General features: G+C 36.7%; 1 pseudogene; it reads right to left on the minus strand.

Annotated features, from left to right (window-relative positions):
• Positions 1–29757: 29757 nt before the first annotated feature.
• Positions 29758–31761, minus strand: LOC102907359 (RNA-binding protein EWS pseudogene; annotated as a pseudogene).
• Between the last annotated feature and the right edge of the window lie 40328 nt (positions 31762–72089).

The following is a 72089-nucleotide window of genomic DNA, read 5'->3' on the forward strand; positions in this document are numbered from 1 at the left end:
TTGAATTTTATTATTCCTATATTTGAAGAGTATATAAGACATTATGGCCATCAGGCTATGATAAAAGTGGAATCTGCACAGATACATGTTTGAACACACACACACACACAACTGCAAGTATTTGTTAAAAAATGCCAGCATTCCAAAAATGCTACTTGTTCTTATTCAGACTATTTGCATTTATTATGAAAAGTTGTATTTTAATTATTTTCTATATTTTTATGAATGTAAATTTAATTTTGTCTCTAAATATATATTTATAAATCTGAATGAACTGAAAATAATTAAAATAATAAAATGGTGCTGGGAGGTAGAGGTGAACTCAAGTTCTGAGGAAAATAATTTTGCTTCTCAACTTGCTCAGTAATCAAAGTGAATGCATCTTTAGTGTAGTGAACATTGCAAAATGAGATAGATGATTAACTAATGAGGCATGGTTGGAAAACACTTGATACAGTTCTTCAGTTTGTATCCCCATATAAATATTGATTTAATAATTTGAAATAAAAGTAATATTAACAACTAGGTACATTGCTATTATACATCTTCAAAAAAGTGACCTTTTAAGCCAGTTTAAAAGTGGACTTTACATGATTAAAGGTGTTTAATTCAGTAGTTATTTCTCAGCTGTCAATTGAAGTAACCTAAGTGACAAGGTAAGTGCTGTGGGATGTTCTGTATGGCAAATGTGTTGCTCTGATTGGTCAGTAAATAAAATACTGATTGGCCAGTGGCTAGGCAGGAAATATAGGCCAGACTAACAGAGAGGAGAAAAGAAAGAACAGGAAGACAGAAAGAGTCACTGCCAGCTGCCACCAGGACAAGCAGAATGTGAAGATGCCAGTAAGCCACAAGCCACGTGGCAAGATATAGATTTATAGAAATGGGTTAATTTAAGATATAACAACAGTTAGCAAGAAGCCTGCCACGGCCATACAGTTTGTAAGCAATGTAAATCTCTGTGTTTACTTGGTTGGGTCTGAGCGGCTGTGTGACTGGCGAGTGACAAAGATTTGTCCTGACTGTGAGCAAGGCAGGAAAACTCTAGCTACAGGTAAGAGAAGGTAAACTATTTGGAACATAGCAAGAACAATGTAATAAACAATCAAATCATCAGGTTGACTTGTGTTTTGGTTCTTTTTTTTTTTTTTTTTTTTTTTTTTACAATGAAAGCATTTTCAGGTTGCTTTTTACCAAATCCACAAATTCCAATAACTTTTCATTAGCAAACCTGTTCTCAAAATACACTGATATTGTCCATAGTCCACAGGGTTAGAGGTAGGGATGAAATGAAATATGTGAGTGTGATGCTATTGTATATTTTCCTTAGACATACAAAGGGTCTGTGTTCAATTTTTTGTGAAAACAAAGCAGATGACTTGATGACTTGATAATTTCAGAAGTTTTTAGTTCATGGCCACTTGGTCCCATTTGCTTCAAGGCCTTTAAGCCTATGGTGGGGAGTATAAGTTAGAGCTGCTCATCAAATAGAGGCCAGATTGTGATGGAATAGATTGAAGAGATTGAAGCTAGTGTGTGTGTGTGTGTGTGTGTGTATAAATAAAATTCAAGGCTGTATTCTCAAAGATGTACTTACTCCATCTCTTAAGGAACTGACCAACTGTTATAGTTAGCTTCAGTTGTCAGAAAGAGGAAAGATCAATTGAGGAATTGCTTCCACAGGACTGGTCTATGGGCATATATCTATGGGGCATTTTCTCTATTGCTGATGGATATGGAAGGCCCCAGACCACCTATATCATCCTAGGCAAGTGGTCTGGGCTATATAACAAAGGCAGCTGAACTTGAGCCTAGGAGCTAGCCTGTAAGTATCATTCCTCCAGTGTTTTTGTCTCATTTCTTGCCTCATGTTCTTGCTTTGAGCTTTTGCTCTGGCTTCCCTTGATGACAGACTATGACTCCTGGCCTAATTTTCTTTTTGTTGCTATTACAAGACACTGACCCAAACAACTTTGGTGGAGGGGTGGATTTATTTGCTTTACATGTTAAAGACATTAAGGGAAGCTATGGGGACCTGCCCCACTGGGAACTTAGGTCACCTGTGAAGAGGTGGCCTGGAATGGAGGAAAGGTAAGTGCGCTGCTCAATGGTTCCCCAGCCTCCTTCATTCCCAGAGACAATCAGATGCAGCAGGGAGTCAAGTCAAGCAAGAACTCTTTATTGTGAGGCAGTAAGCCTCTTTTATACCAGAAAACCTCAGAACCTTAGGAGGAGGTGAAGGAACCGACCAATCACTTTAAAGGTCACCCTATTTACAAATTGTTTATGCACTGGCATCATCTCCTGTTTTTAGTACCTTATCTTAGCCTAAATAACTCGAGCTAACTTCCTTCCTCACCATTTGTCTCTAATCTCCATACAAACAACCCAAGCTAACTTCCTCTTAGCCATCCTTTGTATCTATTCTCTGCATAAACAGTTTAAGCTAACTTCTTTTGGTACCATTTGTATCTACTCTCTCCATAAATAGCTTAAAGCTTAAGCTCTGTTTGTCTAACTTCCCCTTGGTACACCCTTTGCAGCCCATGTATGCCCCACAGGAAGCCAGGGCAATAAAGCAGACACTGAAGCAGACACCACTAATGAAGCTAAGTACTGGCTTACTTTCTCTGGCTTGATCAGCTATCTTTCTTTCTCTGCCTAGCTATGACACTACCCAAAGTGGGCTAGGTCCTGGCACATCAGTTAGCAATTAAGAAAATTCCCCATACATGACCACAGAAGAGTCTAATGGAGACAGTTCCTCACTTTAAAGTTCTATTGTCAAGCCGGGCGTTGGTGGCGCACGCCTTTAATCCCAGCACTCGGGAGGCAGAGCCAGGCGGATCTCTGTGTACAGAGTTTAGAGCTCTAAATTAAAGAGTTCGAGGCCAGCCTGGGCTACCAAGTGAGCTCCAGGAAAGGCGCAAAGCTACACAGAGAAACCCTGTCTCGAAAAACCAAAAAAAAAAAAAAAAAAAAAAAAAAAAAAGTTCTATTGTCATAGGTGTATCAAGTTGGAAACTGAAGCAAACTATGACAACCTGTAAGCTAAAAGAAACCCGTTCCTCCTCAAGCTGCTTTGATCATGGTGCTAATCAATCACAGCAACAGAGAACAAATCTAGGACAGCAGCTTTCAATAGCCCATTTTGTAGGGACCATGCCTTAACACATGAACTGCATATTTGTATGCGCAGCATCATGAAAGACATTATATGTGTAACTTTACGAAACCTTCTTGGTAACTTATCAGATGTTATCAGATGACACATGTTCAAAGCATGAAAAAAATAATTTTTGTGTCTCAGAAAGTTTAGGTTTAAGAATATATCACAGTCAGTTATATGTAAAATTAAGGCTATAAAATATGTGTACTTAATATGGCTAGTAATCATTGGATATACAGTCTAAACTGAGATTGTTGTTTCTCAAGACATGGTGCTGAGCAGAGACTCTCAAGTATGCACAGATTTTTGTACAGTCAAAGCTGAAAAGGGTCTTGGGTGTAATAGATTAATTGGAAAGTTTAATTTAGAGCTCTAAACTCTGTACACATAGTCCTCAAAGTTAACATATGTAAATTTAGATAAAGATAATAACAGATTTTAGCCCCAAAGTGAAAACAAATCAAATGTCTTTCAACGAATATATTAACAAACAAAATGTGTAACATATCTGCTGTGGAATGTTATTATTAAGAAATGATGTGATGATACATGGTATAATAATGACAGTCCCTGAAAGCATTATTTTAATTTGAAGAAGCTAGTGACCAAAGGCTCCCTATTGGAGGCTAGACAAATGGCTTTGTAGTTAAGAGTATCTGTTTCTCTTGCAGAGGAAAAAACTTCTGTTCCCAGCACTCACACAGTGCTCCATAACCATCTGTAACTCCAGTTGCAGGGCATCTGACTCCCTCTTATGACCTCTGTAGGCACTAGACATGTACATGGTACACACACACACACACACACACACACACACACACACACACACACGTAATACACAAATACAAATACAATAAACAAATCTAAAAAAACTTTCAAAGGTCATTTATTATATAATTTATTTTATATAAATTGTCCCAAATAGGCAAATCCTTAGAGATATGAAATAAATATTAGGGAAAAATGAATAATGGTAGTAGAAATTAGGAGGAACAATATTTGTGTCAGAAGAGACATAAATGTTTCAATATTAGCTGGGAGGTGGTGGTGCACACCTTTAATCCCAGTACTCAGGAGGCAGAGCCAGGCAGATGTCTGTGAGTTTGAGGCCAGCCTGGTCTACAGAGTGAGATCCAGGACAGGCACCAAAACTACACAGAGAATCCCTGTCTCAAAAAAAAAAAAAAAAGAAAAAGAAAAAGAAAAATGTTTTAATATAGACAGTAAAATTAGTTGGACAAATTAATTTTCTCTAAACCTGTGAATAGTGTAATATGTGAATTATATCTAAGTCTAGCATTTCTTGTGTATGTAGTCACAAGTGTGTGCCTGTGCATATGTAAGTATATAAGCATTTGGAAGAAAGAAGTCAACATTGGATAGTACAACTAAAATTCCATCCCTTGGGTATGAGTATTTTGTCTGTGTGTATGTCTGCTAACCATGTTTGCCTCATTTCTGCAGAAGCCATGGAGTAAAGTTAAAGTTATTATTTAGCAAATGGGTGCTGAGAGTTGAACACTGGTCCTCTGGACAAGAAACCAGTGTTATTAGCCACTGAGCAATCTCTCCAGCCCAAATCATCTCTTCTTCCAAAGCTCTTGGATTGTAATTTGCCAAGCGCTATATTCACTCCAAGCACTAAAACTGTGTCCTTCATCCTCAATGGACAATTTTTGAGAATTTAAGTTCATGCAGAAAATAACCATTGAAAACCTATTTCTTATTTCCTAATGTTCACTGCTAAACTGGATGTAACAAAGCACATAAATCAGCAGTTCTTAACCTGTGTGTCACAACCCCTTTGACAAACCTCTGTCACTTAAAATATTTACATTATGATTCATAACAGTAGCAAAATTAAAGTTATGAAATAGCAACGATATAATTTTATGGTTGGGGTCACCACAACATGAAGAACTATGTTAAATGATCACTAGCACAGTCCCACTATCAAGAAGCAAGTCATTAGCTGTGAATGTCAATAATGGTGTATCTACGAAAAACAGTCCTGCTACTTCAAAGCATAGCAATTTATCAGAACAAAAGTTCAAAGGTTGACTTTCAAAACAAAGGAACTGAGTAGGAGAGTTGATTGCATCAATATTTCTAGGAATGCTTCTGAATTTTAGAGCATATGTGTAGTAGAAAAACTTTAAAATACATTTACCAAGCCAAGCCAAAGTATTCAGGGTTAGGTGAGTTGTTGCTAATTCTTCCAGTTCTAATGACAAGGAACAGCTGGCTCACAGGTTGGGCTACAACCGCTCAAGGCCAATAAACTACACATGCATAATAGAACATTAAATGCAGTGCTAATCTGTTCCTCTAGGCTGAAAATAATAAAGTTCATTTTTGTACAGCAGTTAATCAAAAGGCATTAGAGAAACAATCAAGGGCTGGTGTGATTTTAATTGACCAGACTGTTTCTCAGCAGCAACATGTTCCGTCTTTACAAAATTATAATTTTCTGACTCTTTATGTGGTCATTCTTTGCTGGTTTCATTGATATTATACCCTCATATCAAATTCTCTAATCCATCTACTCTCAATATTAAAAGGTTTTATCTTTGAGATAAGCATCAAGTGATCCTCGATTGCAGTTAATTGTACCAAAGTCATACTTCCCCTCTTTAAGAAGAAGTAAAACCTATTGAATATGAATATTATTATTCATGAAGCCACAGAGGCAGTTAGTCCAACTAAGCATAACAAAAATGTATTATGCATTCAGCCCCTTTTATTTCCAAGGCAGAACAAAATTAAACAAGAAAATCAACACCACAGTCTTCTAAAAGTGCACCCAATAATTGGAAAATTAAATTTATAGTGACAAACAGGAAAATGCAAAACTTTTAGAAACAAAACAGTAATATATATTCTAAGGTCACATTGGCGGTAATTCCAACTGCATAATGAGACAAAGATATTTTACTGTTTCTGAATACTTTCATGTTATATGACATTATGTATCAAAAGCACACACACACACACACACACACACACACACACACACACACACACACACAAAACCCCTCAAAATGATGGAGAAAATTCATGCAATTCACTAGTTCAATTATTTTATATTGGAGTATAATCATAGGAAGACTGTGTATTATGAAGTTCAAATAATGATATTAATGGGATATTGGACTCGATTGTTAACTTGAATTAATTTAAAATTACCTAGGAAACACACTTCTATATATATCTATGAATGTACTTAAAGAGAAAGTGAACTGACTAGAAAATGTTTACCTTTAAAGTTGGCACCTTCCAATGAATGGACTAGATAGATATTCATAGGCATAAGGAAACAGCAGTGTGTACCTCTTTTCCCTTTGCTTCCTTTTCCTGAATGCTTCTATTAAGGGTGCTATTCTTTATTGCCTTCAGACTCCAATTTCATTGGCCTTCCAATGGAGAATTCCTATCAGTGATACTTCAAGAATCTTCAAATTCTCAAACACTAGATTGGAACTGCTGAGGCATGCAGCATCATAATCTAAGTAGCTACCAAGTTCTCTTGCCTCCCTACTACACAAAGAGTAATGCTTGACTACCCTGTCCCTATTGTGTAAAGTCTAATTCATATTTTACAATACATATGTGTTCTGTTGCTTCTGTTCTAGAACACTCTGCCTAATAAATCAAGCTACAACTATTTAGTATGTTTAGAGTTTCTATTTGAGAACACTGCTCTAAATATTTTATGAATGTTAAGTCATTTGGTCTTTGTAATAACCCTACGAAGTAAATGCTCTTTTATAATTGAAGGAACAGATACATGGAGAGGAAAAAGAACTTACCAAAGTCATTATGTCTTACAGCAAGAAAAACAAAATTCAGAAAATTGACTCCATAGTGTTCCCAATTATGCATTGTGCTATATTATTCACTATATGGCTAGATAATCTAGCTGGCAAGTATTATTTTCTATCCCTTGGTTTCAGCAGTGTATGTCTGGAATCAGAAAATAACACCACTTGAATGGAGGGCATATTTGGATGGGAGTGCAATTTCCTAGCATGTGCAAGACCTTACGTTTGATCCTCGGGATTCTAATGAAATACTTGTTGCAGCCATATGGAGTAGTGTTTACTCTAGTTGAATGATAGTCAAGGATGGCATCTGAATTGTCACTGAGTGCTAGTTTGTCTATGAATGTGGTATTTGGTTGAAATATGAAATAATTCACCAAGTTTATTATGCTGTGTATCTTAATAAAAGTTTCCATTGCTAAAATGAAACACCATGACAAAAAAGCAAGTTGGGGGAGGAAAGGATTTATTTGACTTACACTACCACATTACTGTTCATTACTGAAGCAAGTCAGAACAGGAACTGAAACAGGACAGGATCCTGTGGACAGGAGTTGATGTAGAGGCCATGGAGGCGTGATGCTTACTGGCTTGCTTCCCATGGATTTCTCAGCCTTCTTTTTTACAGAACCCAGGAACACCAGACCTGGGATGGCACCACTCACCAAGGGCTGGGCCCTTCTCCGTTGACCACTAATGGAGAAAATGCCCTACAGCTGGATCTCATGGAGGCATTTCCTTAACTGAGACTCCTTCCCCTCTGATGACTCTCGTTTGTCAAGATGACACAAAAAACCAGCCAGTGAACTATGATTTGGTTGACTTTATTTTTAATCATTCTTTTAATAGAATATTATACTATTCATATCCCACTTGTTGCACATCATCTACAATAAATGAGTTTCCATGGAAATACAAAATGGATCACAAATCCATTGCCAACTGCGGTTTTTCTAATTAGAACATCATAAACAATTTCAAAGATGCAGGAAAAGATTCCCTTTATTTTTAGTATACCCATATGTAAAAGCTAATTGCTAGAATCTACATATAAGGGAGAACACGTGTTATTTGTCTGAGGTAACCTTCATGTGCCTCCCCCTTTACTCAGATTCAAATTCATGGCCTCTTTTTCTAAGAATATATGCATATCTCCATATATATATATATATATATATATATATATATATGCAATCTGCTGATTCCATTTAGTATTGCTTCTTGCGTGTGATTTTTAGGACTGACCACTTGGTATTGGACAACCAAACAGGGGACTTATCCATTGGAAAAACTAATTCTCCCTTTCTCCACAGTCATTAGTTTTTGCATAGGGTGCAGCCCCTTGAGATATCTGTCTTCTACGTCCTATGGGCAAGGGATGGAGGGGCTAGTGTTTTCAGAATGAAGCTTGAAAGTGTTGTACCCATTTTGAGAAACCCCCAGGAGACCACCAAGGGGCCGCTTTCAGATGCAAGCACATAAGGGTCCTTTTATTGTCAGGTTCGAACCTGGAAACTGGGCCACCACACAGCATATGCAGGGAAATTCAGCAGTGACCATGGGCCCAGGGGTAGAAAGTTTTCATAGTGAAACCCCACAAGCTGGGAATTACATGATTTGACATCTTGGGATTGGGTGGAAGAGATATGAGGCAAGGTGATTTTTTGAAACTATTGGTCTAGACTTTCGGTGCAAAACTGCATTTGAAACTATTGGGTTGGACTTTTGGCAGGGAAACACAACTTGCTGAGCAGGATTATCTGGGCTGCTCAGCAGGATTATCTGGATATCTTCAAGGGCCATAAACCTCAGACAGATGTCTACAGGAGCATACTGCCCTGTATCTGTTCGAGTTGCCATGACACATTCCTGAGGTCCTTTCTGGAACTGAGTATAGCAGGTGCTCTAAGACAGTGGCCCTTCCCTCAGATGTAGTCTATATTACCTTCACAAAAGGTATTCAGAAGTGACACATGGAAGGAAAATATAGCTAGCCACCTCCTTCCAACAGGGATAAAGCTGGGACTGCAATTCAGACAAAGTGAATTAGTGCCCCTGCCTGAGCCACACTCCCACCCAGAGCACCCTCCCCCTAGCCTGATTGCCTATTCTGAGCTGGTTCATTTCCTAATTTGTTGGTTCTTGTTTAGGCTGTCATCTTTCTTGGATATCATGGGTGTAGTGTCTCTGTCCTTTCTAGGATGCACAGTCTCACAGCAGCCTTCCTGGTTTTCTGGCTCTTACAAACTTTGTTTCCCTCTCATATGTGATGTTCCCTGAGTTGTCAGAGTGGGAGCTCTGTTTGAGATGTATACATTGGGATAGTCACTCTATGATCAGTTCTTTTTATTTTGGCCATTTTTTGTTTTCTGTATGGCCTCCATTTGCTGCAAAATAAGTTTATTGGATGAGATTTGAGAGCTATAACTTATTTGTGTGTATAAGGATAAGTATCTAGAATTCAGTTAGGTATTATGTTGGTCTATGGTAGTGATAGATCTTCTTCCAACATAAATGACCTCACTAGTCCCAAACAAGTTGTCTAGGTTTCCAATATGAGGCATGATTTCCTTTCTGATGAGAATGTCTAAGTTCAATTAGAGAGCTATTGGTTATTGCCAAAATATGAGTGTTACCATTACACCCTTAGGGTTATCTTACCATTTTGGTCATTGTTTTGGTTCATAGCACCACAGTTGTGTAGAAACATTAATTTCTTTTCTCATTTCACAGCTTTTGTATCACCTTCTGGTGCTATATAAACTACTTTGAAGGGGGAAGACTTTTAAGTCAGACCCAGTTCAGGTTCTTTAGGTCTTCTGAAACCTTTAGAAGGCAACAAAGGGCAACAGCCTAGGCTGTTTTAGGAGTCTCTGGGACTTCCATGACAGACCAGTAATTAGAAAAGAGTATTCTTGTTTATGTTTTTTAGATGATTTATGCCTCTTGGAGGAGCATTTTCAGCATAAGTAGCATTGTGATGTCAACAGGAAAATGGGAAAACTGCAGTGGAGAACTTTAATTGGGAAAAATGTCAAAAAGGAAGAAAGGGAAGGAGGAATAAATAATAATAAAGATGTTTGAAAAAGACTTGAGGAAACATATTACTTTTTATTTATCTAAAAATTTCACATAACATAAGTGTATAAAGTATATATATATATATACCATCTATTGGAGAATGGGTAGTCTTTCCAGGATCACATTCTTGAGGAAAACTGAGTCTCATGACAACAGCAAATATTAATTATATTATAGTTCCTCAGCTTGAGATGTGCCTTCCCCTTCCATGCTGGAATTTGGGTGGTTTGAACCTGCACAGACCTTGAACATGTATTCACAGAAGCTGTGAGTTCATGCATGCAGCAACAAATACTGTATTGCTGCAAAAGTTCACTACCTCTGGCTCTTACTATGTTTCTGCCCCATCTTCCATAGTGATCTCTGAGCACTGAATGGAGTAGGTAGCATAGATGTCACATTTAGAGCTGAGTAACTCTACAGTCTAATTCTCTGAATGTTGGTCAGTCATGGGTCTCTGGACATCTAGCCTGGTTCTATTTACTTATTATCATGATAAATGTCTATGTGTTTAAATAACTCCAGAGTAGGATATAGAGTCCTTTGAGTATATGCCCAGGAGTAGAATAGCAGGGTTGGTTGGAATGTAAACTGGTATAGCAATGATGTAAATACCTGTGTTACTCAAAACAAAACAACAAAAATCTAGTTCTGTTCTGCTTTCTTATGCTTTCATTATATCATATTGCACTCTTTCTAAATACATTCCACAGTGAATGCTCATATTATTTTCTTCCAGGAGAAGTGAATATTATTTGTTTTCTGTTGAAATCATTTATTTTTTATTATTAAGAAACATTTTATCCATTTTACATACCAACCACAGATCCCCTCTCCTCCCTTCTCCCACCCCCCAGCCTTCCCCCTACCCCACCTGGTATGTACCCTCCTCTAAGGCAAGGCCTCCTATAGGAAGTCAGCAGAGCCTGATACACTCAGTTGAGGGAGTTCCAAGCACCTCTCCCTGCACCAAGGCTGTGTAAGTTGTCCCACCATAGACAGTGGGCTCAAAAAACTCTTCATGTTGTAGGTATGGGTCCTGATCCCACTGCCAGGGGGGCCCTTAAGCAGATCAAGATAAATAACTGACTTGTCTATGCAGAGTGCCTAGTCCAGTCCCACTCAGGCTCCACAGCTATTGGTCCACAGTTCATGAGTTCCCACTACTTTTGTTTAGTTGTCTCTGTACGTTTCCCCATCGTGGTCTTGATGTCCCTTGCTCACAGAATCCCTCTTATCTCTCTTTGACTGGACTCCTGGAGCTCAGCCTGGTGCTTGGCTGTGGATCTCTGCATCTGCTTCCATCAGTTACTGGATGAAGGCTCTATGATGACAGTTAGGATATTAACTAATCTGATTACCTGGGTAGGATAGTTCAGGCACCCTCTCCTCTAAAGCTAGTAGTCTATGGTGAGGCCATCCTAGTGGATTCCTGAGAACTTCACTAGTACCCGGTTTCTCCTTGTCCCCATGATGTCTCCCTCTATCATGGTATCTCTTTCATTGCTCTTCCACTCCTTCCCTGTTCCAGCTCAACCATCCCATTTCCTTATGTTCTCAACCCCTGTCCCCTACCTTCCATTGTCCCCTCTGCCCCCAGTCTACTTATGTAGATCTCATCTATTTCTTCTTCCCATGGCAATCCATGTGTCCCTCTTAGGGTCTTCCTTGTTAGCTAGCTTCTCTGGAACTGTAGGTTGTAGTCTGGTTATCCTTTGCCTTTCATCTAGTATCTAATATTATGAGTGGGTACATACCATGTTTGTATTTCTGAGTCTAGGTTATCTCACTCAGGGTGATATTTTTCTAGTTCCATTCATTTGCCTGCAAAATTTATGTTGTCATAGTTTTTTTACTATTGAGTAATACTTCATTATGTATATATGTCACATTTTCTTTATCCATTGTTCAGTTGAAGGGCATCTAGGTCATTTCCAGGTTCTAGCTTTTACGAACAATGCTGCTATGAAAATAGTTGAGCATGTGTCTTTGTGGTATGATGGAACATTCCTTGGGTTTATGCCCAAGAGTGGTATTGCTGGGTCCTGAGGTAGATTGATTCCCAATTTTCTGAGAAACTGCCATACTGGTTTTCATAGTGGCTGTACAAGTTCACACTCTCACCAACTGTGGAAGAGTGCTCCCCTTGTTCTACACCCTCTCCAACAAAAGCTGTTATCAGTATTTTTTGATCATAGCCATTCTGACATGTGTAAGATGGTATCTCAGTGTCATTTTGATTTGCATTTCTCTGATGACTAAGGATGTTGAGCAATTTCTAAAGTGGCTGTACAAGTTTGCACTCCCACCAGCAATGACAGAGTGTTCCCCTTGCTCCACATTTCCACAATAAGCTGTCATCAGTGTTTTTGATCTCAGTGTCATTTTGATTTGTATTTCCTTGATGACTAAGGATGTTGAGCAATTCCTTAAATGTCTTTCGGCCATTTGAGATTCTTCTGTTGATAATTCACTGTTTAACTCTGTAGCCCATTTTTTAATTGGATTGTTTAATATTTTGATGTCTAGTTTCTTGAGTTCTTTATATATTTTGGACATCAGCCCTAGTCAGATATAGGGTTTGTGAAGATCTTTTCCCATTCTGTAGGCTGTCATTTTATCTTATTGATCATGTCCTTTGCCTTAAAATATCTCAGTTTCAGGAGGTACCATTTATTAATTGTTGCTCTCAGTGTCTGTGCTGCTGGTGTTGTATTTGGGAAGTGGTCTCTTGTGCCAATGTATTCAATACTACTTCCTACTCAATCTCCCTCATGAACATTGATGCAAAAATACTCAATAAATGCTAGCAAACCATATCCAAGAACCCATCAAAAAACTTATCCACCATGACCATGAAGGCTTTGCATCAGAGATGCAAGGATGGCTCAACATATGAAAATCTGTCAATGTAATACAATATATAAACAAACTGAAAGAAAAAAATGCATGATCATCTCATTAGATGCTGAAAAAGCCTTTGAAAAACCCAATAGCCTTTTGTGATAAAGGTCTTGGAGAGATCAGGAATACAAGGAACATGCGTAAACATAATAAAGGCAATTTACAGCAAGCCAACAGTCAACATCAAATTAAATGGAGAGAAATTTAACAAAGTGATTCCACTAAAATCAGGAACATGACAAGGCTGTCCACTCTCCTCATTTATCTATTCAATATAGTACTCGAAGTTCTAGCTACAGCAATATGAAAACAAAAGGAGATCAAGAGGATACAAATTAGAAAAGAAGAAGTCACACTTTCCCTATTTGCAGATGATCAGATCGTATACATAAGTGACCCCAAAAACTCTACTGGGAACTCTTATAGCTAATAAGCAACTTCAGTAATCTAGCAGGATACAAGATTAACTCAAAAAAATCAGTAGCCCTCCTATATACAAATGATAAATGGGCTGAGAAAGAAATCAGAGAAACATCACTCTTAAAATAAACACAAGTGATATAAAACACCTTGGGGTAACACTAACTAAGTAAGTGAAAGGCCTGTATGACAAGAACTTTAAGTCTCTGAAGAAAGAAATTGAAGAAGTTATCAGATAATTGAAAGATCTCCTATGCTCATGGATAGGTTGGATTAACATAGTAAAAATGACAATCTTACCAAAAGCAATCTTTAGATTCAATGTAATCCCCATCAAAATCCCAACACAATTCTTCACAGACCTGGAAAGAACAATATTCCAATTCATATGGAAAAAAACCCACAGGATAGCTAAAACAATTCTGTACAATAACGCAACCTCTGGAGGTATCACCATCCCTGACCTCAAGTGCTACTATAGAGCTATAGTAATAAAATCAGCTTGGCATTGACATAACAAGCAACATGAGAATTTAATAATATTAAGTCAGATGTCATTTATGTTTATCTCATATTTAGATCTCTAGTACTTAGTAGAGAACAATGAAGCCACTCAATGAAATAACATATTGATTACCTTGATGAAAGACTGACTTCATTGCTAATGTTCCTTGTCTTCTAACTCAAACAAAACAGCTAATATTAAATTCTAGGTGGCATTTGTCCAGGAATGTCTTGTTCAAGATTTGTTTTTTTATTATGCATACAGTGTTCTGCCTGCATGTATCCCTGCAGGCCAGAAGAGGGTACCAGATCTCATTATAGATGGTTGTGAGCCACCATGTGGTTGCTGAGAATTGAACTGAGGACCTTTGGAAGAGCAGCCAGTGCTCTTAACCTCTGAGCCATCCCTCCAGCCAAAGTGGAGCTAGGGGAACTCTCCTCCACTGCTGGTGGGAATGCAAGCTTAAACAACCATTTTGGAAATCATTATGGCTCTTTCTTAGAAAATTGGTAATCAATCTCCCCCAAGATCCAGCTATAGCACTCTTGGGCATATACCCAAGGAATGCTCAATCATACCACAAGGGTACTTGCTCAGCTATGTTCACATCAGCATTGTTTGTAATAGCCAAAACCTGGCAACAACCTAGATGTCCTTCAACTGAAGAATGGATAAATAAAATGTGGTGTATATACACAATGGAATACTACTCAGCAAAGAAAAACAATGACATCATGAGATTTGCAGGCAAATGGATGGATCTAGAAAAAAATCATCCTGAGTGAAGTAACCCAGACTCAGAAAGACAAACATGGTATGTACTCACTCATAGGAGGATACTAGATGTAAAACAAAGATGACTAGACTGCTACTCACAATTTCAGGGAGGCTACCTAGAAAACAGGACCCCAAGAAAGACACAGGAATCACCCAATGACAGAGGAATGGATGAGATCTACATGAGCAACATGGACGTGAATGGGGGTAATGAAGGGCAAGGGTCGAGGGAAAGAGAGCAGGAGATCCCAGCTGGATCAAGAACAAAGAGGGAGAACAAGGAATAAGAGACCATGGTAAATGAAGACCACATGAGAATAGGAAGAAGCAAAGTGCTAGAGAGGTCCCCAGAAATCCACAAAGATACCTCCACAATAGACTACTGGCAATGGTCAAGAGACAGCCCAAACTGACCTACTCTGGATGGCCAAATACCCTAATTGTCGTGCTAGAAACCTCATACAACGACTGAGGGAATCGGATGCAGAGATCCAAAGCCAGGCCCCAAGTGGAGCTCCAGGAGTCCAATTGGTGAGAAAGAGGAGGGTTTGTATGAGTGAGAATTGTTGAGACTATGATTGGAAAAAGCACAGGGACAAATAGCCAAATGAATGGAAACACATGAACTAAGAACCAATAGCTGAGGAGCCCCCAAATGGATCAGGTCCTCTGGATAAGTGAGACAGTTGATCAGCTTAATCTGTTTGGGAGGCATCCAGGCAGTGAGACCAGGACCTGTCCTCAGTGCATGAACTGGCTCTTTGGAACCTGGAGCTTATACAGGGACACTTGGCTCAGCCTGGGAGGAGGTGACTGGTGTGGTGGTATTGTGTTCCCCAAAATATTATGCACCCTAATAAATTTATCTGGGTTCAGAGACAGAATAGCCATAATATTAAACATAGAGGATAGGCAGTGGTAGCACACACCTTTAATCCTAGCATTCCAGAGGCAGAAATCCATGAGTTCAATGATTCAGCCAAGCATGGTAACTCACGCTTTTAATCCCAGAAAGCAAGCCTTTAATCCCAGGGAGTGGTGGTAGAAAGCAGAAAGGTATATAAGGTGTGGAGACCAGAAACTAGAAGCATTTGGCTGGTTAAGCTTTTAGGTTTTGAGCAGCACAATTCAGCTGAGAACCATTCAGATATGAAAACATAGAGGCTTACAGTCTGAGGAAACAAGATCAGCTGAGAAGTTGGCCAGGTGAGGTTAGCTGTGGTTTGTTCTGTCTCTCTGATCTTCCAGCATTTCACTCCAATAACTGGCCTCAGGTTTGATTTTATTAATAAGACATGTTAAGATTCCTGCTACAGACTGGACCTGCCTGGACTGAATCTACCAGGTTGAACTCAATCCCCAGGGAGTCTTTGCCCTGGAGAAGATGGGAATTGGGGGTGGGCTGGGGGAAAGTGGGGGGGAGTGTGTGGGAGGGGAGAGAACAAGGGAATCCGTGGCTGATATGGAAAATTAAATTAAATTATAAAATAAAAAAAAGTTAAAAAAAATTCTAGGTGGCAAAAGTCAGCAATTTAAATAGGTGCAATTTCAAGTAAATGAACAATATTTTAAATTTTGCCTGATTATTTGAACCTTATCTTTAAGTTGTGAGTAAAATTTATGTTAAGACCTTGACTACTACAGTCTCTCAAACTTGCGAGGGATAGTTTACTACAAAAAAGAAGAAATAGACAAAATTGACATTTTTACATTTTTGGTTTTGGAAAGAGGTATATGATTTCACCCTACTCCCAACTGTGGATTCTTCCTAAAGGCCTATCTTGCCTTAGATAGTAGTGGGGATTCTGTGAAATTTTCCTTTTGTATTACAACCAAAGAATTGTCTGTAAGAAGGGAGATCAGCTTTCTCTATTTCCCTCTCTACTCAGTCCAATAGCACAGTCACTCCATGGTCAAAGTTTACTGTGTATGAAAGTTAAATATGACTAAAACCTTCCTATGAAAGTATGTCAAATAACCTTTGCATATTCTATCATATTGGATAAAGTTAACATTTCTCAAATGAACCAAAACTATAATGGAAAAAATCATCTTTTGGGTGAATATATTACATATAGAGATAGACATTTCAGTCCAAACCAAAATTATTTCAGGAATGTTATAACACAATCTTAGATTCCCAAACTCTGAGACTAATCTCACAGTCCAAAGTGCAAGTGATACATACATTAATGGGGTATAGCAGAAGCATATCTGAATTAAGGCAAGAAAAGTATTGGGAAAACACTTCATTGTCATGGAACCATGTACAGGTATTAGCTTATTACATTAACACTAAAAAGGGAGTCTAGAAAAGTCTTTTTGACTTTGTGACTCAGCCAGTTCTACACTATAATTTTGACCTAGAGCTGGGATATGGAAAATATAACAGTATCTTAACAATTATTTCCAGATACTTTCTGTAGTATTTAATTGCAATACTTTGTTTGGCATCTCATAAATAATAATGCAGGATTTGAAAGCATGGTAAGCTGATAAGGTCAAAAGTATTATTATACTTCTCAGAAAACATGTGAAAGTCACTGAAGCCTGTTATATTCTACCATGCCTTGCTTAAGATCATATTTATACAGACAGTCTACCTAACTTCAAGTTCAGGCTTCACTACTCAATAGCTCTTTCAATTTGAACAGATCAATCTAGTCATCTTTCTGTTTTCTGAAACTCCAACAACAGCATAATTCTTCGAAATGCTGTAATCACTAATATTCAAAATTCTGTAAGTCTCTAGTATGAGGTGTTTGATAAGTACTAACAGCTAATTTTACTATTATGTACAGCCAAGGATGGTTTGTATGAACATGCAAAAAGATGATCCAGACATTCTTAACCCATTAAAAATATATTTCTAAGATTTTCTGAATGGTCATATATTATATACTTAGAAAGATGCTCATCACTAACTGTAGACAGTAATGATCAGCAGAAAGACTATATTTTTAATCATTGCTTACAAAGAAAAGTGTTGCAAATTTGGGGGAGGGGCAGTGAGCCTGATAAGAAACTTCCTAAAATGTAAGGTCTCAAACTCAGCTAACAGTATGATGCTAAAATTACCAAAATTGTTTAAGCATCAATGAATGAAAAATAGAAATCTCCACATCAGAAGATGTCTCTGAGAATAATACAGTACGTGTAAACTTTTGAACATAGAGTTTGGCACCTGGCAGTATCCAGGAAGTATTCTATCTGTTCTCATTATTTTACAGGTAACTACTATCTAACTAGAAATATGATTCTCTGTAGCCTACTAGAAGTAAGAATTATTGATTCTGTGAGTGGCCTTCACTTCTTCCCTCCTCGCCAATTTACCCTATTTCCTTGAACAGAAATATCCTTGAAGTAGAACTGGAAAATCACCGAGTAATTTTTCTACTACCCATATGAGAAGTCAAAAAATCTAAGTCTAGCTCATCACTGGCGTTGAACGACTGCCAAGTACAGAGCTGCTTGTGAATTGAAGACATTACTTAATGTCCTACTGCTATCAATCCTTACCCTTGGTAAGCCTCTTACTTGGAGGCTAAGAAAAAAGAAGGATAAAAGGAAATGTGTGGTTTCCTTTTGAACAGTAAAGAACAGGACAGCTACCTAAAAGAAGCAAACTGTTCTTTCACCTTGTGAAAGGAAAAAATTTAAAAGACTCTCATAGTATGATGGGCAAAAGTGTCATATAAAATTAGAGCAAACTGTAGAGTTAAACCCAAAGGGAAACCTTTCCTTTTCAGTACTGTATTTCCCTGTAGCAATTTGAGAGACTTTCTCCATAGCTGTTGCTAATGATGTGAATCAAAAGAAAAAAGCGATTTGAAAGCACACAGGAAAAGAAGTGTGGGTGTGTACATGTGCACACATGCATGAGTGTGAGTGTGTTTTAAATTGCAGTACATCTTAAACATTGGGTTTCTGGGGGGGGGGAATGTTTCATGTTCTACAAAGCAAATCTTTAAAGAATGTAAAAGGAGAAATGTTGCCTTTATGGTAGAGAAGGTTACCGTTTTATCTCAAGATAGCAAAAGAAACATTTTGTCCTTTATACCTGGTATTTAGAGGCTTTCATCCTTTTGGCAAAGGAATTTTTGAACTAGTGGAATTTAATGTTAAAGTTAAGCTACAGCTTTAATAGAAACCATTTGAGTGATGTGGCCAGGAATTAATAATACATTATACATACCATTATGTCTGACAGTCTAGATAAAAATGTTTGCAGAGTTCTTTTAAGATGACATATACAATTTAATAAAAATAATATGTCATCAATGATATTTTAAATGATAGAACAAAAGAATAAAGTAACTTATAGAACACCATCCCTACTCCTCAGTGAACATATCGCATCCAGCTTTGTACAAAGATAGTCACTGGACTACAGGAGATAATCATAACAGTGGAAACATATTACCAGACATTTCAGGAGCCTTCAGAAAAAAATGCCACATGGACAGGAATAACTTTGCCAGGTTCACCAACATGGCTGGTGGTATGTTACCAAAGTTAAGTAGACCAAGTGTTTTGGTAGCAACACATTTCACACCCTAAACTCTAAATTTAAAATCAAACTGATTTGGTGAGTGTATTTAAAACAAAGCACGTGCTGAGGGTATTTTCCAAATAAAGTGTACAACCATCACTCTTTCTCTAAAATCATGTGAAAGGATTTCCTATTGCTCCACAAATAAGGCCCCAAGATACTTAAATGTACTCTGTGCACCTTTTCATACACCACACCCTCCAACTATTTCCTTGCCATGTATTCTCTAACCATACTGACTTTTTGTGTTATGTACACACAGCATGATTTCTGTCTCAAAATCTTGCTGTACCATCAACCTGTCACCCACTAACTCTTCATCGCTCAGAGCTCATATCAAATGCCATCCCTTACAAGAGGCCATATCAAACTATCTTATTTGAAATAGCATCAATTCTTTCCATTACCATCACCATTCTTTATCCCAGTACATGATTTCAAATTCCTTTTACCAAAATATGCTCAATAAGTATTTATGGGGTGAAGAAGTACTTTGCAGGATAATACTTAATAAAATGCTTCCTCACCCAAGTGAGTATATGGAGTTCTTAGAATAAATCATATTCTAAATTATAATAAGAAGAATAAAGGGAAATGAAATTTATATTCCCAATTTTCTGAATCATTTCAGAATTCTGAATCAATCTATATCAAAAAGAAAAAATCATTAGTGGCTTTTTTTAATGTTCATCTAGCAAATACTTTGGCAAAACTCAGTGTACCCTGAGTCTTAACAAAAACTATATTCTTTGGGAAGCAGGAAAAGGACAGGATATGTGAAGTCAAGCATCTTCCCTTGAGAAATCTGTTATCAGTCAAAATAAAGTTATCTTGATCTTCTTGGTTCTTAGAAGTTACATTGTATTGGATGCATGGAAAAAAATGACTCCTTGCTACAAAATGGCTAGACATACTTGAGCACATCTTGTCAGTGTCTTTCTCTGTTTTATGGAAATAAGAGTTTCTGTCTTGTATAACTCAAAGACATATTTTGAACTTCAAATTAAATGAAGAGGATTAGAGGACATTCTCTTGTCAAACCCCATGAAAGAAGAAAACAGAGTTTTTCCACAAGCATTGCATTTTTTTTTCAAAAGGAGAATAATAATCTTTTGTGCAATATTCAAGAATTTCTACAAAACAAGTTTCTTTCTTAGCCATTAATATTCAATCTCAGTCAAGGTTTCACTCTGTAATATCTTTAGTATTCTCTCTAGATCCATATAGACATACAAAAGAATTACTTTGCAACAGTAAAAACAAATTGGAAATGCTTCCCCTTGTGTATAGCAGACCATAAATTTACCTGCTAAGAATGTGATGGATTCACTCGAGTTAGAGACAGGACTGGCAATGAAAGATGCCCAATAATTGAATAGAGCCAGTTTTATAACAGGGTCTGTATAGTATGACTGGGAAAGTAATGAAGGTTGTAAAAATACCTTCACTTTACTATGACATTGTCTTAAATTTCAGCACTAGAAGGACATTTTGAATCTATAAGTAGATAAAATTTTGGTTAAGATAATCAATACCTTTTGTTACAACAACCCACTACTTCATTAATGTACAACATAGATTAATTAATCTAATTAACTTGCTCCTAACCATTACCACTTAGTGCAAAATTTTAATCAAATCCCTGAGGAAATGAAGAACAGATACTACTATACATGGCCTAGATAAGACACTAAGAGTATGGTTTTCTGCTTTGAAAATAGGAACGCTTAAAATGGACCCCAGACAGACAGAAAACTGTGAAGAGTGCATGGGATGATGATCCAGAAATTCCATGTGACTACAGAAAGAATACACAAAGGTACAAACTAGCAGATACTTTATCATTCAGCTACATTTCATTTCAATCTTTATGCTGCTTTGGTCTTATTTAAATATACATAGAGTATTCAATTATGTTAACAAGATCTCTACTAAAATAAACAAAATCTTCCTACTTGTTCCTGGTGATTTTATATTTGTCTTTTGCTAAGGAGTGTTTTATAATGTCTACATCCATGAATTCTGCATGATTCTGACTTAATAGAGGCATAAGCTTATAGTAAAAATTCAATTGACCCAATGCACTTTAACCACAAGAGAAATGAACCAAGCATGATTCCCTATATAAATATTTTTATTCTAATTTCAATTCAGCTTTTGTTTTACTGAAAAGAACTTTATTGATCGTCTTAGCCCTTGTATTAAAAGAAAACTGCTTTTTCTATGTATACTAACTTCAACATGACCCACTTTTTATTGAAGAATAAATCTTGAGGGTCTAATGAGGGCACAATGTCCCCAAACTTCATGAATTTCTGTAAAGAATATTACAAAGGGCAAAAGTCTTACTCAGCATCTGACAAAAATAAGCTGGTATAGCACTATGAAGCTTCCCTTGCTGACTATATTTTCCTTATTATTTATCAATATTTCAAATACTTTCTGCTATAAACTATCATTATTGCTTATTTTTCACTTAATGTGTAGAGTCTGTATTAGTAAATATGGATGGTTATGAAACATGTTAATCATTAAACAAACATAAATCACATTAATATAAAATAAACAGTATTTATCAGAGGAGTTTCTTTAGTGCCAGCAATGATTGTGGAAAACTGGACAGAAAGGGAATAGTTTCTGCAAAAAAAAGGTACCCATGTATCCTACACAGTAGTCAGGACTGGGTCATAGACACAGCTCATTTCCAGGCTTCAGTAACAAGCAGCTAAATATTAATTTTATTCAGTAATGGCAGTATCTTGTGTTGTCTTACTGTATTCTATTGCCTAAATTGTGTAATAGTCATCTCCTCTATGAGGTTTTTATTAGTTGCATAGCCATACATCTTTACCAAAAATTATCATTTATCATAGTATTCATTTAGCCTCAGTAAACTTTATCTTAAGTAAATATCTTAATAAGCCTAAAGAGAAGCAAAAAACAGAAAAAGAGGTAAAAAATTTTTTCCAGATTGACAAGATGGCTCAATAGGTACAAACACTTGCCATAGAACCTGGCAACCCAAGACTGATCTCTAGGACCTAAATGGTGGAGAAAGCCTACTTCGCCAAATTTTCCTCTAAAATCCACATCCCAGCATGACATGCATATACATATGTGTCCTGAACACGCTTATTCCTCTAGGCAATTCTATTATCTGTGTTTCAGTATTGTAACTATTCCAGATAGTAAGATAGCACAGATAGAAAGCAGAAAGTAGACAAAGTAGACAAACAAGTTCCTTCAAAAGTAGCAAGATTGAGACTAAAGATTACCTTCTCCTTTCAATGATTCCTCATAAAATAATTAGAGTATCCATAGAGAACCCAGTAGATATGCCAGGTTACAATTATTATTTTAATATTAATGCATTAACTCTATGAGAACTATTAGGGATTAGAACTGTTTCCGATAATAAAGTTATTCTACCCTGTTAAGACCGTGATTTGGGAAAACACAATTAAAATTCTCAGACTATATTTTTAAAAAAATAATTTTATCAGAATCATATTAAGTCCTTAAAAACCCAGGTCATCCTGAGACAAAATTAATGTGAGATTCCAAATGTAGTAGTATGATAATAACCTGATGATAAAAATTTTATCATGGAAAATAGAGTCTGATAAATTCAAATTAGAAGCCAAGATTGAAAATAGCCTGAGCCTGCAATAGTTTGGTCTTTCTATGAAGATGATGATGAGCTCACAAACATTTTCTAAATCTTTTTTTTTTAAATAGTGCCTGCAAGCTGGTTGGTGGTGACGCACACCTTTAATCTCAGCACATAGGAGACAGAGGCAGTCAGATCTCTGTGAGTTCGAGGCCAGCCTGGGCTACTTAGTGAGTCCCAGGAAAGGTGCAAAGCTACACAGAGAAACCCTGTCTCAAAACAAACAAACAAACAAATAGTGCCTGCAAATCCAGAACCTACAGAACTATTAAACTCAATCCAAGAGCCAGATTCTAATATGGAATCAAGACTTTGATTAAAAATAATCATAAAAAGGAAGATCAGGAAGATATTGACTAAGTGACAATAATCTTAGATTATAGAAAATAAACATTCCAGTGAGCAATTGGAGGGGGAAAAAGACAATGGTATTTGGTATATTTTAGATGTGGCTCACTCTCCAAAAACTTCTTTTCTGGGCTTAGTTTTCAGGTTAGCACTGTTGAAAAGTGGTAGACTCTTTAAGAGGTGGGCCATTTTGAGAAATCTTCGCACCATTGGTGGGTGAGTTCAAAATAGAGGTTATGAGAACCCTTACCCCCATCTCTTTCCTCATTTCTTATGTTTCTTGTTAATCAGATATTTGATTTATTCTATCATATAGTCTCCACAAATCTAGACGACAAAATAATTTTCACCATTTTTATGGGGGTGGAGGGAGAGAAAAATCTCTCTACCTAGCCCTGGCTTTCCTGGAACACACCATGGAGATCAGGGTGGCCTCAAAATTACAGAGACCTGCCTGCCTTTGCCTTCTAGGTGTTGAGATCACAGGTTCAAAGATCTGTCAGTATTAGTAAGTATTCAAGTTCTTAACATTGTAGCTTTGCACATACTACTTAACTTTATTTTTTAAATAATTTTGTTCCCCTTCATTTATTTTTTTACTCTAACTACTTAAAGATGTATCACTTTGAAGCATATGCATTTTAATTGAAGGTGCTAAATTTCTGCTTTAGCTCAGGCTTTTCTGCCTTTGAGGATCATGACTACCTTATGATACCTTGTCAACCTGGATTTTTCTTGAACATGTGGTTGCATTCTATATTAGGCTTTGTGTGGGAGTCAAATGAACTGATCTTTAGTAAGAAATCTAACTTGGACCAAAGAGATGGTCCAGCAGTTGAGAGCACTAGCTGATCTTCCAAAGGATCTGGGTTTGATTCTTAACATCCACATGGTGGATCACAACCATCTGTAACTCCAGTTCCAGAGAATCTGACACCATTTTTGAGATTCCATGGGCACAGCATACATATGGTGTATTGACATACATGCAGACAAAACACCAATCAAAATAAAACAAATAAATCTTTTGAAAAATAAAGAATTTTAACAGTGCTTTAAACTCTATGGACACCTTGCTGTGTCTGACAGTAGGGTTATTAGAAGTAGTAACAAATAGATTTTTGAAATCAATAAACACCAAACCTAATGTTCTGGTAAAGTAGTTTTCAAGTTTGTGTCACTACAGGGTAACTAGATTAGTCTGAAAAACATTCATTTTGATAGAATTCTTTACTATTACTTCTTACAATGCAAACAAGATGGTTTACATCTTTTTTTCTATGTAGCAAAGAAGGGTATGTGTTACACATGGCTAGGGTGCTTATGTGAGATTTTCATGAACTGTTTGAGTCCTTGTACTGAATTAAATAGCATTTCTGGGTCTTATGTAAATCTGTGAAATTAAAGTGTTATTAAATAATGTTTGTTGTGTAAAAAAACTTTAAAAATGAATAAAAAAGAACTACCTTAGTATACGTGAACATAAACAATAATCTGGCCACTGAAATTATTACAAAAGGAATATATTATCCCTTATTATTTACACTTTACTCTCAGTGTATAGGAAGATATAAGACATTTAATTTTTCTTCCAAATGACATTTTGCCAATTTAATAAATTTTAAATGGAAGAATTCAGAGATGACACCATGAGGCACAATGGCACATGCTTGTAACCTCCATACTCAGAAAGTAGAGAAAGAGAACACTGTGTAGCAGAAGCATAGGAATCCAAGTTAAAAACTTCAGATTCACATGAAAAACTAAGTATAACTTAGAACATGCCTAAGTTATGCCCATTGAGGTAGGGAATAGACACAGAAGGATCACTGAAGCTTCTGAACACTTTACTTCCTGTTCAATGAGATAGTCTACTAAAAAGAGTAAGTAGAAGAGTGATAGAGTAGGATACCAGAGGTCCTCTTCTAGTTTTTGTGTATGTATGAACTCACACACATGTGCATCATATATGTCACACTTATGGCTCTCCACTGAAAAAAAATCAAGAGATTACACATAATATGGATAATAAAGCAATGCAAAATTTTCATATTTAAAATAAATATATGTTAATTAATGCCTTGTGTTTTATTACCTGGTATATAAATTCATAATGAACAGTGTTTTTATCTCAGTGTTCAATGATCACAAATATAAACTAATTATTCACCCCCTAAGCTACTGTTTTAATTATGGCAAAAATTATCTTCCATATGTAACAGGCACAGTGAGAGACAAGTGGTACAGAAACTCACCTGAAGAAACATGCTCATTCATGTAAATATAAGTTACCCAATGGGCCCCCATGACTCATTGATTGTCAAAAATTAGCTGATTATCTCTTTTGTACAACAATCACCATTATTCCTACCTCACTAATCCTTTTTGGCTTGTATCTTATTCTAAATTAATGATTTCTGAAGAAGAAAGGAAGGAGAAATAAGATAAGTGGATCTATTACTTTTCACTAATATTGGTCATGAAAAGACAAACTTAAAATGTTGGTGAAAAGTTTGTTAACTAATAATGCTAGCTAATTTCTTCATGGCTTTTATTTGTACACATTATTTTCTTCCAAATATTAAATTTTTATCAAGAGAATTTGTGGTAGTTTGAATGAAAATTCCCCCATAGGGTTTTATACTTGAATGCTTAGTCACTGGGTTGTAGAACTGTTTGGAAAGTATTAGGAAATGTGGCCTTGTTGGAGGAAGTGTGGCCTTGTTGGAGGAGATATATCCCTGAGGGCAGGCTTTGAGGTTTCAAAAGCCCACATCAGAACTCTCTTTTTCTGCCACCTGCAAATGAAAATTAAAGCTTAAAGCTATTGTTCTAGTTCTCTGCCTGTCTTCTTCCTGCCATGATGATCATGGACTAACCCTCTAAAACTATTAGCAAGCTCTTAATTAAATACTTTCTTTTTGTAAGTGTTGTCTTGGTCATGGTCTCTCTCCACAGAAATAAAACAGTAACTAAGACGGAATACATTGTATTATGGTCATCAGTATTTTTTTTTTACTGGAATTCTCCTCGTTTGTATATGACCAATCATATAAGAAATTGCTAAAAGTACCTCCATTGACAGGAAAATTTAATAGATATTTAATGAACATATTTCATATAATTTTCCAGTATTCACAAAATTGGAATTAATCTCTTTAGTTATTTGTTGTTTGATCTGAATGGTGAAAGGTGTTAGTGTATATGTTTGTGTATTTATGCTGTGTTGGGGTATTTGTTGAGAGGTATGCTGAATGGAGTGGTGGGCCAGAGGTTTTGAATATTTACCAGTCATTTTCTAATTTGCCTTAAACATAATTTGCTATTATACTTTGGGTACTTTTAGTGTTTCATACACACGTCATCCCTTTCTCTCTTCTTCAAAATGTCCTTTCTTCATTTTCAGAGCATCAATAGATCTAAGGAAGCGAATATACAAACTGAATTTGAAAAATCTTGTTGACAAAAAAGAACACCGGGTATATTTTAAAGTCAAATTGAAAAGATTTTCGTAGACCAGAATAAAATATTGTGAGCACTCATAACACTAACATATACAATTTGTATATATCAAATATGTTAAAATGTGATAGCTTAATATTATATTGTGATATGATGTGTATATTTAAACATATACATTTAATGTCTTTAATTGTTCAATCCATAGGCACTAGATTTATCTTCTTGTAGATGAACCTTAAAAGGTCTTATTAATAAAAACAAACCCAGAGGCAGGTATTGGGGTGAACACTAAAGGATCAGAGAAACAGAACAAGACACAGATAACCTTACCTTGCCAACTTCTCAGCCGATCCTGTTTCTTCAAACTGGAAGGCTCTGAGTCCTCATCCAGATGGGTCTCAGTTGTACTGCTGCTAAAAGCCTAAAAGCTTAACAAACCCAGTTCCTGGTCTTTACACCTTATATACCTTTCTGCTTCCTGCCATCACTTCCTGGGATTAAAGGCATGTGTCTTTCCCAAGCAAAGACATGAGATGTCAAGTGCTGGGACTAAAGGTGTGGGTCACGATGCCTGGTTGTTTCCAGTGTGGTTTTGAACTCATAGAGCTGATCATCCTCATCCAGATGGATCTCTGCCTCCAGAATGCTAGGATTAAAAGTGTCTGTGCCACCATTTTCTGACTTCTATGTCTAGCTAGTGGATGTTCTGTTCTCTGATCCCAGATAAGTTTATTAGGGTGCACAATATATTGGAGAATAAAGTATCACAACATCTTCTAACTTAAAATTAAAATTAATCACAAGCAAAACATATGAAACAATCATTTTCAAGATACTGGACATCAAGAAACAATAACATATAATAATCATTGAGAGACAGATAGCATGGTAATCGCAACAAATGCTTTGATGAGTTTTTCCAGCATAATGCAAGGGAGGTTGCCCCACATATAGCTTGCCCAACTTTATGAGTTGAATTGATAAAATTTATATGTAATTCTTGAAGGAACAAATATAGAGATAATTTCTACTAAAGTGTCTAAATTCTATGAAATAAGAGCTTATACAGACAAAACACAAAACTTGGAACATGCATATAAGGAAATAATCCAGTCTTGAGGAAGAACTTCTATCTACCTAAAGGCACAATTCTGAATGCTAACATATACCAAGAATAACTCTTCTTCTATATATTTAGATTGAAAAAAGTAAAACCTCAAATTTTGGAGTTATTGAGCATCTGGAAGGTATTTCCATAATAGTGAAAGAATACTAAGCAAAACTGACCTGAAATTTTAAAAACAACATATAAAATAATCAAAATATTTACAATAGTGATGCACACTTTACATTTATTAATACATAAAATATATTTTTATAAATATGGTGAACTTAATGATATTAAATATTCTCACAAAATTATCAAGTATGTAAAGAATCAAGACTTTGTTTACTATAATGAGGAGAAAATGTCAATTGAACCTGTGCCAGAACTAACACAGGTTTAACACTTAACAGTCAAAAGTATTAAAAATAGTTACTGTAACTATATTTTATATATTTAGATTGGTAAAAACACAGAAGGCATAAAAGACTCAAACCAATTTCCTAAACATAGATGTTATAATGTTTTATATGAAATATATGTATATATTAAGATATAATGTTATTAATAGCATATTTAATGTTTTGGAAAATATATTAAGGAACTTGAAATCTGTGCTGATTAGTTGTTTGCTTGGTTTTGTTTGTCAACATAACAAACCTAGAGTCATCTGAGAAGAAGGAACCTCAACTGAAAAGAAGCTGTCAACAGATTGCCTCTAAGTAAGTCTTTGAAGGCATTTTCTTGATTAATGATTGAAGTGGAAGGGCCAAGCCTACTCTGAACAGTGCTACCCTTGGTCAGGTGGTCTTGGGATATATAAGAAAGCTGAGGGGGCCATGAAAGCAAGCTGTTAATCAGTGTTTTTCCATGGTCTCTGCTTCAGTTCCTGTCTCCAGGTTCCTGTCCTACCATACTTTCATGATGGACTTGATCAAAATATGTAAGCCAAATAAACCAGTTCCTCCTCAAGTTGCTTTTGGTCATGGTAATTTATTAAAGCAAAAGAAGGTAAACTAAAGGCATATCATAAAATCTATTAAAAATAAAATAAGAAAAATTAAGGAGCAAGAATAAAATCAGTGTGTTGTAGAACAACTTCAGGCAAGAAAAATAATAGCTGAAGGTTTTCCAAGTTGCATGAAAACCAATTAAGAAATACATCATCTCAATGAAATGCAAGCATAAGAAATAGTAATAAAATTACATCACAGTCAAACTATTCACATTAGAGATAAAGAGAAAAATGCTTAAATTATTCAAATATGAAAAAAGACATTTATGGATAGAAGGATCAAAAATGAGGACAAGAGTAGAAATTCTGTTGAACACAAATGAAAAATAGTGAAGAAATTATTTAAGTCCTGAAAGAAAACAAGAAGTAAAACTAGAACTCCGTACCTCATAAAATATTTATTAAAAAACTAGAATGCTATACCTCACAAAAGTTTTTTAAAAAGTAAGGGAAATGCAAATGTTTTCTGACAACAAAGGAAGATAAAGAATGTCTGTTCAGGTAGGCAGAAAATGATATCAGAGGGAAAGTTAAGTCAATATAAAGAGATGCAGACAACAATTGGCTACGTGACTTTTTTTTTAACCATTTAATTTGTTTTAATGTTTCTTCACAAATGGTGAAAATACTAAAGTACAGACAAGGAATAATCATAATGTTGTGGCCAACATTATAAATATGGAATTATAAAATTAAAACATTTCAATCTGGGACGGGCGGTGGTGGTGCACGCCTTTAATCCCAGCACTCGGGAGGCAGAGCCAGGCAGGTCTCTGTGAGTTCGAGGCCAGCCTTGGCTACCAAGTAAGTTCCAGGAAAGGCGCAAAGCTACACAGAGAAACCCTGTCTCGAAAAACCAAAAATAAATAAATAAATAAATAAATAAATAAATAAATAAATAAATAAATAAATAAATAAATAAATAAATAAATAAATCTGGTCGTCAATGCTGCTCTGCGGGTCTCTCTAGTAGGGCAGGCCTCTATGTTCCTCAGGGTGCTTGCCTTTATCTATTTTCCCAGGCCCTCCACATCCGCGTCTTCCTCCTCCCATCTGTTCCATCAATGGTCCAGGAGGCCCCCCAGGACTACCTTGTCTTCGTCCACCAAAGCCACCATGGTCCATGCCACGGCCACCTCGGAAGCCACCTCTGTCTCCACCTCGGCCACCTCTGAACATTCTTCCAGGACCGCCACGGTCCTTAAGTCCACCTCTTCCTCCCCACATACCACCAGGGCCGCCTCAGCCATGATCACCACCCGGAGGTGGGAAGGGTGGCAGGAAGAAGCCCTCGGGCTTAGGGGCCTTACATTGGTTGCATTCTGTTCTCCAGGCGAAGTTCTGGTTTCCACAGCCCGGATTGGGACACTGCCAGTCTCAGCTCTGTGCTGGACATTTCCTCCTCCAGAGGGGTTCTCTCAGTAGCCCCGGGGTCCCCTTGGGTGGAAACCTCCTCTGTCTCCTCCACAGCCTCTCATTCAACCCATGGGTCCTCCAGGACCTCCTGGGCCACCAGGACCTCCGCAAAGTGGTGGTGGCATTCTTCTGCCTTCATGAGGTGGCATGCCACCCCGCATGCTGTTCATTGGACGCTTCTTTCAGGCAAGAGAAACTTTAAGTTTTCTTCCTTGAAAATCTTTTCCATCAAACCACTCCACGGCAGCCTTGGCAGTTGGAGGGTCTTCATAGGACACTGTGTCATCACCTTTAGGCTTTCCTGTCTCCTTATCCAGGTAGATGTGGATCATGGGTTGCCCAGTTCTCTTGTTCATCTTGACAACCCCACACTGCTTAAAGAAGTCTGCCAGGTCATCTAGAGTCACATTGTCATTTAAACCATGCACATAAATTGCACTGTTGTCAGAGTCTTCATCGGGATCTATAGGAAGGCCTAGATCAAGATCTGGTCCTTCATCCATGGGTCCACCAGGCTTATTGAAGCCACCTCGCTCTCCAGCACTGCCCATTCCACCGCGTCCTCCTCCTCGCCCACCTCTGCTCATGCCTCCACGATCAAGTCCCCCTCTTCCCCTGCCTGGTTATTAGAGCCACTCATGCTCCGGTTCTCTCCTGGTCCATAAATTCCTCCAGACTCCTGCCCATAAACACCCATGCTACTGGGGTGGTCCTGTCGGAATGAACTCTGCTGCCCGTAGCTGCTGCTCTGTTGGCTATATAGACTTGGAGCCTGGCTGTAGGATCCAGTCTGAGGGGGGTAACTAGTGGGAGGCTGCTGCCCATAGCTGCTTTGTTGACCATAGCTACTCGGCTGTCCATAGCTGCGCGACTGACTGTCCATAGGTGTTCTGCTGAGAGTAACTGCTCTGATCGTAACTAGTAGGCTGTGAGGAGGAGTAGCTGGTAGGAGGACAGGATGGAGGTGCGGTGACTGGCTGCATGAGATAGCTCCCAGGTACCTGGGGATAACTGTAGTTACTCTGTCCATATCCAAGGCTGGGCTGCTTATAACCCCCTGTGCTAGATTGAGGTTGTCTATTCTCAGCAGGCTTGTGGTCTTGTAGGTGCAGTGGCTGCTGGCTGCTGGCCATAGGCTGGGTAGGTAGGCAGGCTGGGTGCCATATGCAGACTGAGCTGCATAAGAGGCCTGGGTTGTGGTGACTGTAGCAGCGGTGGTGTCATAAGCACCAGTGCCATATCCTTGGACAGGATGGCTGTATGCCTGGGGGGCAGTTGGAGTGGTATAACCAGTGGGAGGCTGTCCAAAAGAAGTTGCATATGCAGTCTGCCCATAGGTGGCAGTGATCTGAGCCTGGGTATAGCTGACATCAGTAGGCTATCCATAGGTTCCATAGCTTTGTTGCCCATATGCCTGGGTGGTCTGTGCATATCCTTGAGTTGACTGGGCGGTGTAAGCACTATAGCCCTGCTGGGCTGCAGCTTAGCTGTAGGTACTGTAATCTGTGGGTGCCATTTTCTCTCCTTCCTCCTCATTCTCTCAAAGTCTGTCTTGGCTGCATGACTTTTTAATGTAAACTTTCTTTACAAATCTCAGGCTGTCCTTGAAATCAAATATTTATTCTTATTTTCTCTGATGAGCTCTTCAGGTAAGAAACAATCAAAAGTAAATCTTTGGTGCTGTTGAGATGGCACTGGCACAGGGGTTAAGAGCATTTGGTGCTCTTGAGGAGGACCTGTTTCAGTTCTCAGCACGCACATGGTAGTTCACAGCAATCTATAATGTCAGTTCTGGGGTAACTGACTCCCTATTCTGACTGCTGCAGGAACTGTACTCATGCAATTACACACAAGTAAAACACATACACATAAAATAAAGAAAAGTACTGTTGGTAAAGTTTAGATTGACAGTTAATAAATGAATAACTACAGGTTGAAACTATCAACAAATTCAACTTTAGTTCCCCATTAAAAAGTGGAAAAACTCCCAGAAAAAAATTAAAATATTTTTGATAGTTTTATGTAAGAGTATTATATTTCAGTATTTTTATTGAAAATAATTTTTCATACAATATATTCTGATCATGGTTTCCACTTCCTCCTTTCCTTCCAGATTGTTTTCTACCCATCCAACTCCATACCTTCTTGCACTCCCTCTTTAGAAAGCAGACAATTAACAACAAAAAAAGCCCACTAAGAAACCAGAATTCAAAGCAAATGCATGAAACACACACACACACACACACACACACACACACACACACACACGCGCGCACACACATGCACACACACAACACAAACACATATACTACATAACAAACATAAAATCAGAACCCATAGTATATAAGCAAAAGAGCAGTAAGGATAAAATTGCTGAAGTAAAAAGATACAAAACAAACAAAAAACTAAACCAAAACAACAACAAAAAGCCTCCAAAGATGCCATTGAGTTCATTTTGTGTTGATCATCAATGGGTGGGTGTGGAGGCTGCACTTATGTGTGGTTTGTATACTCAGAGAGACTCCCTTGGAGAAAATTAATTTTTCCTCTGCAAGTAGCTGTCAATTGGAAATAGCTTCTTGATCATGTCCACTTTCCCATCTCCAGACTGGGATCCTAACTGTCTTGAACTTGTGTGGGGCATTTTTGTACTGCCATGGGCTCTGTGAGTTCACACCAGTCCTGTTGTGTCTGGAAGACAGATTTTTTGGTGCCATTCATGCCCTCTTGCTCTATTTTCATCATTTCTAATATAATGAACTACTGAGAACTTGCGACTTTAAAGTTTAATCATTACACGACTAAAATTGGGGTCAAGGGAAGTTAGAGAATCTCTGATATTAAAGCAATGAAAAAGTTAAAATGTCAATTAACCACTCTTTAATAAAGGGCCCGATAAACTTAAATCCGAGGCAGCTTCTAGATTAATCTGTCATTTTACATGTAGTGCAGAGTATAGAAGACCACATTTTGAAAAATCCTATCAAGAAGAGACGTTTTATTGGCTAGTTTTAGGTCAATGTCTCAAGCTAGAGTCATCAGGGAGGAGGTAGACTTAACTGAGACAATGCTTCCATAAGAAATGGCTATAAGGAATTTTTTCAAATAGTGGTCCACAGAAGAGAGCCCAGCGGGTGGTGCCATCCTTGGGCTGGTGGTCCTGGGTTCTATAAGAAAGCAGTCAGAGAGAAAGCCAGTAAGCCACATCCCTCCATCATCTCTACATCAGCTCCTACCTCCACTTTCTTTCCCTGGGTGAGTTCCAGCTCTCACTGTTTTTGGTGATTAACTGTGATATGGAACTGTGAGTGAAACAAATCCTTTCCTCCCCAAGTTGCTTTGGTCATGGTGTTTCATCACAGCAATATTAACCCTAACTATATCAGATATGATCAGTAAAATCTAGGAAATGTATTTTTTTCATTTGTTATTTTTTGTGTTTTTAGAAAACTATAAGAAAAAATAATTTAAATGAATAAAGTAAATAGGTTTAAGAGATGTATAAAATGAGCCGGGCGGTGGTGGCACACGCCTTTAATCCCAGCACTCGGGAGGCAGAGCCAGGCGGATCTCTGTGAGTTCAAGGCCAGCCTGGGCTACCAAGTGAGTTCCAGGAAAGGCACAAAGCTACACAGAGAAACCCTGTCTCGAAAAACCAAAAAAAAAAAAGAAAGAAAGAAAGAAAGAAAGAAAAGAAAAAAGAAAAAAAAGAGATTATAAAATGAATTCAATATTTGAATAGAGTAATTTGGATATAGATTTCAATAAGCAATTGTAAAAAGGCTATCTGAGGAAATATGAATGTAAATCATAGATTTAATATGAATTAATTTATTAATTTTAATTTGCTTTGACAATTTTATTTTTGAATTTATTCATTTTATTCTTTTATCATTTAGTACATCTATAAATAAATGTATTATATTCTTTGATCAAATTTCCTCAGATTATTCTCCTTTATTAACTTCATGTCCCACCAAATCACATCTTTCCAGGTGCTTAATACTACTCCTGTGCCTTTTTATTTTTATTTTTTTTTTTGACTCAAGGTATTCATTGAGGCTGCTTGCAAGGTTCTGGATGGGAGCTGTTTGAGGGGGAGAAATGTACCAGTGGATACACCAATGAGAAATATGACTCCCACTCCTTCTGCAACATTTAACTTTAGCTCTCCTGAGAAAGTTGGGGCCTTATGATACTTTCCCTCTTCCATGGTGGAGTGCTGATGAGCTCAATCTTATGGCAGTATTATGCAAACTGCTGTGACTTCATGGGTTCATCAGCCATGCCATGTCTAGCAGATAACATTTTATAGCATTATCTGGATAGATTGGTATGATAATTAGGATTTTCTTTGAAATAATCCAAAAAATTGAAACAGAATCATTTCTTGATTAATAATGGCTACTTAGTTGATTCATGCCAGGGAGTTCATTATATTATATTATCTGCTTTTGCATGTCTTTAATATTTCCAATGATTAAAAACATGTTTCCACTTTTAAGTTTCATCACTAGATCATAGGCTTCTGAGAGCAGTGAAGATAAGAAATGAGCAGCAGGAAGCTTGGTATTCACATAGAAAATAAACTTTTTTATGAACAGAGAGAGAGGAGAGAAAGAGGAACAGACAGAGACAGAGTGAGAGACACAGAGAGAGACAGAGAGAGAGAGGGAGAGAGAGAGATTAATTCAAGCACAGTGGCCTCAAAAGGTGTTTAGATTAGTTTTAAACACTTACTTAGTGGATAATTTTAAAAAGATTAGATGATAATACATTTAGAGTTTAATGATAAATGCAGGATTGCCTACATGTCAATCAGTCACCTGCTTCTAAAAGTCCATAAAGATACTTCTAAGGTTCAGAAACTATAATTTAAATGGCATTATTTGATATAGGATAGCTATTATAAGAACAAATGGCAAATATATAAATTTTTATAGATTTGAAAATTGGGTTATTTTTAACTGAATGCATGCCTTATTTTTACTTATTTTTCCTCTTTTGTTTTAATCACCCTTTCTGGATATTTCAATACACTCCTGTGATTTAGACTATTATATTAAAACTGAAATAAGTAGGGACATATTTATTAAATCTTAGCCCATTTACCAGATTTACCACTTTCTTAAGTTGTCCCTATCTAGTTTCTTTGACCCCTGTTTATATTTGATGGACATGCAAAGCCAGGCAACAACCAAAGCCAGGAAATGACTGTCAGTGTCTGTGGTATGGTATATTAGAATTGATTTGAAACCTGGATGTATTAATCTCAAATTGAGCAGCAAGCAGTGTTTGGCCTATGAAGTTAAGGAAAGAAGTGTTCTACAGCAGATGAGGGCAGTATATACCAAGCCTAACTTATATCTGGCCAAGATTCCAAATAAGCAGAGGAAAAATGAAAATTCACTTGGGTCTCACAGTGTGAAACATTCAGATATTTCAAACTCTCTGCAATTTTCACTTTGCAGGAGGATATTAGGTTTACTCAGCTATAACAATATGATTCTATAGATAAATCCATGAGTCTATGATTTCATGCAATTTGTTTAGCTGTCATGACATGTATCTAAGTGACAGTTTTTATCACTAGAAATGGCTTGTGCCCATGATTATCTTTTGAAAGCAATGGAGCTTAGCAGGGTTTTACAAAGAAGTAAATGGTATCTTTTTGAAAAAAAAAAAAAAAAGTAGACTCAGAACATGGATTAGGAGAAAGAACAATGAAACGGCAGTTCAGACTCTTTGAATTTCACTATAATTCGACTATTTGTTAGCTATGTGATCAAGGGCAAGTTACTTCACCTCTTAACCCCTGTTAACACATTGCTAAGACAATCTACTTATGTTAGATTACTTCTACAATATTTTCAGTTCTAATTCATTCATTGAGTATATAATTATTAAATACTCATTGAAGAGGCACAACATAATAGCTAAGTTCATGCTTCTGAAATTATACTCCTTAGCTTTTAAGTCATGTTTTTACTTACTGTATTTGTGTGCAAATAAACTACATATTTTAACTTCTCAATGCTTCATGGACCTCATTTAAATATTTTTATTTGTATTGAAAATAGATTATTTTCTCATACAATACATCCCAAATACAGTTTCTTCTCTCTCCACTCATCCCAGCTCCCCCTCCCCCACTCAGATCCACTCTCCCTCAGTTTCCTCTTCAAGGAAAAGCAGGCCTCCAAGAGAGGACAGACAAACAGAACAAAACAAGATACAGTAAGACAAGGCAAACGCCCCCTTATCAAGGCTGGACAAGGCAATCCAATGGGACAAAAATAGTCTCAAGAGCAGGCAAAAGTGTCACAGCCAGAAATGTAGGGAAAGAGTCTAAATGGAGGTTTCCATTGATTCCCTCAACTAGGAGATCAGGGAACTCCACAGAAGACGGGGAAGAAATACTGCAAGAGTAAGAGGAGATGGGTCACCAGGAGAACATGGCTCACTGAGTCAACTAAGCCGGCCTCTCATGGGCTCATAGGGACTTGAAGCAGCAAGCACATGTCCTGCATGGAACTACATCAGGTCCTCTGTGTATACATTATGGGTGTTAGCTTGATATTTTTGTGGGACTCCTAACAATGGGAACAGGTATTTCTCTGACTCTTTTCCTGTAGCACAAATCTTAAATGGTCTTATTAGTAAAAACAAACCCAGAGCCAGGTATTGGGGTGAACGCTGAAAGATCAGAGAGACAGAACCAGCCACAGCCACCGCACCTTGCTGATTCCTCAACTGATCCTGTTACCTCAGACTGGAGGCCTCTCAGTCCTTATCCAAATGGATCTCAGCTGAACTGCTTCTCGAAAGCCTGAAGCTTAACCAGCTCTAGTTCCTGGTTTTCTTCACGCCTTATATACTTTTCTGCTTTCTGCCATCACTTTCTGGGATTAAAGGCGTGAGTCATCATGCCTGGCTGCTTCCAGTGTGGCTTTGAACTCACAGAGATCCGCATGGATCTCTACCTCCAGAATGCTAGGATTAAAGGTGTGTATGCCACCATTTTCTGGCCTCTGTATCTAGTGGCTGTTCTGTTCTCTGACCCCAGATAAGTTTAAAGGGTGCACAATATTTTGGGGGGAACACAATATCACCACATTTGTCTGCTCAGGGTTCTCATTTATAAGGGAAGCTAATAATAGTACATAGCTCAGACAATTTTCTAAATCAAAAGAAGTACTGCATTTAATGAATGAGTTTGGAAAATTACCTCATGTTCAATAATTTTTAACTAATATTATTGTAAACTAAGCAATAGAGACACAATAAAGACTATGGTTGTTTGAATGAGAATGGCATAGGTTCATGTGTGAGTATTTAGTGTCCAGCTGGTGAAACTCTTTGGAAAGGATTAGGAGGTGTGGCCTTATTAGAGGATATATGTCACTATGGGTGGGATTTCAGGATTCAAAAGATTTGTGCAATTTCCAGTGTTCTCTCTTGCTCTCCCCTGCTTATGGATCAAGAATCAAGATATGAGCAATCAGCTGTTCCCATGTTCATGGATTTGAATTCTCTGAAATGGTAAGGCCAATTAATTTTTTTCTTTTATAAGTTCTCTTGGTCATGGTATGTTGTCACAGCAATATAAAAGTAACTATGACCTACTTTGGTTCTAGTAGTGATAGATTGTTGTGATAGGCCAGGTAATACTGTTTTTAGGGGGAATGTGGAAGACTTTGGGACTTGGAATAACAGAGTGCTTCAACATTGTAAGCAGAGGTTAAAAGGTCACCCTATCAGTAGTTTGGAAGATGATAGTGCTGGAGAGCTATGTGGACTGTGGAGTCCTAGCTAAAGAGTTTTCAGAAGAGAACAGTGTTAAGACTGAATGATTATGGGTTTTTTTTAATGTTCTACTAGGTGTATTTTAGATTATGATATGGCCATGAGCTTGTGGAGGGTAGGGAATGGATTATGGTGATTTTGATTACAATTGGATCCTTATTCTCTAATCTTTAAATACTTTGAGGTTTCAAAAGACCATTCTCAGTGTGTTCCCTGTCTCTCTCCCTCTTGTTTGTGGATGAAAATGTGAGTTCACAACTAGTTATGCTGCCATGCATTTATTATTTCATCAAGTACTCTGATCCTCTGAAACTGTAAGCCTAATTAAACACTTTCTCCTGAAGACGCTTTAGTTATGGTGTTTTCTCATAGTATTAGATAAGTTTCTAGGACAGACACTAAGAATGAGGAAACCGTTCTGGTCAGGGAGCATACAAAGAAGAACAGAAAAGAAATGGCATGGTGAATAAAATTATAATAGAAGGAGTATCTCTGGATAAAACAGAAAAATAAGCTAGGTTTGGGAAGGGGTGCAATATAAATTGTGAAGAATATTCAAGCCAAAAGAAGAAAGATACATTCATCCTACTTAAGGGGGGAGTGGATTGATAAATTTCAGGCACAAGCTTAGTTTATCAATTATATCGAATAAAACACGGTATATCAATGAAACACAATCCATACAGCAACCATCATATGTGAATTCTGATCATAGCCTTTTGCTTATCAAACCAAACCATGAAAGAGAAGAAAGGTAAACAACTAAATTGGAAAAATATATATCCATGACACATGTAATCTATCATGGAACTTGTTAAATTATATAGGGAAAAACATACATTCTATTTTTTTAAAAGATGAGTAGAAGACTTGAAGACAGACCAAATAAAGAGGCAGTATGAATGGTTCATAAACACACAAAGAGCCCACAATTTTACTAGTCACTAGATTAATATAAATTAAAAACATAATGCAGTATAGTCACATGGCCAAGAGAATGGCTTAGCATGAAAAAGCAAAACCAAGGGTTCACAGTGCCACAGAGAAATCAAAACTTTGTATGCTTCTTTCAGAACCAAAAATTTATACAGACACTTTAGCAGTATCTCTAAAAGCTGAGCACAATCACACTCTATGCTCCTGCTGTGGTCTTTCTTAGGCCACACTTGACAGAAATGTACACATATATTCTGCAAAGAGCATCTACCATAATCTTCATAGCAATACTCTATGAAATGCATTACTATATGAAATAGCTAAAACAATTTTGTATCTTATTATCTTTCGCCAATAAAACAAATAAATCAACCACAATATGTTGAAATTGCAAAGTAGTATGTAGTAATGACAATGAGTTATCTACAAAAATCCCAGAACATATAGATTCTTACACAAGTATACATGAGAAAAATTCAAGCATGCATGTATATTATGGAAATCCATTTTTAAAAATCTAACAATAATATATGGTATTAGAATTAAGGTTAGAAGTTACACTGAAGGAGTGAGTAGTGAGTGCAAGAGAGTATATATGTATGGCCACCAGGTTGCTTCTAATATTCTCTAATCCAATGTGCATGCTTTTAAAGTAACCTCAGAATCATACTTGAGCCTTCTATTTTAAACTGGAGAGGTGACAGTGGTGATGTTTCTTTACTGGAGACAGAGTTGATGTTCTTCTTACAGATCTTTCACAATAGAAGAGATGATCACAAGTTTAAGAATTTCATGAATTTGTATTTCCCTCTACTTCAAGAATCTAGGAGGGTGATGTTTTCTTTATTTTTTTAATATTTTTATTTTATAATTAATTTCACATATCAGCCACGGATTCCCCTGTTCTCCTTCCTCCCCCCCTCTGGCCCTCCCCCCCATTCCACCCCCCCAATTCCCACTTCCTCCAAGGCAAGGTCTCCCCTGGGAAGTGAGCCAAGCCTGGTAGACTCAATTGAGGCAGGTCCGTTCTCCTCCTCCCTACACCAAGGCTGAGCAAAGAGTGCCAGCATAGGCCCCAGGCTCTAAAAAGCCAGGCCATGCACCAAGGACAGGTCCTGGCTCCACTGCCTGGGGGCCTCCCAAACAGTTCAAGCTAATCAACTGTCTCACTTATCCAGAGGGCCTGATCCAGTTCCAAGGGGGCTCCTCAGCCACTGGGTCACAGTTCATGTGTTTTTATTAGCTTGGCTATTTGTCCCTGTGCTTTTTCCAATCATGGTCTCAATATCTCCCCAGGGGATAGGAAGAAGCAGAGTGCTAGAGAGGTTCCCAGAAATCCACAAAGAAACCTCCACTGTAGACTACTGGCAATGGTCGAGAGAGTGCCTGAGCTTACCTGCTCTGGTGATCAGATGGGTGATGTTTTCAAATCCAGAATCATAATTAAAAAGCAATAAAATGTGGAGAGACCATGTGTGTAATTTGCAATAACAAATCTAATACAGCAAGGTAGCAGGAGATATATCAAGTGTTGTAAATAATAAGTTAATTATTTTCGTTATGAATAAAATTGTATGTTTTATATATTTGTTAACTAGAGTCAATCATGCAAGCAATAATATTAGTGACATATCCTTTTTATTACCTTATATTTATAATCATTCAAATATGTGTAAGTAATTGATTTTCCACCACTCTTCTTGTGATCAGCTGTCATGACACACTGTGTATTCCACATACCCCAGCACATCCTAAGCTACTTGGGTCAGCATACCCAGTCTATGGGGATAACAGGAATCTTCTCATTTTTTATAGGGTAAAGGAATCAAGACATATCTTTTTTTTTTTTTTTTGGTTTTTCGAGACAGGGTTTCTCTGTGTAGCTTTGCGCCTTTCCTGGAGCTCACTTGGTAGCCCAGGCTGGCCTCGGAACTCACAGAGATCCGCCTGGCTCTGCCTCCCGAGTGCTGGGATTAAAGGCGTGCGCCACCAACGCCCGGCAAGACATATCTCTTATACTTAAGTTTAAGGCAATATTGTCTCTTAAAGAAGCAATTTTTGGTCATACATTTTCAACCAATTTAAGATCCAAATGTAGTATACTGAGTTGCTACAAGTTACCATGTCATAAACCCTAGAGCCCTTGAATGTTACCTTATAGTTAATGAGCTTTTGCAGATATGTTAAATATTTTAACATGACAAGATTATTTTGAATTATCAAAATGGTTCCTTAATCCAATCACATGTGCTTCATACAAGACAAGCAGAGAAAGAACATAAAATCACAGATTATAAAACTATATGAAGACAGTCCAATATAAAGTAATGCAGCCACACACATGAATGAAATCCTGCAGGATGCTGGCAGCTAGTAGGAAATGGAAGAGTTAAGAAAGGACCACTTTCCTTAGAGTATACAGAGCATGTATTGTTTAGTAGTTCACTTTTAATTAAACATGCTATTCTGGTAAAAGACTTCAATATTCAGGAAATAAAAATAATGCATGTCTCAAAAAGTTCCTGAAACTTGCAAGATTCACAAGTTCCCTCCCAAAGTTATATAAGCAATAATAACTGCTAGAAACAAAGAGACTCTCCATTCAATCAAGATTCCTGAAAATCATACAGGGTGTTTCAGGGATACCGCTTTTATGGGTTTTCACACAAGCTAAAGGCACTTAGCTTTAGGGTCATGTGATGGATTAAATCACCCATACTTCTCAAAGTAATTCCTTACCCCATATTCTTGTAAATAACTTCAATAAACTCATTGTTTCACCAAGCTAGGCTTTAGAGGAATCATCATTTTGATCAGTTGCTAGTTCCCTGTCTGGAGTTGCTAGATATTTTTCATGTTTTTGCAGGAAAAGTTGCATAGTAAGTGTAGCTTTGCCTGTATAACACACTGAATTTAGCTCTGTACAATTTATTTCACACTTTTCATCTCCCAAACAGTGAGAGACTAAAGTTCTTTGGATCTAACTGTATAATTCATGCTGATTTGTTGTAGTAGTCACCAAAGACTAGTATACCACTCATAGCCCAAAATAGGAGAATATACCATGTTATAAGTATGTGTGCATGTGAATGAGATAGATGGAAATAGACTCAGCATGGGCATATGGTTTACTTTTATTTTCTACCCTCTCTGAAAGCTATCAGCAATTGTCTCGTGATGATGGGTTTGTAAACAACACCAACTTCTATGAAACCCAATGCCTAAAGCAATACTTTATATAAACCAAATGTTTTTGGAGAAATGAATGATCAAGATGTTATTTTTTCTGATATTTGAAGGTACATTGATTGCTAATCTCTAATGTTAGAATTATATCCTGACACATGCAGTATAAACATGTTTTTTTTATTAAACTTCATTTTTGTCAACATTTAGGATGCAGACTAGAACAATGGAAACTATTGGGAAATTTTCAAAAATACAGTTTTATAGAGTTCACCTTGAATCTTCTGAGTCTGAATCATTTAAGAAAGTCTCCTAATTATTCCTAGGCACATTAGATTTGAGAAGCACTAATATATGAAGAAATTATTTGATGGTATTAAGGACTTAATGATAGCATTTTAGTATTAATGATGACATTGGGCTGAGTCCTTCTAAACATACATATAGAAATATTTATGGATAAAATTAATGTATTGAATTTTCTTCAAGGAATTGTAATAGTAATAATGGGAAGATAAGAACATGCAAAGAACAATTTTACCCATCAAGTAATAATTTATTGAGGATGTATAATATGCACATGGAGGTTAATTATATTATTCCCTCTATTGGGAATATAAATATGGTTTTCTAAAAGTTCAAATAAAGTAAATTATTTCTACTGTATGTCTCATATATGTTCATTAGTACACTTTCCTGACCTTACATATTTTTTCTTCTGCTACAGCCACGACTTTTTGGGAACAGAGAATTTGGAAGTGAGATGTGTAAAACTGACCTAAAAGAAAGTGTTCATACAGGTTTCCTGAGAATTATGTGGCCTTCCTGGTCTTAGGAACAGTCTTTCCAATGCTTATACAGGCCCTCTGAACAGACTTTCCAAATACTTTAGGCACTCAGAATGCTTGAGCTCTTTAGGCACTCAGAATGCAGTGCTCTAACTGCACAATCATCATAGGATAGACAGAATGGATAGATGTCTAAACGGGATTTTCTAGTATCCCTTTAAGGAACAGTGAGAGTGAAATCAAAGTATGTCAAACAGTAACAAGAGATTCATTATTGTAGCATTTCCTTAACATTATTATAGAGAACTATTTTATTGATAGATGTGGTACATTAGCTGCTTCGCAGGCAGGATTCCAAAAATGTGTGTTCCAGGTTATTTACTTCCATTTCTATGCTGAGGCTTTGCAGCAGTGGTTACTATTCTTCTCTCTGAAAGTCTGCCTCTGTCGCTACTGCAGGAAAGCTGCAGCAGTAGTTTCTCCAGCAGTGATTGGTAGTTGGGAACACTGGTATTCTATCCTGAAACAGCACACTAATCCCTCTTTTACTAGGCAGCAATGTGCTCATCATTGCTGAGGCTTTGGTTCATCTTTCAGTTATGATTCAAAACTTCACTGAATTATAATAAGCTTGCCCACAGAAAACCAGAAGATTTGATTATTCTCCTTATCCCATCTTCCTTAATCCCTTATATAGGAATATTGAGGAAGCATAATTATGACAGTGCTTTCAAAATTGTGCTGAGGGTTTTCTGCCTGCTCAGGAGTCCCTATTATTTATAACTTATCAGGTCACATCTAGATTGGAAGCCTAAAAGAATAATAATAATAATAAAAGATAAATTGGTTACAGCAATAAGATTCTGATAGAATTTGCATCCTTTTAGCTGCTTTGGGAGTTTAGAAGTAGACGTGTGGTGCGAGCAAGATATGGGTTTTTCAAAAATAATATAATTATACCATATAATACAAAATTCAATTATCCTCATTTTGAGATCAATTTAATGATACCAACTTTGTAGTTCTTCAAATGTCAAATCCCCTTCTCTCTAAAAGGCACTATAGATACTAATCTTTGAACTCAGCATGTGAGAACTTCAGATTTTAACTCCATCTTTCTTATTTTAGTCTTTAGGTAAGACAGAGATCAGTTACTGTGGAAGGAGACCTTTGGATCCAAAGACTGATGTCAGGCACATCTTTTAGAATATGAAGCTTTCAGGTTGAAATAAAATGAAATATTGTTGCCAAAAGCTTTGTGTTATCTGTTGCTGCATAGAATCTATCCATAGAATCTAATGGATTCTTACTGTAATTTCAACTCCTATCTCCAAAACCCCAGGGCATTCCAATTCCCACAAAAAGATGTTAAGTTCAGACTAAGTGTCCAACATATAGATAAAGAAAATATGGAGTGTATAAGCACAATGGAATGTTTTAAATCCATATTAAAAAAACAAAGGCATCTACAGGAAAATCTAACTGCAGATAAATAAGCATATTAAGTGACTTAAGTCAATCTCAGAATGACAAATGTTTCTTTTCATGTGTTTGTTAGTTTTTATATAGATACATAATATCACTCATTTATATAAAAACTAAAGTAGGTGTACTCAATCAGGATGGTATTTTCTAGTTCCATCCATTTGCCAGCAAACCTCATGATGTCATTGTTTTACTCTGCTGAGTAGTACTCCATTGTATATATGTACTACATTTTCTTTATCCATTCTTCAGTTGAGGGGCATCTAGGTATGACTGAGCATTTCTTTCTTATATGTCCAAGAGTGGTATCATTGGGTCTTGAGGTAAATTGATTCCCAATGTTCTGAGAAACTGCTATACTGATTTCCAAAGTGGCTGTACAAGTTTGTGCTCCCACCAACAGTATTGGAGTGTTCGGCTTGCCCCACATCCTCTCCAATAAAACACCATTAGCAAAGACACTGAGGGAAACAGTTAATAAACAGGACCTCTTGAAATTGAGGAGCTTCTGTAAGGCAAAGGTCATGGTAAATAAGAAAAAACGACAGCCTACAGAATGGGAAAAATATCTTCACCAACCCCACATTTGACAGAGGTCTGGTCTTCAAAATATTTAAAGAACTTAAGATAGTAGACATCAGAATACAAAACGAACCAATTAAAAAATGGGCTACAGAGCTAAACAGAGAATTCTCAACAGAAGAATCTCAAATGGCCTAAAGATATTAAAGAATTGCTCAACATCCTTAGTCATCAAGGAAATGCAAATCAAAATGATTCTGAGATACAATCTTATACCTGTCAGAATGGATAAGATCAAAAACACTGATGACAGCTTTGGTGGAGATATGGAACAAACTTGATTTTTGAAGCAATAATATACAATGGTTTTAATATTTATGACATAAATCGTATTAGGAAATACTTAGTCAAGTTGGGGACAATGAAAGTATATGAATGAAAATTAAAAATCATATGCAATCATAGCACCCAGAGAGACACATATATACCATTTCATACAGCTTAGTCTGTTTTGTCAAATTTTAAGAGATATAATAAATTCTGAATAGCTATAGAAAGAGATAACATTTTTGAAAATTAAGAAATACAATCATTTGTGGGTTATACCATTGTATACACAGAAAATGTAAGAACATCAATTAAAGACAGTCAGGCTTAACATGAGTTTAGCAAGTTGAATATATATATATATATGCATATATATATAAAATTAAAAATAAGCAAGCAGAATATTTCTCCCTATGTGCATTTACAGAATTATAGTGAGAGAATAATTCTATTCACAAAATATTAGGAAGGTGTAGGATTTATTTGAATAAACATCATAATTAATTGGCAGTGATTAATGGAAAGAAAACTCATGTTTCCAAGTAAGAATTGCCAACTTTCCGTCAAATGTGTCCAAACAATTTCTGCCTAACTATTTCTGTCATGCTTTGCAGAGTTGCACTACCAATTTAAAATTTGTTGTTGGATTTTCCAAAAAATGGAATAGTAATTGCTTCTCAATTTTCATTCTTTCTGTATTCAGCATAAACTAACATTTATTGGGCACCTATGGCATACAATGCATTACCTTAGGAAATTTATATAAATTATATACTTTAATTCTGACACCAACTATTTCAAATAAGTACAGGAATCTAAGACTCTATTAAATCAAGTAAAAACTATAATGTTTACTTTTAAGTTTTATATTGATTCAAATAAAACATGGCTAGATATTATTGAAACATAGTTCTGCATATGTCTATGATAGACTATACAGAGATAAGTAGATTATGAAGTCTCTGAACTAATCAACAGATGAATAATCATTGATATGTTCATAATATCATGACATTTTATGGAAGTGGTTAAAAAAAAGGAGAGGTATAATCTGAGGAAGTATGTCCCAGGGAACATGCCCTTGAGACCTAGTTCTTGCCCTGAACCTTTACTCTATTCTCATTTTTTCCCATCCATTGTGATGTGAACAGATCTGCTGGAACACTCGTTGCCCATAAGGATAGATTGATACTTCTTTAACTGTGGTCAAAATAACTCTCTCAGGTATTTTGGACATGGTTAGGAAGAAATTAACTAATATAGTATTTAAAATCTCATCAGTTCCAAATTGTAGACAGAACATCCACTCTCAAGTCATAGAAAAAAGTCATGCCTTCTTCCCTTTCTTAGTCTTTTTAAATGTTAGATTTATGAGAATGGACATGCTAACTTGTGTCTCAGTTTCTTTAGAATGAAAAGAAGAGAATTATAGTACATATCTGCATTGAGTAGGGATGTTGACATTATTTGATCCATGTAATTGTTGTACATAATTAGTGTCCAATGCAAAATTAACATCAATATTATTATTAAAGTTATAAATTAACAAATGTGGGGAGAATTATTTCCATTGGCTTACTTACAATATTTGTCACTGCTACAGCGGTGCTTTGATTCTTAATAGTACTTTTGAAAATAAATATAAACAAATTTTATTATGTATCAACTGAATTAGAGACATACACTGTACATAAAATATATGCATGAAAAAGAAGTGGGGTAGAGATAATTTGCCTAACTTAGTAATTACAGTACATAGCAACGTATGAATGTTACATGAAATAATCACCCTATTCACAGGACCATATTCTCATGTGTATGTTTCAAAATAGTACATGAACTAAGAATTTCTGTTTTCCACTTCCACTTAGTAACAATAATTTATTCACATCTTTGAAATATTTCAGTATCTATTGCCTAATGAAATGTTCATCTAAGTGCCTTAATTTCCCATGTGGGAAATTGAAATTACTTGTGAATTTTCCCCAAAAATGAAGTGATATTTAATTAGTTTCATCATGTTTTCTTTGCTTTCTTCATGAACTAGCTTAGGAGAATATATCTTATGGGCATGAGAAAATTAGCTACACATTTTAATTTTAATTAAGAATGTTTATGAATAAGATGGCAAAGGAAGAACTCATGTAAATGCTTTAGTGCCAACAAATCATGAAAAACAACAAATAAATCTGTAATATGTTTTAAAAAGAGTGAGTTCCACATACAGAATGAGAAATCCAATCACCCTGTGAAAAATTAAAGTGGTACTTAGGGAAGTCTTGAGCATTCACTTTCCCTAAATCTGATTTCAGTGCTCCCATTTGATCAGTATTAAATAACATCTCTTAGAGGAGTACCAAAATATAGTATTAATAGAATTGTTGTGCTCCTTTTCAATTCCATAAAGAGACTTACTTTTGAAAACCCTATCATTTAGGACTTTCCTTATAAGAAATGGCTTTGACTCTTTGGAAGTCTCATCATTTACATAGTTGTAAATAGTTTTATTACCATCTGTGAAAGAAAAGATCATTATTCTATTTTATTTTTGTTTTTCGTAATTAGTACCTGTTCAAAAGCATCTCCCACATTCCTGACTTAGTCTTCATGAGAAGGGAGTTTGTGTATTCTAATGTGTCTGTTGAGATTTGAATAGGGCCTAGTAACAGTAAAATCTCAATCATTGAAATAATTTGTTCTTCTCAATATACTATGAATTTTTCACTCTCTAAAATATAATATTTCCCCAATGCTTCTACTTAATCCCCATAATTACTCTATGATCTATCTACAATTCACTCTTTGAAAATGTTTGCCACCCTAGATTTTCCTTCATTAATTTTCAATATGTTTTTAATTTGGGAAGCTCTGAAAAAAATTCATATTGAAGTTTGTCTTCAGTGGAAATATTAGCAGACAGGCAGTTCACAAATCATGATGAGGGTTCTGATTCCACTGACTATGCAAACTTTTGCCCAATAATATAGAAGTTTGATAATCTAGAAAACCAGTAGAAAAACAATAGTTTTTTTTTTTCACCTTTGTGTAATGCTTTTGGAAATCAATGAAAATATGACATAGCTTCTGTGGCTAGCATTGTGTCGGATAATTAAAATGTCTTCAACTTTCTGCCATTCTTTTCTATGTAAAGCATTGTCATTACTTAATTTAGAACTCTAAATATTCTGATATTTAATAGGCATATGAAATAACTCAGTCATCTTTGTTACCAATTTTCAACTCATCAAACTGCCATGATCCACAGAAATACATATTTAATTCACAAGTAAATGTGAAGGAAGGTAAATATATACTTACTTATTCCTTTGAAGCTATGAAAATATTGACATTAAGTACTGAAAAATAAAATAAAGCCTTGATTCCACTATCCTTCTGATTTACACAGCCATTTAGCCTTCAGAATTGCAATACTGTTGTTGGAGGGCTTCTCTCCAGGTTCCCCAAGCCCCGCAGTCCCACAATCCACTTATAAAATAATCACCCAGACGCTTATATCACTTTTAAACTTTATGGCCGTGGCAGGCTTCTTGCTAACTGTTCTTTTATCTTAAATTAACCCATTTTTATAAATCTATACCTTGCCACGTGGCTGGTGGCTTACCAGAGTCTTCACATGCTGCTTGTCCTGGCGGTGGCTGCAGTATCTCTCCCCTCAGCCTTCCGCTTCCCAGAATTCTCCTCTCTCCTTGTCCCACCTACTTCCTGCCTGGCAACCTACTTCCTGCCTGGTCACTGGCCATCAGTGTTTTATTTATATAGAGCAATATCCAGAGCACTTCCCCTTTCTTTCTTTTTTTTAAAAAGGAAGGTTTTAACTCTAACATGGTAAAATTACATATAACAAAACAATTACCAAGCAAGAATTACAGTTACAATATTAAAGAAGATGTCCTATCTGTCTTATATTTGTGAATTTAAGGTTTTATATCTAACTTATTTTTTATCATAACTGAGGAAATTACAACTATCTAGTTTTCAACCACATCAAAGACCTGAGAAGGAACATAATGGTACCTGAGAAATGGTAGATGGATGTAAGCAACTTTCGGGAATCTTGCAAGAGCAGACCAAGACAGCTGGCAGCCTGGACAGTCACCTAATGTTTCTCAGCATTGTTGGTGCATTTAAATTGGCTACAGGCCTAGAGTATCTGACAGACCATTTTCAGAAGCAGGAATTTTGAGATACTATCTTACCCTGTCTTGGCAGAGTACAGTGGTCGCTTTCCTTGTGTCCCGCTTGTCCAGAAAGGACAGCATTGCATTTGTACTGTCAGCCGTCAAGGCAAGGGCAGTTCTTTGCCCAGTAGGCCATTTTGTGCCAAAAAGACAAACTTCCAAATGGAAATGTCTTAGAAGCCCAACATTCTCTCGGGATCAATTGGTGCAGCCAGGAGCAATTGTGTCTTATGTCAACAGAATTCTAAGTTATTTAAATGCCATATTCTCTAGGTCTATGAAGTGTTTGAAGATTACCTATCTATCTGAAATATATCTATGTATACCTAGAAGACTTAACTAACATGGCTACAAATATGATTATCATAAATGACTAATTATTAATCTATTTTTAATTATTCATTACAATTTTAAATGAGTTACATAAACATAATACCTCAAACAAGAATAGAAATATATATATATATATATATATATATATATATATATATATATATATACAGTATAACAAAATTAACTTCAAGTTTGTATCAATAAACTAAAATTTATACCAATGTAAAAAATTTTAAACATAAACAAAATCTATACCAATGTAAAACATTTTAAACAAGTTGTTCTTTAAAAGTAGGTTCATTAATCTACCTGTTTATCTTATCATCTCCATATCCTCCTATATATCTATATCATATCCCCTTTTCTTTTTTAGAAAGAGATGACATTTATAATCAACCTGTTTTAAATAAAAATATTGTTTTTTCTCTGTCCCACACCAGAGGGCTCTTTTGATTTGGGACACAAGAATCTCTTAACCATTTTTTTAAAGTAATATGTCTGGGTTTAGAGGGGGAGTGAGCCAATTCCACCTCTAAAGCCAGCTTGGTATATTTGGGAATTTGGGCGTAGCATCTCTTACTACTTCCTGCTGGAGGGGGGCGCTGTATCTTATGGGGACACAAAGAAAATTTTAGGCCTATGGGGTAGTCCGTGAGGCTGTATTGTGTGAACCAGTTGCCTTGAAACCGCTCTGGATGTTGGATCATCTGGGCCATGTTGTCATTGGAGACCTTTCAGGGGGTCTTGGCTGGTGAAACCTGATGTATCTTAATCTGGAACAAATCCATAGCCTCTGGCTTTCTGTGGAAACAAAAGCAGAACCTCTTTTCCAAAGTAACATATCTTTATATCTAAATTTTGAAGTCAAGGCACCTTTAAAATATTCATTTTGGCATAACTCAACAGCTTTTGTAATCAAATGTTTTTCTTCAGTTACGAATATCAAAGAGAACATAATCCAGATTCTCTGTGTGGTAGCCATCTTTACGTGGCTTATTTTTTATATTACATTGAGCCTATTGCTTTAAACTGTACCATTCTAAGACTGAAACGGCACTGTGGCTGCTGGCTCCACCCACTTCAGCTTCTCAACATGGCGGTGGTACGTTTTCCGCCAGCTCTGGGAGTCACCAAGTCTCAGAAATAGTGAATCTAAGCTTTTATCAAAGCAGCGTGTAGCCCAGAAACCTCTTTTTTTTTTCAATACTAGTAAAGACTAAATCTACCACACAGCTTAAAATGTGCCGCTGGCAGATGCCTCATTTCTGCCATACTGCCGGTCAAACGCACACGCCAGGAACCCGCCAGTGGTTTTGTGGCATCTAGCTGTCTGTATGAGACAAGAAGCAGGAACCTGGTTTTGGCTCTGTTTAGAATTGGTTATTAAATATTTTTAGGTTTAAGGTGGAAACTCGAGCCGTTGGGCACCATTTGTTGCTGGAGGGCTTCTCTCCAGGTTCCCCAAGCCCCTCAGTCCCACAATCCACTTATAAAACAATCACCCAGACGCTTATATCACTTTTAAACTGTATGCCCGTGGCAGGCTTCTTGCTAACTGTTCTTTTATCTTGAATTAACCCATTTTTATAAATCTATACCTTGCCACGTGGCTGGTGGCTTACCAGAGTCTTCACATGCTGCTTGTCCTGGTGGTGGCTGCAGTATCTCTCCCCTCAGCCTTCCGCTTCCCAGAATTCTCTTCTCTCCTTGTCCCACCTACTTCCTGCCTGGCAACCTACTTCCTGCCTGGTCACTGGCCATCAGTGTTTTATTTATATAGAGCAATATCCACAGCACACTACTCTATAGTAAAACTGTGGACCAAGCAAAGATTCAGCAAATTGTAATTTGACATTAAGCTGCTATACAACAACAAATCTGACACTCTCTTAGTCTTAGTTGCCTCTGTAAAATGGAAGTTTTCCTACCTGTTAACTAAGCCTTTCTCTCAAAGTATTTGATCAAAATCTCAAAAATAATATATGTGAAATTATTACTGTGTTTTATTGGTGAAAGATATTAACTATCTCGATATATCTGTTATAACTTGAAAGTAGAATATCTCCCAAGCTCATGTATTGTTCCCTAGTGGGCAGTGCTGTTTTGAGACATTATGGGACCTTTAGGAGATATGGATTCCATGGAGAAAATAGGTCAGCAAGAGGAAAATTTATGGGTTAGAGTCCAGTCTGGTTCCAGCCTATGCCTTTTCTTCTCCCTATTTCCAGATACACTTAAACGTGAGCAAGTAGCATCATATTTCTGTCATTATTGACTGAGCCATTCTCTCCATGAACTATATCCTCTCAAATTGAAAGGCAAAAATAAACCCTTCTTGGTTTAAGTTGCTTTTTTTCAGGTATTTTATTACACTAATGAGAAATGCAACTAATATGCATGTCTTTTAAGCTGTAGGTTCATAATGGATTCATTGCATACTATGATTCTTTGGCTCTCATCACTGGGTACCTTTCATTTTTTTCATTTGGTTTTTCGAGACATGGTTTCTTGGTGTAACAATCTTGGCTACTGGGGAACTTGTTTTGTAGACCAGACTGTCTTTGGACTCATAGAGATCTGCTTGCCTCTACCTCTGAAGTGCTGGGATTAAAGGCTTGTGCCACCACTATTCAGCACATCGTTCTTAAGTTTTACATTTTCCAATGGAAGGCTTTTGAACTTTGATAACATAAACTCACCATATAAAACTGCTGGAGTCCAGCTCTGGATGAGGGCAGGGTCTGAAGATGGGTGGATGCAAGAGTGGCAACCAAGGAATCAGACAGGAAATACTTCTTAGTTTGCAACGGAGGAATCAGACACTGGATAGATACTTTTTAGTTTCCTTTTAGGAGGAATAGACAGAGAGGGGCCATATGGGAGTCATTCCCAGTTGGACAGGTCCCAGCAGAGGATGTAAGGAGTTGGAGGAGGAAGGAAGTGAGCCAGGCCACAGTGGTCGGGAGAACCTTGCAGCCTGACTGACTAGTAGCTAGAGTGTTGCTTTATTTATACAGAATTTAGTAAGCAGGGATACATTCATGATGTTCCAAAACATAGATCTTATCATTTTTGTTTTGGGACACCTGTTTCACTTCCTTTGGTCATCTTTTAGTTATCATTAATAAATTATGACGGAACAGAGTTATCAATTATGACAGAACAAAGTTATCATTTCCAATCATTTTTCCTCAAATTTTGACATCATTAATAAACAGAGTTATCATTCTTACTCATTAACCCCATAACCAAAATTTTAAGAATCTAGAGGCATATGACAGCCTATTCTCAGGCTGGTAGCTTTTGTTGTTTCAAGGACACTAGAACAAAACAAAATCTTCAAGCTACCCTGGGCATTTTGCCACATCCGAAGCAGTGTATTATTAACTCTTAGTGATCACAATGCCCAGGAAAAATCCTCAAGCCAAAGGTGCAGTTATTATTCAAATTCTGGCATAACAAAATGTTTATATTTTCTATCTTTATAGAATTTGTCTATATGTGTAATCCTGGCATTCTGATGTTCCTTGGTCATAAGACATTATAGTTGCTCTGTATGAGCTAACTTTTTGAAGAAAGGGAGGTCCAGACACCTCATACTTTTATCATCTTTCCACTCCATATTTTGCTCATCAATATGTCTCTATATAGGGCAGAGTTGTATGCCATGTAATTGTCTGAGTGTACAGTAAAAAGAGGTTTGTAATCTGAACTGTGGACAACTCCTCTAGCCCACCAAATCTTGTTGACCTTTTTAGGTTTACTTTGTTTTGATTATCTTGTTCCCGAGTAAGTACGGGAACAGATGTTTCAAGAATGTGTTATAGCCTCATGAAGAGACCTCTGGCTTCTTTATGTGTCACAACCTCCAAGGTGTAAGGAAGACCTTCAAGTAGATAAAGATATCTCCCTAAAAGCAGGGGGATTAGTATGTTCAGGACTGTTCTAGGGAAGCTTAGAAGCAGCACTCCTGGGAGAAGGCATAAATGATTCATAAGAAATTTTCCACCAATCCAATATCCCCAAATCGTACAAGTATTAAAAGTGCCCCAAGTATGCAATAGGTGGATATGAAAACCAAAGGTAACATGGCAGGCATCATGTGGCTCAGCTCTGTTGGAACTTTGTCAAGCAGCTGTGCTGGCTTTATGACTTCTGCTATTCCCAACAGATATGGCTGTGCGGTAAAAATAATCAATTACCCTAGCAGTACCTCAAGTAATTAACAATGTAGCTGTTCTATAATATGTATCATTCACTTTTCATTTTATCTGTAGAATTTTTAAAATTTGCAATGAGTATAGGGAATAATGCAGTTATATTAATATATAAAATATTGACAAACATAAAATATTTAGTGGTGAGTTAAGCAAAGTAAATTTCATAGTATCTTCTCTGTTATAAATTTTATATAACAATATTTCAGTGTGTGACATTTTATATTAGAAAATATATTTGTGGTGATTTAAATGAGAAATGTCTCCCAGAGGCTCATGTGATTGAAATATTGGTCTCTAGTTAGAGTTACTGTGATGCAGCCTTGCTGGAAGAACTTCGTTGTTTCCGGCAAGATTTCAGAGTTTATTGCTTCCCCTTACTTACACTTCATTCTCTCCATTCTCTTCTTCCTGTTTTTTAAAGATGTGATCTCTCAGCTTCTTCCTCCTCCCTCAGTGCTTCCTGCTTACTGCAAGCACTACACATACCACACACACCATGATGGACACATTCCTCTGTAACAATAAGTCAGATCATTTTTCAATAAATTGCTTTTGGTTAAGCTGTTTTGTCACAGCAACAGAAAAGTAACTAATATAGAAGTTGGTTTGTTCTCCTGGCTTTTGGGCTTGCTTTGGATCAGTATATCCAAATATGCCCACACCGCTCTCTTTTGAAATGAGAAAGTATATTCTGTGCCATTTTACGGAGTTTGTAATTTGTGTTTTGATTTTATAGGGGGTTCACAATTAAGAGATTGCTTTAAGGCTCAGGAAAGATTTTGGGCTTTTCAAACAATGTTGAGACCAAGAAAGACAATGGGACATTTTAACGTTGTATACCAGACTTTTTCTTTTGGGCCACCAACCAGCTCCCAAATTATGACACAGAGACTTCTTACTAGTTGTAAATGCTTGGCCTAGATTAGGCTCATTTCTGGCTAGCTTTTTTAACTGAAATTAACCTGTTTCTCTTTATATACATTTTGCCTCGGGGCTTTTTACTTTTCTTTCTGTATATCTCACTTTCATTGCTTCTCTATGTCTGGCTTCTTGCCCCAGGTGTGTCCCTCATTCTCTCATTCTCCTTCAAGCCTATATTCCTACTTATTCTCTCTGCCTGCCAGCCCCACCTATCCTTTCTCTGCCCAGTTATTGGCCATTCAGCTCTTCATTACACCAATCTGGTGCCTTAGGCAGCTAAGGTAAAACATGCAATACATATTTATATAATTAAACACACATCCTTACATCATTGAACAAATGCAGCATGAACAAAAATAACATACCTTTACACAGTTAAAGTAATTCCTTGCAGCATAAGCAAATGTAACATATCTTTGCCCAGTTAAAACAATATTCCCTAAAGAAGTGGAACTACATATTATTTTGCTTTATGATACTTTTATGAGTCTAAGGGACACAAGCAATGAAATGGGGTAATTTGAATGAGAAATGTCAAGCATAGCCTTATCAATTTGAATACTTGGTCCCCAGTTGGTGGCACTGTTTATAAAGGTTTAAGAGGTTAGCTTTGCTAGAGGAGGTATAGCTTTGGTAGTAGGCTTTGAGAATATATAGTCTTGCACCACTTCTAGCTTGCTCTCTCTGTTTCATGCTTGTGTTTAGTGATGTAATCTTGCAGCCTTCTGCTCCTCCCCCTTTGCCTGCCACTTGCTGCCAGGCCTTCAAACCATGGATAAGCACAACCTTTTGGAACTATAAGCCAAAATGAATTCTTAAATTAGGCTGGTTTTGGACATGTTTTGTCACAGCAAGAGAAGAATAATTAATACATTATTGTGAAAAACAAATGTTACCAAATTCTATATATCAGTTTTGTGTAATCCTAATGATAATGAAAGAAGCCATATTTCTATCAGAGAAAACAGACTTTAAAAAATTAGAAATAAAGAAAAAATTTGAGAATTGTTCAATATATGCAGATCTAAAATGTAACATCGTATCAATTAATAGAGGAAAATTCACAAGATAATATTAGAAGATTTGACAAAATTTAAAAAATACTTCATGATTTAAAAATACACCAGGCAAATTGTGTATAGAACAAATACATCACAGTAATATGGATCAATACAAAGTGGTTATTGGCAAGACAATAGCAAACATTATACTAACTGGGGAAAATTTGCTTTGTGTCAAAGATCTCTAAGATCTTTTAGTACTTTAATTCAACAATGTAGATGTAACCAATCGTATTATTAAAATAAGAAACACAGAGCCAAGGTAAAAGAGAAAAGCCGAGAGGTCAGAGCTCAGAGATAAAATCTTACCTCCTGCAGTGCTCCTAGCTTCCCCGAGAGAGGGAGGTACTTCCTGTGTCCCTGTTTAAATAATCTTTCTGTTCTGCCTTCTCATTGGTTGTAAACCCAACCACATGACTGCCTCATCACTGCCTGTAAGTACCGCCCTCCAGGTCTTAAAGGCGTATGTCTCCAATACTGGCTGTATCCCTGAACACACAGAAATCTACCTAGCTCTTCTAACCACCACGCTCTCACTATGGCTCTAATAGCTCTGACCCCAGGGCAACTTTATTTATTAACATAAAATTAAAATAACATTTCAGTACAAATAAAATATCACCACATTTCCCCTTTTCTATTTTAATAAAAAGAAAAAAGGCAAAAGGTTATAACTAACAAAAGAAAAACTATATACAAAAGTACAATAACTATATACAATATATACAAGTAACAAATACCTAAACGATGTCTAGTCCATTTGTATTTGACAAATCAGAGAAAATAATTCCCTTATCTATCCTATTTTAGTAAGTCCAAAATGTATCTAATTCACTTTCTATCCTAATTAATCTTCAACTATAACTAACTAATCTTCAACTCCCTCAGAGACCCAAGAAGGAAATAATATTAGCTAACAAAAATAAAAACAGGAAGTGCACAAAAGCAACTTCCAAAAATTTTGTGAGTTGACAGAAACAGCCAGCTGCCTGGACAGTCACCTGAGGTTTCTCCACAGTATTGGGGCATCATCTTCAGCCTATAGGCTTAGCGTATCTGACAGACTCATTTGTGAAGTAGGTTGTACACAAGGTCAACAGTTCAACCTCACACTGGGTGAGAGCAGTCCATGTACCAGAAACACCTGAATTCCACTAGTGTCATGTCATGATTCAGGATTTTAAATTCTGGAAATTGTTGATGGTTTTTGAATTCAGCTGTCCATTCTTCTTGGCTGTGTATATATGGCTTCATCTAAGCATGCCCTTCTCCACATCCCTCTATTAAATGCCAGTCTACTATTGAGAGGCGTGAGCTTTCAGTTGCTGTTCCATTGCACAACAGAAGCCATCGGCCCACTGCCTGTTCAGCTGCCTTCAAAGAAAAGGGCACTGTACCTTTTCCAGATTGTGAAGGCCACTTCAGGGATGGTGCCATATTGTCCTGGCCTCAGAAAATGCCTTCTGATAAAGCCATAACCATACTTGTTTTGGCAGGAATCGGTAGTCCTTTGTTTCATGTTCTGTCTGTCCATTTTGTCCTGTTGATTTGAGGATACTTTGTTGTCCAGTGGCTAACTTTTGCCACAATGAAAATTAACTCCATATGCAGTTTCTTCAATGCCCATATTTTCTCTGAAGTAGATTGGTACTGCCAGGAGCTGACATGTCTCAAAAAAGAAAAATTTCTAAGTTATTAAAATATTTTAAATGCCATATTCGTTAGATCTCTGAAGGGTTTGAAGATGACCTGTCTAAAATATATCTGCTCAATTTTTAAAACATATCTAATATGACTACAATTTCTATTGTAATGTCTAACTACTAACTTTCATTTCTTTATATCCTAATAGTTGGTAATAATGTAAAGTATTTAAAACTAGTAATTGTCTTTTTCTTTTCTTTCTTTCTTTTTTTTTTTTTTTTTTTAAACAAGAACCTTAAATCTAATCTCCTTTGCTTAGCCTTTTTCCTAACCCTTGACAACAACTTGTAACCAACCCCCCTAAACAATTGAAAATTATCCCAGACCCAAAACCCATTAAAAGAACCAAAAAACCACCCGCCCCACACCACTTCTTTGGCAATGTGGGTGTCATATTCTTAAAATTGCTTCCTGCTGGGTATGGGTGAAGTTATCTTTATCCTGAAAGAAAAATTTAGGTTAATTGTCAAATTCTAGGAAAGGTAACTATATCCTTCATTATTATCCAGTCTGTGTATAAAGCCAAAGTTCAGGGTTTATCTCAAGTCCTTATTCAAGTAGTCTTTGAGACTGGATCATCTCAGCTAGTCATCTCAAAATTGTTCTGAGCACCTTGTAGTTCAAAGCTGATCTGTAGATGATGTTTGTCAGCTTAGTGATATTATTATTGTCCACGTGGAATTGTTGTTGTTGTTGTTGTTGTGGGGCCCCATCTTCTTTCCAGAGACTTCAGTTGATGTTAGGCCTGGCCGTGATTTCCTGCAGAAAACTGATAAGAGACTCGAACACAAAGACATATATATGCAGCTAACTGAAGCCTTTTTTCTAGAATTAGTTAGTACTCTATATGACCATTCATATCTTAACAAAGTTTAAAATGTATATATATATTAATCTTGTAAATTTTGATATAAAATTTATACTTTAAGAAAAGTTTAAAGAATCAGAATAGAATCAAAGAGTTGAGATTAGTAATAGAATAGTCCCTTAATTAATTTGGCTTTTGTCCTGTCCCATAGCAGAAAATGGCTCTTTTATTCTGTCATGATACAGGGAGTTTGTATTTTCATTTTAACAACATGCTTGAGTTTAAAGAAGGAGAGAGCCATTCTCCAACTCCAAAGACAGCTTTAAATTTTAATTGAACTGGGACTATTAGAAAACCAATAGTGTTAAATCTTTAGAGAAAAGCAGAAACAAACATTTAAGAAGACATAAAATTTTTTAGATAATATATACCCATATGCCATATACTCCAATATACTCTGTTTCCTGGGATAGATGATTTGTCCCTTTTCTTCAGTTGTCTCATTTGTCTTGTGTCCTTCAGATTCCTTAACCTTCATTCTCCTAAAAGACAAAAACAAAAACCTTCCCCCAAGACTAATTTTGGGGATGTTCCTTTTTGGCAAGTTATTATCTGATTAAATGAAAAGACATGTGTTACAGGTACAAGTTAGTTTAAATTGGATGTTCATGCTGGTTGATGAACTATCACCTCCTCTAATTAAGAGGTTTCTCTTGTTCAAATCGAACCTTTATCAATTTTGATGGTACCCACAGCTTATCTTCTCCTATAGAAACAAAAGCAAAACCTCGTCCCCAACGTAATACATACCCTGGCTTCCATTCTGAGGCCAGCACATCCTTAAAGTATATAGGCTGATTTAATTCTGTAGTTTTTTCTATTACCCAATGTCTCTCTGCAGCTGTTGTTCCTTTCTCATTGGCATTCAGAAAATTCAAAGTTAATAGAGCATTATGCAGTCTATTTCTGGGGGTTTTTGTTACTCCTTTCTGTTTATTTAGCATATCCTTTAGAGTTCTGTTTGACCTTTCTATAACTGCTTGACCTGTAGGATTATGTGGTATACCTGTAATATGCTTTATATTGTAATAAGCAAAAAACTGTTTCATTTTAACAGAGACATATGATGGAGCATTGTCAGTTTTAATTTGTGCAGGTATACCCATGATGGCCATAACTTCTAGCAAATGAGTGATTACAGAATCAGCTTTTTCAGAACTCAAAGCAGTTGCCCATTGAAATCCTGAATAAGTATCGATAGTGTGGTGTACATATTTCAGTTTTCCAAATTCTGCAAAGTGAAACACGTCCATCTGCCAGATTTCATTCCTCTGAGTACCCTTTGGGTTACATCCTGCTGGTAATGGTGTTTGATTATAGAAGGAACAAGTAGGACATTTCTTTACTATTTCTTTGGCTTGTTGCCAGGTTATGGGAAAATCCTTTTTTAAACCTTTACTATTGACATGATGTTTTTTATGAAATTCTGAGGCCTCCAGCACATTTCCTATCAATAATTTATCAATCTCATCATTGCCTTGTGCTAGAGGGCCTGGCAGACCAGTATGAGATCGGATGTGAGTTATATATAAAGGATGACTCCTTTTCCTGATTGTATCTTGTAATTGAATAAATAGTGAAGTTAATTCTGAAGCATCAGGGATAAATTCTGCAGTCTCAATATGTAATACCACTCTTTCAGCATACTGAGAGTCAGTTACTATGTTGAGAGGTTCTGAAAAATCCATTAATACCAACAGAATAGCATACAATTCTGATTTTTGCACTGAATTATAAGGACTTTGTACCACTTTACTTAAATTTTCTGATTTGTAACCTGCCTTTCCTTGTTTGTTGGCATCTGTATAAAATGTACGAACTCCAGATATGGGTTTTTGCCGTACAATTCGAGGCAAGATCCAATCAGCTCTCTTTATAAAATCAATTCTGTTGCTTTTGGGATATTTGCTGTTAATTTCTCCCAAAAAATTACTGCAAGCTCTTTGCCAAGGTTCACTTTCTGTCCATAATTTTTCAATGTCCTCCTTAGTTAAAGGTACGACAATTTCTGCTGGGTCTATTCCTGCTAATTGACGAAGTCTCAATTTTCCTTTCCAAATCAAGTCAGAGATTTTTTCCCCATAAGTTTTTAATTTTTTATTTGGTTTATTTGGTAAAAATATCCATTCCAATATAATATCTTCCCTCTGCATTAATATTCCAGTAGGGGAATGCCTAGAGGGTAAAATAAGCAAAATGCAATCCAGCTTTGGATCAATACGATCCACGTGCCCTTCATGTACTTTCTTTTCTACCAAGGCCAATTCTTTCTCAGCTTCAGGTGATAATTCTCTTGGACTATTTAAGTCCTTGTCACCTTCTAAGGTTTTGAACAAATTAGTCAGTTCATCATTTTTTACCCCAACAATAGTTCGTAGATGAGAAATATCTCCAAATAATCTTTGAAAGTCATTAAGAGTCTGTAGTCTATCTCTCCTAATTTGCACCTTTTGGGGTCTAATTTTTTGTAGCTCTATTTTATATCCTAAATAATTAATAGAATCTCCTCTTTGTATCTTTTCAGGAGCAATTTGTAATCCCCAGCAAGGCAAAATTTTCTTTACTTCTTCAAACATTCTTTCTAAAGTATCTGCATTTGAGTCAGCTAGTAAAATATCATCCATATAATGATAAATTATAGATTTAGGAAATTTTTTACGTATCACTTCCAATGGCTGTTGTACAAAATATTGGCACAGAGTTGGGCTATTTAACATTCCCTGTGGGAGGACCCTCCATTGAAATCTTTTAACCGGTTGAGAATTATTATAAGTAGGCACTGTGAAAGCAAATCTTTCTCTGTCTTTTTCTTGTAAGGGTATTGAAAAGAAACAGTCTTTTAAATCAATAACTATGAGAGGCCATCCTTTTGGTAACAGAGTAGGCAAAGGAATTCCAGATTGTAGAGAGCCCATCGGCTGAATTACTTTGTTAATTGCTCTAAGGTCTGTTACCATTCTCCATTTACCAGATTTCTTTTTAATAACAAATACAGGAGAATTCCAAGGGCTGGTTGACTGTTCAATATGCTGAGCATTTAACTGTTCTTCTACCAGCTCTTCTAAAGCCTGGAGTTTCTCTGTTGTTAAAGGCCATTGCTGAACCCATACAGGCTTGTCTGTTAACCATTTTAAAGGTAGAGCTGTTGGTATTTTTGGAAGATTATCAGTTGTTGTGCCCTGTTCCTGTATAATATGGATGGCTGGTGACCACTCAAAATAATGCCTTCTAATATTTCTCTCAGAAACATGTGCTAGTTTATGATTTGTTTCTGAGATTGGAGGGATTTTAATCTGAGTATTCCATTGTTGCAACAAGTCTCGACCCCACAGGTTCATAGCTATGTTAGCGACATATGGTTTTAATTTTCCTCTCTGTCCTTCTGGACCTATACATTCCAGCCATCTTGCACTCTGTTTCACTCCAGATAATGTCCCAATTCCTAACAGTTGAACGTTTACCTCCTGAAGAGGCCAAGCTGGATGCCAAAATTCTGGTGCAATTATGGTAATGTCCGCACCTGTGTCTACCAGACCAGACAACAAAACACCATTTATTTTTATCGTTAATTTTGGTCTCTGTTCATTAATAGAAGTTTGCCAAAAAATTTTCTTTATGTTTTCTCCTGAATTTTCTATTCTCTCTTTTTCATCATCCTGACCAGCCTGATTTATTCCAATAGTCATTTGGTTATTTAATCGCTCAGAGCAGGGATTTCCTCTACAGCTGCAGGAAAGGTTTGAACTGGTTTTGCTATGGGGGCCTGCATGAGGCCCCTCCGGGAGTTTCCCGAAAACTGAGGCAAAGGATTACCCTGTCTGTCCTTTGTTGATCTACATTCGTTGGTCCAGTGTTTTCCCTTACCACACCTTCTGCATACTCCAGAAGGAAGGGGCATTCTGTTGCCATTGTTCCTTGAAGAAACATTGCTTCTAGGATTGACCTGTTTACAGTCCCTTTTAAAATGTCCTTGCTTTCCACACCCAAAACATCTAACACTCCTCAAACCTTTTGAAATTACTTCTCCTACCCACGTATCATGCTCATCAACCTCAACATTAATTGTTTCTCTAATCCAATCTTCCAAAGGTGCAGATCTTGCCCTTAACGGCCTGATTATTCTTTTGCATGCTGCATTCGCATTCTCAAATGCCAAAGCTTCAATTATTGCCTTACTAGCTTCTGATCCTGAGACCATTCTGTTTACTGCTGAAGCCAGTCTTTCTAAAAAATCTGTGAAAGATTCTTTAGGGCCTTGCATAACCTTTGTGAATGACTCATGTTTTTTTCCTATTTCATCAACTCTGTCCCATGCATTCAAGGCTGCCATTCGACATAAAATTACGGTTTGAACATCATATAAACATTGTGTTTGTATTGAAGCATATTGGCCTTCTCCAATAAGCTGATCCTGACAAACTTGTATTCCTTTATCCCTCCATTGTGTTTCTACGTTTCTAGCTTCCTCCTTAAACCAAGTCAGAAATTGAATTCTCTGGCTGGGTTCCAGAACAGCTTGTGCAAGGTCCCGCCAGTCCTGTGGTATAATCCTATTATATGTTGACCAAGAGTTTAACATTTGCTTTACATATGGGGAATGCATGCCATAAGATACTATTGCCTCCTTAAACCTTTTAAAATCCATCAGTTCAATTGGAGCCCAGATATTTTGTGTAGCCATTTGATCAGGCATCTGCTGTACGGTTACAGGACAAATTAAGGATGATTGTGTGAAAACAGGCTTTCTTTCTGTAACCTTATGATCCAAACTTGAACCAACTTCACTGTTAAAATTAACAGGTTTTTCTAAAGCTGTTATCCTGGCACTTAAATCGACTATCTTTTTAAATAGTAAAATGAGAATAAGCATGGTGATAAACTGCATAATTCCCATAATACTAATCTTTTCATATAGTTGTTCCATTGTCAGACTGCCTAAAATTTCAAAAACCCAATTTTCTTCCAATGTACACAGAAAACCCATTTTTTTAAATGTGGAAAAAATTTGTCTTTTAAATAGTTTCCTTTATGACTTACCAAATCTGCGTAGAACAGTAGAAATCCGAGCGAATTTCAAAACAGCCACCTAGAGTCCTAGGTGTAAATCCAGAGAGAGAGAGAGAGAGAGAGAGAGAGAGAGAGAGAGAGAGAGAGAGAGAGAAACAGAGAGACAGAGAGAAAGCAAGAGAGAAAGCAAAAGCGAAAGCGAAAGTGAAAGTGAAAGCGAAGGGGTAGCCGGCTAAAGCTTAAAGCCAGCCACTTGTTCCCTCTGAGCCGAGTCAAGGCTTGGCTTTACAGCCAGGGGCCCTGTTTAGCAGGGCAGGCCTGAGCTGTTTGTAGCACTGGCTTTAAGCAAGCAGCTCACAGTCCGGCCTGAGCCCAAGCAGACCTGGGCTGGGGCTAGGGAGCCGGCTGCTCCGGCTAGGGAGCCGGCCCCAAGCAGTTTTTAATGGATTCTTGTCACGTTGGGCGCCAGATGTAGATGTAACCAATCGTATTATTAAAATAAGAAACACAGAGCCAAGGTAAAAGAGAAAAGCCGAGAGGTCAGAGCTCAGAGATAAAATCTTACCTCCTGCAGTGCTCCTAGCTTCCCCGAGAGAGGGAGGTACTTCCTGTGTCCCTGTTTAAATAATCTTTCTGTTCTGCCTTCTCATTGGTTGTAAACCCAACCACATGACTGCCTCATCACTGCCTGTAAGTACCGCCCTCCAGGTCTTAAAGGCGTATGTCTCCAATACTGGCTGTATCCCTGAACACACAGAAATCTACCTAGCTCTTCTAACCACCACGCTCTCACTATGGCTCTAATAGCTCTGACCCCAGGGCAACTTTATTTATTAACATAAAATTAAAATAACATTTCAGTACAAATAAAATATCACCACACAACAAAGCAATCAGTAAAGAAAAGCAAATAAGGGACACACAATTATAAAAAATGAAAAGTCAAGTTTTCAGTGTTCATAGATGGGATCACTTTTGATATAAGGAAAAGTCACTCTAAAATGTCATCACCATCAAAACTACCAAAACTAATTATTGAATATAGCAGAAACAAGTAGCATTGCTATATGACAGTAACCAGTCAGATAAAATGAAAATCAAGAAATAATCCCATTTTTAGTAGTTATAAATAGAAAACTATTCAGCACATATTTAATTAGAGGTAAAAAAATATCTACAATGAAAATTATGAAGTATTGATGCAGATAGTTGGAGAGGACACAAAAAAGTTGAGACATCCTGTAATTATTGTTTAGAAGAATGAGTGTAAACAGCCTTGGTCAAAGGAGCTTCTTTGTGAAGTGAGCAACAATGAAATCAGAGACTCATAACAGATCAAAGTGATGAGAATAATTTTCATCTGCATGTTTAGTCCTAAATAGGACATTTATATCATCTCCTCTCAGGTTCAGGTAACATCAGAAGATTGTGTAGAAAGAATGTAAGAGCCAGATTTGGGAGGAGTACAATGAAATGATATCTTATGGACATTAACTCATAGCAGCTGTGATTACTTGCTCAAGACCTGTACAAGAGTGGACCTCTCAAAATCTATCACAGAAGGAGACACCTCATATAGCCCCACTCCTCCCTGAGGAGCTACCAACAGTTAATACTTCCTGTTATGGTGAGGGATTGTCATTTTCCTCAGAGATGGAGAATGTGGAATGGTTATAATCAAAACATATGGTACACATTTATGAAGATATCCAATAAAAATAATATTAAAATGATAATAGTGATGATACCTCTAATCCCAGAACTCTGGAAGTGGAAATAATAGAATTGGGAGTTCAAGGTTATCCTTGACTATGTAACAATGGGATGCATGAGCTCTTGCCTCAAACCAAAATTATAATACTCAATTGATGAACTGGTATATGAAAAAGAATAAGAGGTTTTAGTGTACTACTACTGCCTAGTACGCTGGATAGAGAAAGCCATAGTATACTGCACATTTCAAATAGCGAAAAAGAAAATCATTGAAAGCTTCGAGCATAAAAACTAAATTTAGAAAACATATGTATGTGGTTTTTTTGTGATATACTCAAGTTTAAAATATGTTTGTGACATTTATTTTGGACAAAAGTTATAAATTAAACTTATTAGTATTTTATATCACCATAAATCAATTTGTTTGAAGGATATCAAATATATTTAAAGTAAACAGCTATAGAACAAATAAAAAGTAAAATGCCTAGAAGTTTAGTTAAAAAATCAGCCACATCTTGCTTAGGTTAGCAAGTCCATTTTTTAAAATTATGGCAATTTCCTTCATTTAAATTGTAGGAGTCCCTGGGTCATTTTATTGCCATTTTGTAAATTGTTAAGCTTTAATTTTGAGTTTATGAGCATACTGTCAAACTGTCTTTGTACAAAAACAGGAATCTGAAATACTGGTTTGCAGTCTTTTATTTTCAATGAAATAATTATACAAATATTGCTACATCTTTCTAAGACAGTGAACAAGTATCACATGATTAATAATTCAATGGCAATCTATTCTTGCATTTGGATTTCAGAGAAAATTTTAAAAGTATATGAGGCACTATGTAATTATCTTACTGTAGAGAATAAGAAGCAAATGGGACTCCTCCCTCACACAGAATCTCTGCTTTCTGATTTCAGCACGTATTATTGGTTTATTTTCCTGAGAGCTTGCTAAAGCAAGAGACACTCAATTATTAGCAATGTTTTTCATCACCAAAAAAGAAAAACTAAAAGAGACAATGGAAACATTTGGCATAGCTTTTAAATATAGGAAAATTCAATGTGATATATTATTGATTCACTTTGTCTTAACACTTTAATGACATATCTAAGTAATATTTAAAGCATAGTAATTATAATTATGCTTCACAAATGTTTCAGAAAAATTGAGACAGATGATGATTTGAGATAGTGCTGCCACACAGAAATTATCTTTTAATTCTACCTTTTTAAAAAAAAAAAGTGTCCAGTTCAGTTTTTATGCCTGGATTCTTGAGCAATAATGTAACTTCAACTAGTATAATTTTGGTCTAATCTTAATTGTTATAGTATATTTCCTTTGTAGAGATAGCATATGATTAGTAAGAATGAGAAACAGAGGTACAAAAGATTAACACACTAAAGTACTCTATAATTTAACTAATACTCTTTTTAACTCAATTGACATTGATGAGTACAATATGAGAGTCAATATGTCATTGTTGTTAGTAAGCCCCTGACGTGGGCAGTTTTATTTGTGCAGAGAGCAGGAGACCATAGAACACCCAGGTTTTACATTCAAAGGCATAACTCACAGGCAGATAGAATAATAATAAAAAAAAAAACAGATAGGTGATGCAATCATTACACAAGCTTAATTCCTGCTGGTAATCATTACCCATTTTAGTTACTAATGTAGCTACCCATTCATGGAAGAAAGCAAAAGTAGTAGAAAGTGCATGATTTTTTCCAGCAATAAATTCTGTATTCAATTTCCAACTGAGAAGTACATAAATGATATATGTTATAAATGAAACCTTAAGTATTTGAGAACCTGAATTAGTATTTGTTTCATTCCTTTGTTTTACCAATTAGTCATGTATTTATTAATCATAAATGGTCAAAAGAGATCATTAAAACTTAGCATGGTACAAAATTGCACCAAGAAAAGAAACCCATGTAGTATTATATATAATAAAATAATTACTGAATTTTAAAATTCAGAAAGTAAGATCTATTATTAAAATCTTTTGCCCTAAGTGACTATTAAGTAAAATGGCACTTTATATCAATAATTCAGTTTTGTACACTGTTTTCAAATTTTAGTAAATAGGTCTGCATTAAATATACATTATTATTAATAGCCTTTATATAAAGTTATATACTCAGAAAGTAGTAAAAATATATAAATTCATAAAGAAGGTCTCAAAATAATGTGAAGGACAAAATAAAGCATAAAATAGTGTAATACTAAATCAGTATCATGTCATTGTTCAATACAGCTTCACTAAAAACCAATCTGTCAGCATCCCTATTTTGTATTATGATGTGTGTTTTCAGATATTATTTATTTACCATGTGTATATGATCTTTATGATTTATTCCTTTTATTTTCAGTATATGAGTGTTTTGCCCACATGTATGTATGTTTAACATATACATGCTTGGTACAAGTGAAGGAGAGAAGAAGGCTTTGAATCTCCTCTAGCGTTTCAGCCACAATTACCTGGGAAGCTAATCTGGGTCCTCTAATGGAGCAGCAATTCCTCTTACCCACTAAGATATCTCTATCCTTGATATTTATGGTTTTATATTAATTACTATCTAAGTAGCCACATAGTACTGGCTGAATTAGGTTTAAACTTAAAGCTCATCTGCCTCCTTTACCCTAGTGCTGGAATCACAAGGAAGTGCCAATTCATCAATTTGTATATAATATTTTCTTTCATCCAGCTCTCTGCTCCCTTCATTTTTTCTTTTTACTTCAGCATCAGCCTCATTTAATGTTACCATTTTCTCTGTTCAACTTTGACTTGTTGATCCATTTCATCAATTGCCACATATTAGTACCTCTTACTCTCCTGTCTGTAAAATTTGCACTAATGATAAATTGCAAATTAGAAAACTTGCAACCAATAAAACTACTAATTATTGTACTTCTATTCTGGTAGATATTAGATATCTTCCTATAAACATGATTCTTGATCAATCAAAAGCATAGATTTTAACCACAGCTGACATCTTAGGAAAATAAGATAATTTGTCCCAGTGTTCCTTGAAGATCCTTTTTCTATTCCTTACAATGTATCTTTCAAATATTTTCCCTACTGTACTCATCTGATAGAAAAGCTGTGTTCAGGTAAAAACTGTTGTTTTCATGCTTCCAAATTTTACATTCATAGCCATCTATATTTAACCTTATTTCTGTTGGTTTGGTCTCTTTCTTTCCAATATGCATAGGATTACACTTCTTATCTTCCTTGAAATCTTGCTCTAACTGTATGTTTCCTAACCTTCTCAACTTTTTGGCCAGTTCATATTGGCCTATAAACCTTTTAATATCTCCCATGTTAAAAATGCAAACCCCTTGATCTCCCCATGTCTCCGGTGGTTGTTTGAATGAGAATATCCCCCATAGGCTAATGGAATTGCTTGGGAAAGATTAAGAAGTGTGGCTTTCACCATCACTATCCAGTCATGCTCTCCAGCACTGCCTTGGCTAGCTCTCCCAATGCAACTTACACCAAGGAGTGATGCCAGCTCTTCTACTCTCAGGTCCTCAGATCCAGCTAACCCATACTCACATTGCCAGGGCCAGCTCTACTCTTTTGTTCCAGTGAGGTACAAGGCCCTCTCTCCTAATTGATGTAGGGTGGATAAGAGGGGTGGGGATGCAGGCTCATCTCTCCTGCTCTCATGCCATAAAGGCTGGCTAATCTGTACCCCCAACAACAGAGTCATCTCTAGTGTGCTGCCCAGGCAGTGTTCACGGCCTGCTCTCCTGTGTGCTGCAGCTGATGAAGGGCTGGGCTAGTTCTCTTACTCCCATGACCCTAGGACCAGCTCTCTTGCCACAGGTAGCAAGGGGCAGATGGGGAAGGGCGTCTTTTCCTCACCCATGCCATCACATTGCAGATGAGTTGAAGTGGGGTTAGCTCTGCTGCTCGCACACACTCAGGACTGGCTCACCTGCGTCCCTGACACCAGAGTCACCTCTAGTAATGGTGCAAAGCTAGCTCTATGTGTACGGCATCTGATGAGGGTCAGGTCTAGCTTTCCCATCTCCTGACCTGTTGGCAGGCTGACCAACATAGGCCCAGAAACAGGGCTATGAGTTAACCCACTCCAGCATCTATCTCATCTATAAACTATTGGAGTATGTGAAGGGGATGAACCTACAGATCCAAATCAACATGATCTCCACAACACAGGATAATAACAGGATATGCAAGAGGAGCCCCAGAGAGAGCCCATTGGCCTCCAGCCACACCAATGACTTGTGACAATGAACACTTGTAAGTAAAGATGAATGGATTAAAGGGTAAACTCCTCAGGCCACACTACAGCTTCTGCAAGATTCTTTTCCTTTTTTAAAAAATTTTGTTTTGTTTTTGTTTTTTCTTTTAAATTTTGTTTTGTTTTTGGGGAGAGGTTACAAACACAGAGGGCAGATGCTAGGGGACTGGGAGATAAGTGGGATCAAAATGCTTGATGTGGAACCCACAAAAAAAATCAATGAAAGTTAAAAGAATTTTTTTAATTAAAATAAAAACAGTAAGAAAAAAAGGGTGGCCTTGGAGGAGGTCAGTCACTTGGGGTGGGCTTTAAGGTTTCAAAAGATTTGTGTCATTCCCAGTCTCTCTCTCTGTCTATCTCTGTCTCTTTATCTCTCTGTCTCTCTCTCCCTGCCTTATGCTTGAGTATCAGGTGTATCAGTAACATACTTGATGCTCTGGAGGTGGTAGCACAAGCCTTTAATCACAGCAATAAGGAGACAGAGGCCTGGTCTGCAGAGAATGTTCTGAGACAGCCAGTTACATAGAGGAGTGTTTGAAAAAACCAAAAAAAAAAGGGGTGGGGGCGGAGATCCTTGCTCCTGTTCCAGTGCTATCCTTTCTGTTTGCTGCCATGCTTGCTGCCATGATGGTCATAAACTCTAACCCATGGAAACAAGCACTCATTAAATGATTTCTTCTGTAAGTTTCCTTGGTCACAGTGTCTCACTGCAGCAATAGAGAAGTCATTATGACATCTCCTTTCAAGTCTTTTTCTTTCTCTGCACTTTCCTTACCTGTTATAACTGTAGACAAGGGATTTCTAACTCTTTCCATCTCCTTTTTTTCTATTTATTTTTTCATTTCCATTTATTCTGATGCCTCTTTGCATCACTACATCGAAACTGCATTCACTACTAGTGATAATGCAATAGATGTCACCATAAAATTTTGTAGTTTTGTGAAAATAAATATAAGGAAACAAATTCAGAAACTGTGCTGAAAGGAGTAGGTCACTTTTATCACCTAAAAGAGCAAGAACACAAAGTGTAAATCTGGAACCTAAGCATAATGAATATCTAAACCTTGCTCTTCTCCTTTCTGTGGATCTCTTGCAAGTGCTCCCAACAGTTAAACCTAAATAAAAGCCTGTTAATTAAGATGATACCTATATTAGGTGGAGATCCAGCTACCATTTTTCAATGTGTTATTTATTTGATATCTGCAATATTTGACATGTTCTCTCTAACCATTTTAAATTGCTATTATTTTCTATATCATAGTTGAGGCATGCAGTTGAATATTGTATCTGCTTATGGTTACAAGGCCGGTGACAGGCAGATGAAAGATGTAATGCACAGCTTTCTGAACTGAAAATGTATGTATCTGCTAATATGCACAGGGCCTTAGTTCCTGAACTTAAAGCAAGATTACTTAAGTTTAGTTCTCATTTTAGATGCTTACTAGTGGTCATGAGGATTAAAAAGCTATATCTATGTTGAACACTTACAATAGTCCCTGACATTTAGTAAGTATTTCCAAAATGTTAGCTACTATTATTAGACACTAGGCTTTCAGGTTTTCTGAGACTTGAAAGAGTTAATTGCTTTCTAAAGCCTCTACATTGATTGCTCTTCTCCCTTGACCTGCAATTGCTTTTCTGTAGGAAACTGGAACAAGAAATGGTGCTGATCCTCATTCTGCATACAAGGCAGATTTTCCTTGAAAAAGAACTGCAGTGTATTCTCATTAGAAATTCAAGACCACATTCACCTGCAGCCTCACAGCAAGAACTCATCTTTTTGAGCAATCACTTTGCAAGACAACTTGAAAGGCACAAGTCCAGATATAGCTTCTCATTCTGTAGCAGTGGGGGAAGGGATCTACTGCAGATTTTGTTTGTCTATTTGTTTGTCATTGGAGAGAAGAGAAGAAGAATCAAACTGCCTTTAGGCATGTTTGGAAAAAGTACAACACATCAATATTGAATCAATGTGTGGGGGTGTTACTGAATTTATAACACACACACACACACACACACACACACACACACACACACACATACACACACTCTTTTCTTTCATTCTCTTACCATATTCTCTGTCCCCATAACATGAGTGAATCATCCAGCATCGTGACTACTTACACATTAAAGAAACAGCAGTAGCCTGTGTCTCTTTTGTTATTGCCAGCAGCTCTGGACCCTAGTGTCCATTTTTACCTGCCACCTGCTGAGGAGGAAGCAGCTGAATGATGCAGACATTTGCTTTTCTCTATTTTTCACATAAACATCCATGTATGCTCCTTTTCAGAATCTAGAGCCTTGTGAAAAACAATATACTTTGGTTTATACTGATAAAGACCAATAATAAATTATGTATTCTTTCATTTTTGTTATGAGCAGATTAAAATATTCCTCATTTTCTTGAAAAATTTTCCCCAAATAATTTCATTCTCACTAAAATCTATGGCACTGATAAAAATTCACACTCTTTCTCATTCTTCCTCCTCCTTATCT

This window comes from Peromyscus maniculatus, chromosome X (genome assembly GCF_049852395.1).
Source record: "Peromyscus maniculatus bairdii isolate BWxNUB_F1_BW_parent chromosome X, HU_Pman_BW_mat_3.1, whole genome shotgun sequence".
Classification (NCBI taxonomy): domain Eukaryota; kingdom Metazoa; phylum Chordata; class Mammalia; order Rodentia; family Cricetidae; genus Peromyscus; species Peromyscus maniculatus.